General features: G+C 33.4%; 1 protein-coding gene and 2 long non-coding RNA genes across 3 annotated transcripts; all 3 read left to right on the plus strand.

Moving 5' to 3' along the window:
• The first annotated feature begins 35,905 nt into the window (after nucleotides 1–35,905).
• On the plus strand, nucleotides 35,906–41,548 carry LOC127703895 (uncharacterized). The gene is made up of 5 exons (XM_052207960.1): nucleotides 35,906–35,941; nucleotides 37,177–37,277; nucleotides 38,933–39,104; nucleotides 39,477–39,523; nucleotides 40,877–41,548. Exons 2-5 carry the CDS (start codon nucleotides 37,237–37,239, stop codon nucleotides 40,944–40,946), a joined length of 330 nt encoding a protein of 109 aa, XP_052063920.1. The 5' UTR covers nucleotides 35,906–35,941; nucleotides 37,177–37,236; the 3' UTR covers nucleotides 40,947–41,548.
• Nucleotides 41,549–48,042: 6,494 nt separating this feature from the next.
• On the plus strand, nucleotides 48,043–52,740 carry LOC127703900 (uncharacterized). Its single transcript, XR_007983115.1, has 3 exons — nucleotides 48,043–48,120; nucleotides 52,082–52,271; nucleotides 52,674–52,740. It is a non-coding gene; the product is annotated as an uncharacterized LOC127703900 (long non-coding RNA).
• On the plus strand, nucleotides 52,741–56,524 carry LOC127703897 (uncharacterized). Its single transcript, XR_007983112.1, has 4 exons — nucleotides 52,741–52,824; nucleotides 53,772–53,860; nucleotides 54,586–54,698; nucleotides 55,832–56,524. It is a non-coding gene; the product is annotated as an uncharacterized LOC127703897 (long non-coding RNA).
• Nucleotides 56,525–62,915: the final 6,391 nt, after the last annotated feature.

A 62,915-nucleotide genomic window follows, 5' to 3' on the forward strand; every position in this document is an offset into this window, starting at 1 on the left:
CCGGGTATTTTCTGACCGTAAGGAGTCTGGCTACAGCCCTCATCCGCAAGGATCTCGTCAACCACCGACACGGGTAGCAACCCACGGCCAACGGGTTGGAGAGCCTATTTTATTCAAAACATCGGGCAACTCGTACGATGTTCGGATCACTTTAGTCTGGTCTCTACCCTTCGACCTGTCCAGCATGGGTAACCCTACCAGGAGACGAAGCTCCAACTGGCATAGCTCTTGGGGTCACTGAGACACGCAAGCCCCCCGACCACGGCAAGAATAGCGATCCACCGGGGGGGAAAAACATATTCTCTAATATTAGATTTAAAATCGGTATATGGTGTATCACAGTTAGATAAAGGGTCACCCAGGGCATTCTTTGCCTCAAGGTCTACAGCTGTGTTTCCAAGGATTCCAACATGACTCGGCACCCATAGAAATAATATTTCTTTGAGAAGAATTTTTAAATTCCTCATTACATATAAAATTTTGAGAATTGTTGGGTTTTTAATTTTAGTATTTTGTATAGCTTGTAAGCATGAAAGTGAATCAGAACATATAATAAATTTGGATTTATCTGAAGAAGCAATAAATTTCAAAGCCAAAATTATTGTTTCTGCTTCAGCAGTAAAGATCGATGCATCAGATGGAAACGGAGAGTTGCAGCTCTGTCCCTGAAGACAGCAGCAGATGCAACTCTGTCACCATCTTTTGATCCATCAGTATAGACAGTTGATTGATTGATTGTTGTTTGCTTTACGCCGCATTAGCACAGAAAGGCTATATCGCGGCGAGAGCTAATTCGAATATTATAACAATTTAAGGTATATTTTTAAAATCAGACAAAAGGTCTTTCAATAAACTAAAATTCTAGACTAAAGCAAATTGATTGATTGATTGATTGTTGGTTGCTTTACGCCGCATTAGCACAACAAGGCTATATCGCGGCGAGAGCTAATTCGAATATTTTTTACAATTTAAAGCATATTCTTAAAATCAGACAAAAGGTCCTTCAATAAACTAAAATTCTAGATTAAAGCAAATTGATTATTTACAAATAAAAATGAACATTAAGATAACGTGATAAAAATTTTAAATCGTTTTAAATATAATAACATTTTTATATTTTAGAATATATTCCAACTTCTTTTAAAAATGAAACAATATTTGTAAATGAAACATTATTAAATAAATCATACATATTATTGACATTGAAATGCTTCTTACGAATATCAGCAAAGTCAATACAATTGATTAAAACATGTTTAATAGTATACTTGCAGTTACAAGGTATACATTGTGGTTCTACTTCATTTTTTAAAAGATATTCGTGTGTTATTCTAGTATGACCAATACGACATCTAGAAATAACACACTGATCTTTTCTGCACATAAAATTATTGAAAGGTTTACATAAATTAGGTTTAATTTCATGTAATATATTACCATCTTTTTTACTCCATTCATTTTTCAATATATTAAAAACATATTCTCTAATATTACATTTAAAATCGGTATATGGTATATCACAGTTAGATAAAGGGTCACCCAGGGCATTCTTTGCCTCAAGGTCTACAGCTGTGTTTCCAAGGATTCCAACATGACTCGGCACCCATAGAAATAATATTTCTTTAAGAAGAATTTTTAAATTCCTCATTACATATAAAATTTTGAGAATTGTTGGGTTTTTAATTTTAGTATTTTGTATAGCTTGTAAGCATGAAAGTGAATCAGAACATATAATAAATTTGGATTTATCTGAAGAAGCAATAAATTTCAAAGCCAAAATTATTGCTTCTGCTTCAGCAGTAAAGATCGATGCATCAGATGGCAAACGGAGAAGTGCAGCTCTGTCCCTGAAGACAGCAGCAGATGCAACTCTGTCACCATCTTTTGATCCATCAGTATAGACAGTTGAAAAATCTGAATAATTGGCTTTGATTTCAGCATAGTGTTGCTGAATTAAAAGAGGATTTGTTTTATTTTTATTGTGTTCACGGAGATCAAATATCATTTTTGGTTTGGGAAGTTCCCATGGGGGACATTTGCAAGTTTCAACTTGAGCAACAGACTTTAAATCAAAAGAAGCTAAATGTGATTTTAAACGTATACCTAACGGAGGAATTTTATTTTCATGTTTTGCAAAAATATCTTCATAAATTGGATTAAAAACACAGCTGTAGGCAGGATTATCTGAGTAGGCTTTTAGTTTGACAGCATATTGAAGTCCAAGCTTCAAACGTCTGTTAGAGAGTGAGTGCTCATCAGCCTCTACAAACAGACTCTCAACTGGTGAGGTTTTAAATGCGCCAAGACAGAGACGCAAACCCTGATGATGCACAGCATCGAGAATCTGTATGTAGGACTTCCTTGCAGAGCCATACACTATAGAGCCATAATCTAGTTTAGATCTAACTAGAGATCTATATAAATTAAGTAAAATGTTGCGATCAGCACCCCAGTCGGTGCTGCCGACAACTTTTAAAATATCTAATGCTTTTAAACATTTCGATTTTAACATTTTGATATGGGGTAGAAAGGTTAACTATTTATCGAAAATTAACCCAAGAAATTTGGTTTCATCAACCATTTTAATTGGGTTGCCGTACAAAGTGAGTTCTGGATCAAGATGCAATTGCCTTTTGTTACAAAAATGCATCCCGACCGTTTTTGAAGTGGAAAATTTAAACCCATTTTCCGAGGCCCATTTTTCAATTCTTCCAAGACATAACTGTAATTGTCTTTCTATGTTATTCATATTTTTGCCTCTATAACATATTAAAAAGTCATCAACATACAATGAACCTTCAATATTACTTTTTAAAACTTCAACAAGGCTGTTGATTTTAAGACTAAATAATGTAACAGATAAAATACTGCCCTGAGGGACACCCATCTCTTGATCATACAGATCAGACATGGTTGAATTTACTCTAACATTAAATTGTCTGTTAGATAGAAAATTCGAAATAAAATTTGGCATATTGCCTTTCAACCCCATATCAAAGAGATCTTTTAAAATACCATACTTCCATGCAGTATCATAGGCTTTTTCTAGATCGAAAAAGACCGACACTACATGTTCAGTTTTCGCAAAACCATTACGGACAAATGATTCGAATCGAACAAGATGGTCAAGAGTACTTCGACCTTGGCGGAAACCACACTGGATATTGGCTAAAAGCCCATTGGATTCCAGGAACCAAACAAGGCGATCATTGACCATCCGTTCTAGTGTTTTACAGACACAACTGGTAAGAGCAATTGGCCGATAATTAATAGGATCCGTGTGATCTTTACTTGGTTTTGGAATAGGCACGACGGTTGCAAGCTTCCAGATTGATGGTAAATCACCAGATTCCCAGATGTTATTCATAAGCTGCAAAAGAGCTTCCAGCGAGGAATCTGGCAAGTGTTTTAACAGTTGGTAGTGAATATTATCAGGCCCACAAGCTGTATCATGGGCTTTTGACAGAGATGTTTTAAGTTCTTCAAGAGAAAAGAGTTTATTATAATTTTTTGATTTAAAGTTTAATTTAATTTTTTCTTTTTGTTTTTTAACTTTTTTAAAATCTTCCCTGTAGTTGTTAGAAGAAGAAGATTTCGCAAAAGTTTCACCAAGCTTATTGGCAATATCCTTTTTAGATGTTAATAAATCATTGCCATTTTTTAAATGTTTAACTGTGGCTTTAGAATTTTTACCCTTTATCTTTTGTATCATGTTCCATACTTTTGTCATCGGAGTGCGAGATGTTATCATCGAGACAAATTTCTTCCAAGACGTTCGTCGTGCTTGCCTGCAAGTCCGCCGTGCCTTAGCGCGAAAAACACGGAAATTACTCAAGTTTTCCGTCGTTGGTTGTTGAGTGAACCGTCTTTCAGATTTTTTACGGTCACCTATTGCTTGATCACAAGCATCATCAAACCATGGTTTGCTGGGATGTTTCGGATTTGCCGAGGTCTTAGGAATAGTTCTGTCAGCAATTGACGTTACAACTGTATTAAAAGTTAAAATTGGATCTTGTACATTCTCAAACATCTTTGACTGAAGTTCCGCTTGACAGAGATTCTCAAACAAGGACCAGTCCGCCTTTTCATGTTTCCAACGTCGTACTCTCTGTTGGGCAGAAGTAAAAAGATGTTCAAGTACTATTGGAAAGTGATCACTTCCACATAGATCATCATGAACACGCCATGAATAATCCAGAAGAAGAGAGGGATCGCAAATAGTGATATCAATAGCAGAATAAGACCCGTTTCCAGGATGAAGATAAGTATTAGATCCATCATTAAAAATGCATAATCCTTCTTGAGAGACAAAGTCCTCAATGATCTTACCTTTGATATTATGAGACTTGCTTCCCCACAAGGGGTTGTGTGCATTGAAGTCGCCCATAAGTATAAATGGTGAGGATAATTGATCAGTGAGGTTTTTGAGTTTAGCTTTATCTATAATTGAATTGGGTTGAATATATATAGAACATAATGTAATTGTTTTATCTAATGATAAACGAATTGCAACTGCCTGCAGTCCGTGGTGAGTTGGACTGTGCTATGAATGACGTTGTCCTTCACAAAAATGGATTGATTGATTTTTGGTTGCTTAACGTCCAGTGGCAAATATTTCATGCATATTCAGGACGAGAACAAGTTCACAATAAATACAATAGGTAGGTTCTGTAATAGATTAAGGGATTAGGGTCGGAGAAATTTAGACTGCCACGGGAAATGAGGGTATATTGGATAGGGACAGAAATTTAGCCTTGCAACAGGTCACCTACGGACCCCTCAAAGAGTTGTTGCAAGGGTTCTTACCGTGCAAAGAGCGTGGCACTCTCTTTACACGAGGCATCGGATTTAACGTCCCCATTCTGAGCGGACGTGGCTGCAAATTTGTACATCCCGCACAGCCAAACGGACGCCCCACTTTAGCACGGGTTTTACTGCCGGTCGGAGGAAGACCAATGGTGACCATACTTCTATTCCCCAGTCACCCTTGGGGGGCACAAAAATGGATGATCCGCCTGTCGCACGTTCATCTACCTTAGAAAATGTGCTATACATGTTGTATCCTTTTAAAGATACATTGTCACTTTCTTTTAAATGAGTTTCTTGAAGACAAAATGCAGTAGGTAAAAATGACTGAACTAGAAGCGTTAACTCGAGAAGATTTATTTTAAGACCTCGGCAATTCCATTGGATGATATTAGTTATGATTTGTTAATAGACGGGCGAATGCTATCGAGTTTGCCAGCATTCTTATTTCGCTCACCCTGAGATTGTAATCTTTCGGGTGGCGGAACACTTTCGATTTCCATTTCTGATTCGTCGTTAAGTGTTGAAAATCTGTTGTGTGAGGAGAGTCGTCAATCTCCAGGACCATGCGCAGCTGGTTTTACTCCGCCTCGACCCCTACCACGCGACCTCGAATCAGAAGACTTCTGAGAGGATGTATTTGCTGGCTTCTTTGAGGCATCCTTCTGTTCTGGAGAACGAAGAGGAGACGGGGCTTTAGAAGACTTTGTACTGGATGCAGAAGATAAACTAGTTTTATTAGATGCAGATGAAGGAGGACTATTGGAGATGGAAGAATCATCTATGTCACTGGGAAGATCCCAGATAGATTCACCGCCCCAACTGTCTGATTTAACTGTATCTTTTTTATTTGATTTCTTTTTTTCATTTTTTTTAGATGATGACATTGAGCTCTGTAAGGAAGATTGAGTTGACTGAGTACTGGTTTTAGAAGGTGTTGGTTTTCTTGGAATTAATATTTTATCGTTAGGTTCTGTTTCAACAGGCAGCATTGTAAATGTCTCAGCATCAATTGACCAGGTCATGCGAGTTTGTGTATGCTCGTGACTGAATGAGCGGACAACTTTGCTGGCGTACGATGGTCTGTTCGAAACAAGGAGATCATTCGAAACAGAAGCTATCTGTTTAGCTTTTGGGTAACTGATGTTTCTTTCTGTTTTAATTTTGATAATATTTTTTTCTTTAAGGTAAACAGGGCAGTCCCTAGATGATGAAAAATGGGATTCACCACAGTTTACGCATTTAGAAGATTCAGAGCTACAGGTTGTTCCCTCGTGTCCTTCGTCAGAACACTTGAAGCATCTCGGCGTACCACGACATTGTTTGCTTCCATGACCAAACTTTTGACAAGTGAAGCATCGAATTGGGTTAGGGATAAACCTGTCAACTCTGATTCCGAAGCAACCTAAAGTAATAGATGAAGGAGGAGTTGGAGTTCTAAATGTCAAAAGATATGTATTTAATTTGATTATATTTCCATTCTTTTTTATTTGAAATCTAACAACATCAGTTACACTTTGGCTTGAAAGTTCCTCACAGATTTCTTCCACGGTAAGGTCACCAAGGTATTGACTTCTGTCTCGAATGATCCCCTTACAGCTGTTCAAACTGTTGTGAGGAGAGGCAGAAACAGGAAAGTTTGTAATTGTTGTCAGTGTAAGCAAATTTGTTGATTGACTTTTGTTGGAACATTCAACCAACAAATTGCCTGATCTCATTATTGAAACTTTTTTAACAGTACCAGCAACGCTTTGAATTTGTTTGTGAATCACAAACGGAGATATTTTGGAAATTGGTTTTTCATCTGTTCCTTTTATTACAATAAATCTGGGCCAACTGTCATCTTCCTGACAGGGCACTGAATCATCACATTTTCTTTTTTTATGTATTAAAGCTGATTTAGAGGGTTGGTTTTGTTGTGCCATAGGAAATGAGAAAGATTCACCATTCTTGTCATCCACCCACCTCGGAGTGCCTACAAAGGGCGATGCTGTGTTTCCGTGGCGAGCCGGGGTCAAGTGCTAATGCTGAAAACGAGCTCCAAGTATAACATGTATAACGTAGCTGGTCCTCAAAATTAGCACCCAAGATCTACTGCGGAAAACACCAGATGTTCCAAGAATAGTATACTCAAGCAGAGCGTATCCATCAAGCGAAATAGAAAGCGTACCACTTGATTGACCCATGAGCCATCGCCTTCTTCAGTTATCCGAAATATAAATAGCTTAATTTAAAACACATGTGTATATAATGAAAATTGTTACAAGAAAGCTTATTGTTGAGGATTAACTGAAGGGCTCGACATGACCAGCCGATTGATCGAACCGGGTCCATCCGACCTCCCGTTTAGATGATATTGGAGCCAAAGCAGCTTATTGAACTAAAGTCTCGTCCGTCCGGGTATTTTCTGACCGTAAGGAGTCTGGCTACATCCTCAGTTATGATGTTTCATTGACATGTGCAAGTTATTAGACAGTAACTGGGAAAGCAGAATATGCTTCAATTTGTATTTCAGTGTGAGGAAATACGAGGACAAACAGATGAACAGGCGTCTCCGACCAGTTGGAATGTCATACCGCATGTGGCCCCAAGCCAAGAACCACCACGATGCTCCCTTGGGATACTAGGGTTGGAGCCAGAGCCTGTACTGATCCCAGTTGCCTTCCCTGAACTGCAAAGTAATAATCAAACTGAGTATTTCACGACAGTGGTACATCGTGCCAGATTATTCTCCGTTATGGTTCCTAAACCGGATAATCAAACTGCTGATGAAGTTATCATTGATAAAGATGAAATGGTAAAGGTGGAGCAAGCTCGTGAGGAGCTCTTGGCATGTTTAAGATGCAGAGAACATCAGCATTGAAATAATAAGGAATGAAAGCAGACGCATTTTAAGGGGAATTCACTTAAAAGTGTCAACACAATACACATGTATTTCACAAAAGTCAGAACACATTTATTATTGTTTCCAAATATGCTTATCCTAAAGCCCGTATGGCAGTATATGAAATTATTTTCAGTTTTAACAATGATACTCATCTGTAAGGACAGCTTAGAACTAGGTTTAAATTGATTGATTGTTGGTTGCTTAACGTCCAGTGGCAAATATTTCATGCATATTCAGGATGAGAACAAGTTCACAATAAATACAATAGATAGGATCTGTAATAGATTAAGGTCTTAAGGTCGGAGAAATTTAGACTGCCACGGTAAATGAGGGTATATTGGATAGGGACAGAAATTTAGCCTTGTAACAGGTCACCTACGGACCCCTCAAAGAGTTGTTGCAAGGGTTCTTAACGTGCAAAGAGCGTGGCACTCTCTTTACACGAGGCATCGGATTTAACGTCCCCATTCTGACCGGACGTGTCTGCAAATTTGTACATCCCGCACAGCCAAACGGACGCCCCACTTTAGCACGGGTTTTACTGCCGGTCGGAGGAAGACCAATGGTGACCATACTTCTATTCCCCAGTCACCCTTGGGGGGCACAAAAATGGATGATCCGCCTGTCGCACGTTCATCTACCTTAGAAAATGTGCTATACATGTTGTATCCTTTTAAAGATACATTGTCACTTTCTTTTAAATGAGTTTCTTGAAGACAAAATGCAGTAGGTAAAAATGACTGAACTAGAAGCGTTAACTCGAGAAGATTTATTTTAAGACCTCGGCAATTCCATTGGATGATATTAGTTATGATTTGTTAATAGACGGGCGAATGCTATCGAGTTTGCCAGCATTCTTATTTCGCTCACCCTGAGATTGTAATCTTTCGGGTGGCGGAACACTTTCGATTTCCATTTCTGATTCGTCGTTAAGTGTTGAAAATCTGTTGTGTGAGGAGAGTCGTCAATCTCCAGGACCATGCGCAGCTGGTTTTACTCCGCCTCGACCCCTACCACGCGACCTCGAATCAGAAGACTTCTGAGAGGATGTATTTGCTGGCTTCTTTGAGGCATCCTTCTGTTCTGGAGAACGAAGAGGAGACGGGGCTTTAGAAGACTTTGTACTGGATGCAGAAGATAAACTAGTTTTATTAGATGCAGATGAAGGAGGACTATTGGAGATGGAAGAACCATCTATGTCACTGGGAAGATCCCAGATAGATTCACCGCCCCAACTGTCTGATTTAACTGTATCTTTTTTATTTGATTTCTTTTTTTCATTTTTTTTAGATGATGACATTGAGCTCTGTAAGGAAGATTGAGTTGACTGAGTACTGGTTTTAGAAGGTGTTGGTTTTCTTGGAATTAATATTTTATCGTTCGGTTCTGTTTCAACAGGCAGCATTGTAAATGTCTCAGCATCAATTGACCAGGTCATGCGAGTTTGTGTATGCTCGTGACTGAATGAGCGGACAACTTTGCTGGCGTACGATGGTCTGTTCGAAACAAGATCATTCGAAACAGAAGCTATCTGTTTAGCTTTTGGGTAACTGATGTTTCTTTCTGTTTTAATTTTGATAATATTTTTTTCTTTAAGGTAAACAGGGCAGTCCCTAGATGATGAAAAATGGGATTCACCACAGTTTACGCATTTAGAAGATTCAGAGCTACAGGTTGTTCCCTCGTGTCCTTCGTCAGAACACTTGAAGCATCTCTGCGTACCACGACATTGTTTGCTTCCATGACCAAACTTTTGACAAGTGAAGCATCGAATTGGGTTAGGGATAAACCTGTCAACTCTGATTCCGAAGCAACCTAAAGTAATAGATGAAGGAGGAGTTGGAGTTCTAAATGTCAAAAGATATGTATTTAATTTGATTATATTTCCATTCTTTTTTATTTGAAATCTAACAACATCAGTTACACTTTGGCTTGAAAGTTCCTCACAGATTTCTTCCACGGTAAGGTCACCAAGGTATTGACTTCTGTCTCGAATGATCCCCTTACAGCTGTTCAAACTGTTGTGAGGAGAGGCAGAAACAGGAAAGTTTGTAATTGTTGTCAGTGTAAGCAAATTTGTTGATTGACTTTTGTTGGAACATTCAACCAACAAATTGCCTGATCTCATTATTGAAACTTTTTTAACAGTACCAGCAACGCTTTGAATTTGTTTGTGAATCACAAACGGAGATATTTTGGAAATTGGTTTTTCATCTGTTCCTTTTATTACAATAAATCTGGGCCAACTGTCATCTTCCTGACAGGGCACTGAATCATCACATTTTCTTTTTTTATGTATTAAAGCTGATTTAGAGGGTTGGTTTTGTTGTGCCATAGGAAATGAGAAAGATTCACCATTCTTGTCATCCACCCACCTCGGAGTGCCTACAAAGGGCGATGCTGTGTTTCCGTGGCGAGCCGGGGTCAAGTGCTAATGCTGAAAACGAGCTCCAAGTATAACATGTATAACGTAGCTGGTCCTCAAAATTAGCACCCAAGATCTACTGCGGAAAACACCAGATGTTCCAAGAATAGTATACTCAAGCAGAGCGTATCCATCAAGCGAAATAGAAAGCGTACCACTTGATTGACCCATGAGCCATCGCCTTCTTCAGTTATCCGAAATATAAATAGCTTAATTTAAAACACATGCGTATATAATGAAAATTGTTACAAGAAAGCTTATTGTTGAGGATTAACTGAAGGGCTCGACATGACCAGCCGATTGATCGAACCGGGTCCATCCGACCTCCCGTTTAGATGATATTGGAGCCAAAGCAGCTTATTGAACTAAAGTCTCGTCCGTCCGGGTATTTTCTGACCGTAAGGAGTCTGGCTACATCCTCAGTTATGATGTTTCATTGACATGTGCAAGTTATTAGACAGTAACTGGGAAAGCAGAATATGCTTCAATTTGTATTTCAGTGTGAGGAAATACGAGGACAAACAGATGAACAGGCGTCTCCGACCAGTTGGAATGTCATACCGCATGTGGCCCCAAGCCAAGAACCACCACGATGCTCCCTTGGGATACTAGGGTTGGAGCCAGAGCCTGTACTGATCCCAGTTGCCTTCCCTGAACTGCAAAGTAATAATCAAACTGAGTATTTCACGACAGTGGTACATCGTGCCAGATTATTCTCCGTTATGGTTCCTAAACCGGATAATCAAACTGCTGATGAAGTTATCATTGATAAAGATGAAATGGTAAAGGTGGAGCAAGCTCGTGAGGAGCTCTTGGCATGTTTAAGATGCAGAGAACATCAGCATTGAAATAATAAGGAATGAAAGCAGACGCATTTTAAGGGGAATTCACTTAAAAGTGTCAACACAATACACATGTATTTCACAAAAGTCAGAACACATTTATTATTGTTTCCAAATATGCTTATCCTAAAGCCCGTATGGCAGTATATGAAATTATTTTCAGTTTTAACAATGATACTCATCTGTAAGGACAGCTTAGAACTAGGTTTAAATTGATTGATTGTTGGTTGCTTAACGTCCAGTGGCAAATATTTCATGCATATTCAGGATGAGAACAAGTTCACAATAAATACAATAGGTAGGATCTGTAATAGATTAAGGGATTAAGGTCGGAGAAATTTAGACTGCCACGGGAAATGAGGGTATATTGGATAGGGACAGAAATTTAGCCTTGTAACAGGTCACCTACGGACCCCTCAAAGAGTTGTTGCAAGGGTTCTTAACGTGCAAAGAGCGTGGCACTCTCTTTACACGAGGCATCGGATTTAACGTCCCCATTCTGACCGGACGTGGCTGCAAATTTGTACATCCCGCACAGCCAAACGGACGCCCCACTTTAGCACGGGTTTTACTGCCGGTCGGAGGAAGACCAATGGTGACCATACTTCTATACCCCAGTCACCCTTGGGGTTTTGCCTGTTGGGTCTTTTTCTTTCAAACTGTCAAAGAAGTTCACTTAATTCTGTACTAAAGGGACTACCAACGCTGTACACTTTTTTTCTGCCCCACAGGGGACTGCTAAAGCAGTTTACTTTATTCTGCCCAAATCAGGACTGCCAAAGAAGTTAACTTTATTCTGTCAAAAGAAAATTGCCAAAGAAGCTCAGCAATATAAATATGAAACAAGTAAAACTGCGAGCTACTGCTCACTGATGATAGCCCCGCCAAAATATTTCGGTAAACAGGAAGTTGTTGAGTGAGGAATCTGAAAACGCATCACACGGTATAATTAACTTAAATAAATCCTGAAACAAAATTTCAGAAATCCTTGTATTGTAGTTCCTGAGAAAAATGTGAAGAAAATTTTCAATTTGGCTGTTCATGTTTAAAATTATGTAATTGTTCGGTAAACAGGAAGTTGTTGAGTAATGAATCTGAAAACGCATCACACGATATAAATGACTTATACAAACCCTGAAACCAAATTTCAGAAATCCTTGTAATGCAGTTCAAGTGAAAAATGTGACAAAAAAATAATTTCAACTTGGCTACCCATGTGTAAAATGATGCAAGTTTCGGTAAAAGGGAAAAAGTTGAGTGATGAATCTGAAAACGCTTCACACGGTAAAGCTGACCCATATAAAACCTAAAACCAAATTTCAGAAATCCTTGAAATGAAGTTCTAGAGAAAGATGGGACGAAAAATATTCATGGGACGGACAGACGGACGGACAGACAGAGGTAAAACAGTATACCCCTTGTTGTCAAAGCGTGGGTATAAGAAGTCAGATTTAGATGGTGTGTATCGCGATGTGTACTCGTCCTTCTAGATTGAATTTCTTATGTTATAATCCGACGAGGGAGAATGCAAATAGATATATTCATAACAGAATTACAAAAAAGATCCATTTCTATCCGACACGTCAGGAACGTAATAAAAAAATGGCTCAAAAATACACTCAATAACAACTTTGACATGCACCTTACAGTATTGTCTATTTTAAGTTACAATACTGGTACAAAATGTGTATGATATACCAGTACTGCGATCACCAACTACATGAGATCCAATATGAAACCATTAACACTCCTATTCCCGCTTGAAGGCTTTGAATTGTTATTTTAGTCATCGCAGGTGTACGAAAACGCTTTAACATTGGTCCACGATTGCTGTAAAGTTGTGGGGTGATATAAGAAAAAGTTATTAATACCAGCAATAAAAAATACCATTATTGTAGAAATGAGCTAGTTTAGAGGGAATGTGAGGCAACAGAATTAATACTGATGACTGTTGAATATATATGTATTTATTAAGTCTAAAGATTTGAACAACGGAACTAATATAAGATGGTAATACACGAAGGTGATGATTTAAAATCGTCTTGATAAATATTCCGGTCTATTTTGGTCTATTGATATAATCCCAAATCTTGAACATCATAAATAAAAAAAATTCAATATACGTGACTGTAAAATAAAAACTCAAAAGACGTGACTGTGTATGTATACATACCAAATGAGTGCAAAATAAAACTGCTAGTATTTCTTATTGATTTCGGTTGGATGATTTACATTTAGTTCCTTTATCCAAATCTGTCCCGAACCTTTCGCTAGGCATCACTCTATTGAACGTTCTGTTCTGATGAAACCAAATTTCTTGGGCTAGTTTTCGATAAAAAGTCAACCTTTCTACCCCATATAAAAATGTTAAAATCGAGATGCTTAAAAGCATTAGATATTATAAAGGTTGTCGGCAGCACTGACTGGGGTGCTGATCGCAACTTTTTACTGAGTTTTTACAGATCTATAGTTAGATCTAAACTAGATTATGGTTCAATAGTGTATAGCTCTGCAAGGAAGTCCTACATACAGATTCTCGATGCTGTGCATCACCAGGGTTTGCGTTTATGTCTTGGCGCCTTTAAAACCTCACCAGTTGAGAGTCTGCATGTAGAGGCTGACGAGCACTCACTCTCCAACAGACGCTTGAAGCTTGGATTTCAATACGCTGTCAAGCTTAAAGCATATCCAGAAAATTCTGCCTACAACTGTGTTTTTAATCCAATTTATGAAGATATATTTGCAAAACATGAAAAAAAAATTCCTCCATTAGGCATTCGTTAAAAACCACACATAACCACATTTGATTTAAAAACTGTTGCACAAGTTGAAACTTGCAAATGCCCTCCATGGGAACTTCCAAAACCTAACATGATATTTGACCTCCGTAAATACAAAAAAAAACGAAACAAACCCTCTTGTAATTCAACAACATTTTGCTGAAATTAAGGCAAATTATTCAGATTTTTCAACTGTTTATACAGATGGATCGAAGGATGGTAACCGAGTTGCATCTGCTGCTGTCTTTGGAGACAGAGCTGCGACTCTCCGTTTGTCATCTGCCGCATCCATATTTACTGCTGAAGCAAAGGCAATAATTTTAGCTTTTAAATTTATTGCTACTTCAGACAAATCTAAATTTATAATCTGTTCTGATTCACTTTCATGCTTACAAGCTATACAACATACTAAAATTAAAAACCCGATAATTCTCAAGATTTTATATGTGATGAGGAATTTAAAAATTCTTCATAAAGAAATAATTTTGCTATGGGTTCCGAGTCATGTTGGAATCCATGGAAACACGGTTGTAGACGAAGAAGCAAACATTGCCCTGGATTATCCCTTATCTAACTGTGATATACCATACACCGATTTTAGATCTAATATTAGAGAAGATGTTTTTAATATATTGGAAAATGAATGGAGTAAAAAAGGTGATAATAAATTACATGAAATTAAACCTCAATTAGGTAAACCTTTCAATACGTTTATGTGCAGAAAAGATCAGTGTGTTATTTCTAGATGCCGTATTGGTCATACTAGAATAACACATGAGTATCTTCTGAAAAATGAAGAAGAACCACAATATATACCTTGCAACTGCAAGTATACTATTAAACATGTTTTAATCAATTGTATTGACTTTGCTGATATTCGTAGGAAGCATTTCAATGTCCATAAATATGTATGATTTGATAGTGTTCCAATTAGAAATATTGTTTCATTCTTAAAAGAAGTTGGAATATATTATAAAATATAAAAATGTTGTATAAATTAAAAATGATTTTAATTTTTATCACCTTATCTTAGTGTTGAATTTTATTTGTAAATAAACATTTTTCTTTAGACTTGAATTTTAGTATATTGAAGGACCTGATTTTAAAAATATACTTCTAATTGTTAAATGTACGAATTAGCTCTCGCCGCGATATAGCCTTTTTGCGCTAAGGCGGCGTAACGCAAACACCAATCAATCAATCATAGTGTCGAATGCTGGTTTTGTACCGATATTCTAGTCCTCTCTGACTGTAGGTTGTTTTCTTCAGTACCAAATATTTACGCCAAATAGCTTGACAAAAACGGAAACACTACCTTTCGTGCTTGCAATTGGTAAGATATGTCATGTTGTTTTTATTCATCTTTCCTTTTCAAAGAATAAAAAAGTAATATTTAAACAACGTTTTTAGTTAACAGAAATTCTAAATGGTGTTTATCTTCCATGCAATTTCTTTGCACACAAGAAAGGTATTTACAGAGAAACTTTTTGAGGGGAAATTAAGGAAACGTTTTAATTAACTTTCTTCAGAAACTTGATCCATTTTATCTCGAATCTAACGTGATAATGGCCCCAAGAGTGACCGGGGAATAGAATTATGGTCACTTTGTCTTCTTCCGACCGGCAGTAAAACGCTTTCCAAAGTGGGGCGTCCGTATGGCTGTGCGGTATTTACCAAGTTTGCAGCCACGTCCGGTCAGAATGGGGACGTTAAATCCGATGCCTCGTGTAAAGGGAGTGCAACGCGCTTTGCTCGTTAAGAACCCTTGCAACAACTCTTTGAGGGGTCCGTAGGTGGCCTGTTGCAAGGCTAAATTTCCGTCTCTATCCAATATACCCTCATTTTCAAGTGGCAGTCCAAATTTCCCCGACCATCATCCCGGATGACCTCTTTTATAAAACCTACGTTTTGTATTTATTGTTAGCTTGTTCTCGTCCTGAACATGCATAAAATATTTGCCACTGGATGTTAAGCAACAAACAATCAATCTATAACGTGATAATGTCTAAAGGGAATGAGCCACCTTTATCTATAATCTGATAAAGCTTTCTGTTTTAACTTTGAAATGAAAATTAAAAAAAGTATAAACTTTGACCTTCCTTTATTGACACTTATATCTATTTTTTTCAAATTATTTATAGCTTTACATTTACTGTAAAAGGACAAGGTACGATAAGGCCCGTTTTTGGCCCCTCTATTTTCTCATTTTTTAAATTTTGTTTTGGAAAGCTACTTATCACGTTAAAATATTCCCTTAGGTTTGAAATTCGTTTGGATGAACTTCAAAACCATTAATTTCAGAAAATGGGTGAGGTGAGGGGGGTAAAAGGGCATCAAAAACGCCAAAAGAAGGAAATAGTACAATTTTTTGCCATTGTTTCTTAAGATTTAATAGCGTGCGCGTACGTGACCCGGAGAAAATTATGGCGATTTAGACAGCAAAAACAGTTCTCATGACATTGGAATAAAAAAATTCCTGGGTCACGTTGGCGCAGGCACTAAAAAACTAAAAATTAGTTGTACGGAACACCTGCAAAGTGAATAATAATTACAATATTTGAATAATTACAGAAAGTTTACCCCCCTCACCTCACCCATTTGCTAAAATTAGTAGTTTTGAAGTTCATCCAAACAAACTTCAAACCTCAGGGAATATTTTAACATAATAAGTAGCTTTCCAAAACAGAATTTGAAAAATGAGAAAATAGGGGGCCAAAAACAGGCCTTATCGTACCTTGTCCTTTGTAAAAGTAAACCATTATAGATCAAAGTACGGTCTTCAACACGGAGCCTTGGCTCTACATCTGCAATTTAACTATTCATGCCTGTTGTTTGGGGGGTAAGTTCGTTTTATTATGTCATTTTACCATGTAAAGAAGTATATGTGGTAAGCAATCGCTTTACATCGATACACATGAATGCACCAGCAACTACCATCTTTTCATTCTGGAGTCGAGAGCCTTTTAAAATGCGATTGACTTGTAAACCGCTGTTTCCAAATTCGTGTTTGCTGCATTTGTAGTTCATTTACAAAATAAAACAAAACCTTAATGAGCTGGGTTTTATTAAGACATGTAATACAACGACATGTAGTTAGACATGATAGACTATCAATATGTCGATAGAACAATGTTTGTTTAGTAGTCGTTTCTGTTGATAGTAGTCGTTTCTGTTGATTGTCCTTCATATCAACAAATCTCCGCATAAGATTTTTTCAGGCATCCCCTGTGCTTTTTGTCCTTCATATTGATAAATCTCTGCATTAGTTCTTTCTTCAAATAATATTGCAGCTCTCCGTACTAACGTATCGGTTTAAAATACAACTTGCGGTTATAGTTCTTTAATACTTCGATCTTTTTAATACTAATCTAAGGTTGAAGATGTGTGTTTTTTTATTTCTATCTTAATTTGCATGTGATTTACAGCTGCATACTTCATTTTTTAGAAATCTTGAATTATCTAGTTTAAGACGTTTGAAATGAATATACTTTAAATAAAACTTAAAGGTTAATCAACCTTTTGTCTGTTGTCATGTTGGAACAATAAAATATCAAAACACCAAATAAAATATTATCCAGCAATGTTTATATAATGCATAACAATGTATTTGTTCACTAAAATAATGACAAATAACAAATATATTAAACAGCTAAAATCATGTTTTATCTCAATTTTGTAAATGGCGACATTTTCTTTATTTTACCGCGTGTAGAAATTTATTATATGTATATTGGTTTTAATTTGATATTTTTTTTTATATTTTACAGTATTGTTTTGTTGATTTAGCTACTGTAAATTGGATCATTTATTGTCAATAAAATACTTCCATGATCGGATTATCATGATAAGAACCCCCAAGGGTGACTGGGGAATAGAAATATGGTCACCATTGGTCTTCCTCCGACCGGCGGTAAAACCCTCGCTAAAGTGGGGCGTCCGTTTGGCTGTGCGGGATGTACAAGTACGCAGCCACGTCCGGTCAGAATGGGGACGTTAAATCCGATGCCTCGTGTAGAGAGAATGCCACGCTCTCTGCACGTTAAGAACCCTTGCAACAACTCTTTGAGGGGTCCGTAGGTGACCTGTTGCAAGGCGAAATTGCTGTCCCTATCCAATTTATCCTCATTTTCCAGTGGCAGTCTAAATTTCCCCGACCTTCTTCCCGGATGGCCTACATTACAGAACCTACCTATTGTATTTATTGTGAATTTGTTCTCGTCCTGAATATGCATGAAATATTTGCCACTGGACGTTAAAAGGCCCGTTTTTGGCCCCTCTATTTTCTCATTTTTTAAATTTTGTTTTGGAAAGCTACTTATCACGTTAAAATATTCCCTTAGGTTTGAAATTCGTTTGGATGAACTTCAAAACCATTAATTTCAGAAAATGGGTGAGGTGAGGGGGGTAAAAGGGCATCAAAAACGCCAAAAGAAGGAAATAGTACAATTTTTTGCCATTGTTTCTTAAGATTTAATAGCGTGCGCGTACGTGACCCGGAGAAAATTATGGCGATTTAGACAGCAAAAACAGTTCTCATGACATTGGAATAAAAAAATTCCTGGGTCACGTTGGCGCAGGCACTAAAAAACTAAAAATTAGTTGTACGGAACACCTGCAAAGTGAATAATAATTACAATATTTGAATAATTACAGAAAGTTTACCCCCCTCACCTCACCCATTTGCTAAAATTAGTAGTTTTGAAGTTCATCCAAACAAACTTCAAACCTCAGGGAATATTTTAACATAATAAGTAGCTTTCCAAAACAGAATTTGAAAAATGAGAAAATAGGGGGCCAAAAACAGGCCTTATCGTACCTTGTCCTTTGTAAAAGTAAACCATTATAGATCAAAGTACGGTCTTCAACACGGAGCCTTGGCTCTACATCTGCAATTTAACTATTCATGCCTGTTGTTTGGGGGGTAAGTTCGTTTTATTATGTCATTTTACCATGTAAAGAAGTATATGTGGTAAGCAATCGCTTTACATCGATACACATGAATGCACCAGCAACTACCATCTTTTCATTCTGGAGTCGAGAGCCTTTTAAAATGCGATTGACTTGTAAACCGCTGTTTCCAAATTCGTGTTTGCTGCATTTGTAGTTCATTTACAAAATAAAACAAAACCTTAATGAGCTGGGTTTTATTAAGACATGTAATACAACGACATGTAGTTAGACATGATAGACTATCAATATGTCGATAGAACAATGTTTGTTTAGTAGTCGTTTCTGTTGATAGTAGTCGTTTCTGTTGATTGTCCTTCATATCAACAAATCTCCGCATAAGATTTTTTCAGGCATCCCCTGTGCTTTTTGTCCTTCATATTGATAAATCTCTGCATTAGTTCTTTCTTCAAATAATATTGCAGCTCTCCGTACTAACGTATCGGTTTAAAATACAACTTGCGGTTATAGTTCTTTAATACTTCGATCTTTTTAATACTAATCTAAGGTTGAAGATGTGTGTTTTTTTATTTCTATCTTAATTTGCATGTGATTTACAGCTGCATACTTCATTTTTTAGAAATCTTGAATTATCTAGTTTAAGACGTTTGAAATGAATATACTTTAAATAAAACTTAAAGGTTAATCAACCTTTTGTCTGTTGTCATGTTGGAACAATAAAATATCAAAACACCAAATAAAATATTATCCAGCAATGTTTATATAATGCATAACAATGTATTTGTTCACTAAAATAATGACAAATAACAAATATATTAAACAGCTAAAATCATGTTTTATCTCAATTTTGTAAATGGCGACATTTTCTTTATTTTACCGCGTGTAGAAATTTATTATATGTATATTGGTTTTAATTTGATATTTTTTTTTATATTTTACAGTATTGTTTTGTTGATTTAGCTACTGTAAATTGGATCATTTATTGTCAATAAAATACTTCCATGATCGGATTATCATGATAAGAACCCCCAAGGGTGACTGGGGAATAGAAATATGGTCACCATTGGTCTTCCTCCGACCGGCGGTAAAACCCTCGCTAAAGTGGGGCGTCCGTTTGGCTGTGCGGGATGTACAAGTACGCAGCCACGTCCGGTCAGAATGGGGACGTTAAATCCGATGCCTCGTGTAGAGAGAATGCCACGCTCTCTGCACGTTAAGAACCCTTGCAACAACTCTTTGAGGGGTCCGTAGGTGACCTGTTGCAAGGCGAAATTGCTGTCCCTATCCAATTTATCCTCATTTTCCAGTGGCAGTCTAAATTTCCCCGACCTTCTTCCCGGATGGCCTACATTACAGAACCTACCTATTGTATTTATTGTGAATTTGTTCTCGTCCTGAATATGCATGAAATATTTGCCACTGGACGTTAAGCAACCAACAATCAATCAATCAATCATGATAAGATTAAATCGTTAGATGTGGCATATAAGTGCACAACGATGTATCATGGTTTAGTTTTTATTACTGCTGTCAAGATACATGTATGCAGGGTGTAAGAAAAACTCCTCTTGGTATCATTAAAGAACAAAAGTTATCTTTTACAATCGGAAAAATGAAAAAAAGAAACGACTGTGAAAAATTTATGTTGTAAAAAAGAGTATTTGTTTTAATAACATACAATAGATAGGATTAAAAAAAACACTCTTGAGATCAACAAAATAGTAAGGAAGCGTATTAACGCCGAATATTTTTTTTAACGAAACCTTTGCTATACAGTCAGGGGCGTTACTTAAACAAGTTATATATTTCACTTATTTATATAGGTTTTTTTTGCTTTTAAAAATTATTAAATTACTTAATATAGTCATTTTAAATTTTAATAAAGCATGGACTAAATGTAGTTTTTTTATGAATTTGAACGTCATTTTATTACATAAAATTTAAGAGTTCATTAAATTTGAGATGGATATAGAGAGAAATGGTTACTTTAAAAATAGTGACAGAAATATTACTTGTATAAGTTATTTTATACATCTTTGAAAAAAAAATTAATAATAACAATTATATGAGGAACATGTGTAATTGTTATGAATTACAAATTTTAGATAACTTCAAGTTTTAATTAAATCTCAAGTTTCCATCTATTTATATCTCTCTACCTTTAACTTTTTCAAGGAAAATGATATTTCAATAGTCCCAAGGGACTAATTTTTGAACAAGAAGAGTGAATATGAAATGTTAGTGCGTCAGAAACAAACTCCGAAACAGTGGTGACGTTGCTTCGTTAAACTATCACCACTGCAACCAGCACTTCGCATCTCTCGGGTCTCTTTCATAGAGGACTCTCTTCCGGGATTCAACAACGTAAACAATCGTCTGCCGCATATACAATAACATTGCTTAGATTGTGATAATGGTAAAGAAAACAATAACATAAAGCACAAATCAGTTACATACATTTAAAAAAAAAAATAGTGAATGAACATACATTAGAATAACAAATTTACACATGAGAAATGAGATATTTCCTGCCGTTGTGTTGTCTTGGACTTCATTCATCAAACCAAGAAAAAAAAAATAACAAAAGATCAATCATCACACCATGAATCATGAATCATGTTGCGTAAATACTGCCATATATATTTTTCATTATTTCTTTTTATGAACAAAATTGAGGAAATTTAATTAAAACGGGGTCTATATACAGACTATAATTAAGTTTGCCAGACAGCTTCAGACCTACTAAAATTTTACCTTTTTCTTCTTGACTATATCAATATTTCACCTTAAAATTCATGAATCAAATTTGATAAGCCTTACATGTAATTTCACCACCTCTCCTGCATACTTACTATTTTGTGCATAATTATAGAGAAAAAAAATTGGTAGGAGTATAAAAAAAAAATTGCAAGTTATACAGTTGGGTGCAGACCAAGCATTACATGTAGACGGGCAGAAAAGGTTAAAGCGGCGTTTACTCGCGTGCGCTTCATGTAAACGCCGCGTTAACTCTGCGTTAACTCCGAAATTTCAGTAGACATGAAAAGTAAACCGGCGTTTACGTTCGCGTTTATCACCGCGTTAACGCGAAAACGGTGCGTCTTCTTATTTTGTAAAAAAAGTAAACGAGCGTTTACTTTCGCGTTTACTTCCGCATTAAAAAGGCGCGTCTTCTATTTTTGTAAAAAGTAAACGCACGTTTACTGTTTGTAGTAAACGCGCGTTAACGCAGATTTTCATCGTATCCTGGATACACTGACCCAATATATCACACGATAAGGTACATCAGAATGACCAACTTCTCATTGTTCATTGACATATTGACGATTACTGTTAATGATATGACACCTCTTAAATATAAATTGACCAATAATCAACTTTTAGATGAAAAGCCGCGATAATGTGCTACGGCATGGAACCAAATTATTGTACGAATCTGTTGAATCTGTCGTAAAGAATGTTGACCAATTACTCATGATACTGTATACAACATATTTTTACATGTACACATAGTTTTGCAGTATTTATATTTGGCATAATTGTTTCAAATAAATTTGCGAGTCGATATTTGTACATGAAACTTTTGAGAAATAAATGTAGAAAATCCGCTATTTAAAGTTATTGGTACTGATATTTTGCAATGAATGAAAGTAAATATTTCGAATTAAAAGTGTTTTTGAATTGTTACGGTTTTAAACACATATACGTAAAATATTAAGATAAAAGTCATTTTAACAAAATAAAAATAAAAAATGTACAAATGTACACGAAGTTTATTTTATAATTTACACAATTAGTTAACGCGAAAAGTAAACGCGCGTTTACTTTCAAGCGCACGTAAAAATACACTTGTGAAATCTGTAGTAAACGCAAGTTTACTTTTAAGTGCACGTAAATATAAACTTGTGAAATCTGAAGTAAACGCCCGTTTACTACTGACTAAACGGACACAGAGTAAACGCGCGTTTACTCGGGTAGACATTAGAAATTTCCATTTTGATCGCGTTAACGTAATTATAGTAAACGCAAAAATTGAAGTTAACTAACGAAATATGTTCACGCGGCGTTAACGTGCGTTTACTTTATGTAATGCTTGGTCTGCACCCAACTGTACATGTCTCTATTGTCTGTCCATACTATGGGCTTAAGTTGTAGACAAAGAAAATCAAAGGACAATAACTGAGTCCCTGGACCATCTGAATGCTAAGGCCAGATAAAAATGTATGTGTGGTTCCAGTGACCCTACCTACTCTACTTTTTAGTCTGAATAATAGCCCATTCTAAAGATTTTTTGTCACTGTTAAAGTCAAAAAGTCAGAATGTTGCTCCCATAGACTCAATGTAAAAAGGCTCCCATAGACTCAATGTAAGAAGAAAAATCCCTACTTACCTATAAACGAGGATTGGTGACCTTCCAGTACAATTTCTGAAAATTTAGTCAAAAAATCTTCATGGCAATAAGACAATATTGACATTCAATATATTTTCTCTTTCTTCTGACATTTTTTCCAGGTTCTATTAAGGAACCCTTGAACAACAAGTAATGTTCACCCAAGATTTAAACTTAATACAAAAGCTGTACTTAGCTGCATTACTTAATTTGTGTTTCAGAAACAAAAACAGAAGATTTCAGTGAAGGTACATGGCATAAGAAAGCAAATTTATATATAAGCTTAGGTAAATGTATAGTAATTAATCAGTCACGTGTATTACACAGTTTATAAACACTGTATTAAATTGGAAAAACTTGAAAGATTGAATTTTATATTTTGCCTTTATATTAAACTAGTAGTTTTACTTGGTTTTTTTTATGCTTGTTAATTTTTTTGTACGATAATTCCTGAAGTTTTAGTTCAGGGACTAACCTCTTAGTATTTTGTAATATTTCTAATGTAAACAATATTTATCACTTTTAATAAGTAAAATGTATCTTATTGAATTTGTGTCCCTTCATTGAGACAGTTCCCCTTTCTATATCATATGATGAGATAAATTGACAAATTCTATTGAATATAATCATCCAATCTAATCTGATATAACAGTTTGTGTGTTATTTCAGTTGTTTTTTGTTAGTCCCATATCGACAAAGTCGAAGGGGACTTTAGGTTTACACTCCGTCTGTCTGTCTGTCTGTCCATCTGTAAGTCCGGCAAATCAGTTTTCTGCACTTTTTTTCTTCATGCTTGATATTTGGTATATTGATTTATCATGACAAGTTACAGATCAAGATCGAATTTTGTTGTGTCTGATGAATCGGTGCAGAGTTATGGTCCTTTTACTTAGGAAATTCACTCAAATAATCAGTTTTCCTCATTTTTTTCGTCATACTTAAATATAGTGATTTGAAAATTGGTATATAGTTTTATCATGACAAGTTACAGATCATGTTCAAATTTTGTTCCAGTCTGATCAGTTTGTTCAGAGTTATGGTCCGTGGACTTAGAAAATTCACTAAAATAATTAGTTTTCAAACACTCTTTTCGTCATGCTTGAAGAAATGACTTGATATTTGTTATAAAGGGTACACCATGACTAGTTATAGATCAAGTTGGAACTTTGTTCCAATACAATGAATTTTTAACCGGTAGGGGACTATGTATTGCCATGCAATACTCACAGAATGCTTGTTATTCTAAACTTTCTTACATTTTAATGAGAAAAAATTATAATTTTAATTAAATATTTGCAGTTGTTATGAGACCTATTCATTGCTCAACATTTATATAAGAATTATCAGATAATTCTAATTACCAAAAAATATACAAATTTCTCATCTCTGCTCTTTTAGGAATGGAAAATACAGATACCACACCAACAAAGGAAAACCAATTTGATTGCTGTTTTTGCCCAAGTTCTGGAATTTCTGTTAAATTCAATTTCAATGGGAAGAAATGTTCTGATTATGACTTCAGTTCAAAATTAAAATCAGTTTTTGGTTCAGATACTTTTGATTTGATTGATGAATTGTTTCAGAACGAAGCCTCAGTTTGTAGAAATTGTTTTTCCTCTTTTTCTCGTTTGTATGGATTTATTTCATCAAGTAAACATTGTTTTTCCACTTTTTTGTCTCAAAAAACACAAAAGGGAATGACCAATTTTTCTCCAGAAATATGCCACGATATTGGGTAAAAAATAAGGACATTATGTTATCGATATTACCAGTGAGAAAAATAACCACCAGAAAACAAATTACTTAGATTTATTTCCAACATATGTCGAAAAGAATATAATCCTATTCTACTGTATTGTAAGGTAAAGATGGACCCAAAAAATCCAGAATAGAAAACCAATAGCCTAGCTTACTTATGCTTAATCAGTTAACAATGTTAGTATGACAAACAGCAAATGACAACTGCTAACTTTAATTAACCTGAATTTGGCACTGGCACATGGAGAATTTGTCAAATGCTTACGTAATATGGGACTGGTGTAACAGCATAATAAGCAATTACAAAATTCATATGGAAGGGATTTGCCACATCATAACTTGGCAGGAAACAGAAAACAGCTAACAAATAGACAAAATACAAAAAGAACTGATATAATCTAACAGTTACATTTTCAATATAAAACATCTGTACTTTGATTTAGAATGAATATTTGATTGATGATAAAATAATATGAAATTGAAATTTAAGAAACACCTGGTTATTTTATTATACTCAGTATGACAGAGGAACAAGTTTTTTTTTATATAAAAGGTTGCTTAGAAAGGCTTCATTTTTTCAGATCCACATCACATACATTAACAGATGAAGTACCAGTCTCTGGTAATAATGAAGATGATACTTTGGTATTTAGTCAGTAAGTTTTTTAGTAGATTTTTGTCTTTAGGAAGAAACAAATTTGAAAAAGTTAAGCATTCCTACAAGGACAGGAATCCAAAAAGTACATAAGAAAAAATATTTGGTTAATTTACACAAAAAATATTACTGATTAGACCAGGATAATCAAACTGTCATATGGTTTTATTCTTAAAGTTGTTATTAGGAAATGCAAATAGCAACAGACAGTTATGTTTTTATGGCATTTCGATTACAATACAGCAGGGATTTCCAATATAAACAACCTTGCAATTGCTCACTCTAGATGGATTATACTGATTGCCTTGCTGTATATCTTTATTCTCAATAAACCATATACATATGTATAGAGATGAGACAGGGGCAGATATTTGGGCTAGCAATGAGACTGGTTTTTCTTCTTTTTTTTTTTTTTGATAAATTATGTTTAACAATTAAAGGAAAAATCTTTACTTTATATTTCTATTTCCAGTTTAGATGCAAGTATTGTACATAATGGAAATGTCTATGTAAACAACACTGTAGGGTTAAGCAAGTAAGTAATTCTTTATCCAAAGATTCACAAGCAATTTTTCTGAATGTTTTCGTTAACTTATACAAAAATCTTCTCCTTCCAAACTACTGAGTCAAAGTTAACCAAACTTGGCCTAAATCATCATTAGGTTATTTAATTTAAAAAAATGTTTCTGATGACCCGACCCGCCAACCAAGATGGCCGCCATGGCTTAAAATAGAACATAGGGGTCAAATGAAGATTTTGGCTTATATCTCTGAAACCAAAGCATTTAGAGCAAATCTGATTATGGGTAAAATTGTTCATCAGGTCAAGATCTATCTGCCTGTAATTTTCAGACGAATCAGACAACCCGTTGTTGTGTTGTTGCTCCTGAATTTGTAATTTTAAGAAAATTTAGCAATTTTTGGTTATTATCTTGAATATTATTATAGATATAGATAAACTTTAAACAGCAATAATGTACAGCAATGTAAGATCTACAAATACGCCAACATGACCAAAATGGTCAATTGACCCCTTAAGGAGTTATTGCCCTTTATAGTCAACTTTTAACAATTTTTCGTAATTTTTTTTAATATATTACAAAAATCTTTAATTACATAAATAGCATAAATACATATTTGAGCTAGCGTTTTCTCAATGGTATATCAACATATTACAGCATACTGCCTCATGAAACCTTCTCCAAATAACTGCTACATCAGACTAAAGTTAAAAAAAAAATCTACACAGAGAACCACTTACATTGTATACATAATCTGAGGAAAACTGATAAACTCTATATTCAAGACATTTGACGACAAAATTAGTTCATGCTACCCTGGTATACTGAAGATGACATTCCAAAGGATAACATTCCAACAATAGATGAAAAACATCTCTGCAAGCTTTAGCAAACATGATCAATTATTCGTCACACGAATTCACTTGAATGTCAATAAGCAATTCAGTTACAAATTGAATGTTCAATAATCTAGCTGGTTGGAATGTGAAATAAACAAAAAGTAACGATCCATATTATAACACAAGAAACAACATATACTAAACTACAATTAAAAAGCCTATCATTTTTACATGGTTATAGTTCTTCATATATTCAACCAGGTTAAAAAAAAATATTTTTCAACTCGGCCAATTCATTCAAAAGTTTCCTGGCTAAGCAGGTGTCTCCATCTACTATTATCATTCAGACTTTTGAAAGAAATTGACATATTGTTCTGAATTTTCTTGGAGTAAACCAAATAAAATCGATATACTGTCCCAATGTATGTTATAAACAAGGATATGAAGTTATCACATTATGCAATTGTCTGTGACTCTACCTCCACCACAAATGCTAATTCTTCTATTGTCAGAATGTCTTTTTTATCACCAATTTCACACTAGAAATTTTTTTTTATTGCGATCAAACTTCTTTGAATGTCAAGAAAATGCATAATCATTCTCTTGAAACAAGACAGGTAACGTGCAGGGAGCATTGTCCCTATTTAGACATGACGTGGCTGTGTATTTATGCATCCCTAACAGTTAAATGGACATCTGGCTAAGACTTATATTTTATTGACTATACAAATACGAGGGAATGACTTTTTAAAGAGGTATCCAAAAGTTGCATTGATTCTAACGTTCAGTGAGCGTGAAATGTAAGAGGCATTCCATTCAATGTCCACATTCTGACCAGGAGTGGCTACACATTCGTATATCCAAGACAGCCAAACAGATCTTTCAACTCGGGTAAAGGGTGACCCTTCAAAGAGTTGTTACACGTATACTTCAACGTGCAGGGAGGATTGTCCCTATTCAGAGCTGACGTGGCTGTGTATTTATTCATCACACAGTTTTAAATGTTCCCTTCAACGTAGAGAGAGCAATGCCCTTATTCAGACCCAATGCTCACAGAGCGTGCAACTCTGCTCACACGAGGCATTGGTGTAAATGTCCTTAGTGTGACCGAAACGTGCCCATTACGTCCCCATTTAGACAGGACGTGGCTAAGTATTTATACATGCCTTATAAATTTCCTGTTTACAAAATTAAAATTTTTTCGAAATACCAAGGATTTTCTTATCCCAGGCAAAGATTACCTTCGTCGTATTTGGCACAATCTTTTGGAATTTTGGGTCCTCAATGCTCTTCAACATTGTACTTGTTTTGGCTTTCTAACTATTTTGATCTGAGCGTCACTTATGAGTCTTATGTAGACGAAACTCGCGCGTCTGGCGTATTAAATTATAAGCCTGGTACCTTTGATAACATTTACAATTAAATGGACGTCTAGTCTGACTATGACACAGGTTCTACTGTCTCAAAAGAATGGTCTTCGAAGATTTGATTTTATGCTAGGGTCCAGTGGCAAATATTTCATGCATTTTCAGGATAAAAAATGTGAAGTTTTCATTTGAATGTATGGGTTGAAAATTACATTTTTCATTAGTTGGATTCCTTTTCTACCGGACAACAACAGGTACAGTACCTGTACATTTTATTTCTTGTCACTTGTAATGTCACACACTTCTCCTGGTTGAACTTTAACAACACTCCTTGCAAATCGTGAACCTTTCTAAAAAAAAAGAGTACATCCAGTTATATTTATTTTTATACTAAAGTTATAGCCGAAACCAGCAGATTATTCGATTAGTAGTAAAAAAAAAATAGCTCTGTTCATGGAATATTCACTTTTTTAAAATTGTAAATGGGTTTGTTTTTTTTTTTGAATTGGAATGAAGCACATATGGTTCAGATGAGATAAAAAAAATTAGACCACTAAATGAATATTTAGCATAATAAGATAACAATATTTTCTTGAAATTAAACATATATCACTGATAAAATAGGAATACTTAAATGATAAAAGTTCATAAAAGATTCTGGATAAACAGTGAGTATGAATTAATATATTTAAGAATATTAAAACAATTACAAGTCAGGCAAAGCATCATCGTCACTGTCAGAGTCCATGCTGCGCTCATTGTCATCATTGCCAAAATCTACATGACCTGAAAGAAGCCAATTGACAATAATGTCAAGGTCAATCTTCAATTTATTGCCATCAATGCATGCAAAAACATTTTCACCAAGCTTCCCAAATCCTTCAAACTTCCTTCCTGGCGTGAACTTGAAAGGGTTCAAATCTTCTTACACATCAAACACAACCTGCCTTTCTCCTGGAGATATTGTTTTTGTATGCCTTGATGACTTAGGTGTAATTTCCAAAGACATGGCAATTTTGTCATTGATAGCAGCAGACGCTGTTTCTATTGCCTTCTGCGTCTTATTAGTACCAAGCTGTTTAATTATAGCCTTTTGGTTTCTAACTGCGTGTTCTTGAAGTAGGTCACTTTCTACATTGTTTGACCTTCCCCCTTTAACATTCACAAAAGATCCATCAAAAACACACAATTTCATGAGTGGTGACAGTAGATACTTTACATGAATAATGTAATGAATACATTCAACCAGATATTTACTTAAAGTAGAATGATGATAAAATAAAGGCAAAGATATCAACAAATTAGGTATGATACTGGTTATGTCACCGTCCTTAGCTGTTTTGTTCAGTACCTCAATGTGTATAAACCACTGGGCCAAATTATTGAAAAAGTTATACATTTTATCCTTTTCATGGCATAACAAAGCATTATCATTAATAGAAGGTATATAATTAAATTTCGAAACAAAAAAATCTAAGATTTCCTTTAAAGCTTCAAATTTGTCATTATCCTCTATTTGAACTTCTAAATCACTCATGAATTGTCTGCCTTGTTCTGTAATAACAGCTTCACCAATAAATGACAGAAAAGCCATGTGGGATTTGAAATGCCCTTTTACTTTGCCAGACACATCTGTTCTTTGCAGTTTGGCTTTGAAATAGGCTAAACTGCCCTCTGTACGTACGCTTCCTTTATCGTACATGGCCTTGTAGAATTTCTGAAGTTTAAACAAGGAAAAAAAAAAAATTTATTTAAGTGTCATTTTGATTGGGCTGTTCTGTAAAAATGAACATGGACCCAGGATGGTCTCGAACAAACTCATTATATGGGTGAATAATGAGTAACGAATGAGTTAAACCATAGATAAATTTATAAATTGCCATTTTTAGAGCAATTGTTTGGGTCTGGCCCCTTAGTCAAGGTCTATTAACTTTGGAATATCTCTTAAGTTAATGTGTGATTGGATCAGTTATATTGAAACCGAAACTTAAAGGTCATTGATACTAGTATGCAGTTTTTATGACATTTGTATGTCTCATGTCCATGAGATGTTCTATCGCGATCACCAACATCACATGGATGACATTTTATTTGAAAATACATACTTTAAAAAGAGCAATCGCATTAAATAGTAAGTATCATTTATTTGGTATGTAGTTGTATATAAAGCGTTGTCTATTCTCATTTCTACAGAGTTTATTTGGTCAAATTTTTTGAAGTTTGAGTGATTTAAGTATTTACCTGTGAGTATGCCATTTTAATTTTAATTTTACTGTTGCATTACTAAAATGTTGTAATGAAAAACTCTGGTTTTGTTTTTTGGTAGCTTGTGCAAATAAAGTGCATGTTTGCAATTATATGCAACGGTACAACCTGTGACAATGAGAAAAACCCATACCGTATCGTCGGCTGTAAAAGGCCCCAACATGAAAAATATGAAAAAAATCAATGTAAAACCGCCTAATTTAAGACAAAACAATTTATGAAAAACAAATATGACGGACATAAACCAGAAATCTTAATCCAATTATCATTTAAATGCCGTCATTCGTACATCTAAATAAAACACAACTGTCCCTTACAGAATAGATTAATATTTAGTTAAATGGAATTGACCATAATATGAATTTAAGTTTTTTTTTATAAATATATTTCCAGAAGATGTATAAAACAAAAGTAACGACATCATATTGGACATGTAAAGGTAAAATTTTAACTCTTCGGCTCCATTTTGTTCTGAATCTCATATACTGTAATTCATTGGTCAATTATTGTTTTAATTGCAACCTTGGGCAAGTGCACTCAATGTTTTATTTATATAAAAATATGAAAGACCAAAATGCAAAGGGAGTGTTCAGTGCATGGGCTCAATATCTTGTAGGTCTACTGTCGGCCCCATTGCCATGTCTTCATCTGTTGCATCTGATGTGAATCAGTTTTATGATCATCAAAGCACTTGATTTATAATTGGTTGCCTAACATTCCGTGGCAAATAGCTCGTGCATGTTAAAAAATGTGTCAGGATTGGGGAAACGAACACCAAGACACTGTATGAGACTTACAGGAAATTCCTTTATGTTCGACAGAGGCCATGACAAAAAGGATCCTCAATTTATAAGGGAAAGAGATAACTTTGTTGGTTGCCACCTACAAACCCACAAGCTATTCACTACCTTTGTATTTCTTGCGTGTTCCAACAAATGTGAATTATGTTGATGTTGCAACATTTGTAACAGAGACAGAAGACAGTTCTTCCTTTATTGAGGCGCTAAATGTGATACAAGAATTGAACCCAGTTAGGTCTCCACAGTATTTCATGCGCGACTATGTAGAGGGGGAAATCGCCTCACTTGAGTCCAGGTATACATTCTACATTCAAATATTCCATAATTCTTTTACATTATTTTTATTCTTTTATAAGCTTATTAAAGAAGAGACGAACAGGTGTCGCATGACCTATTAATAGCGCGTGCGTTTTGCGGATTTAAGATTGGTTCCGATTCTTTTATTACGTCAAGGCAATCGGTACACAAGGTAAACGAGCAAAATGGCAGACAACTGCGATCGCCTTCAGGTTCGCGGTCGCGTTTTAAAGAACGATAAATTCAAAGCCTGGACTTGTGAACTCTTTGAACGAAAGTGATACATATTTTCAATAGGGAGACCATAATTACTGTACGAGGGGAGCATTGGAACCAACAATAATCGAAGAGACACCAATACAGTTAAGAACATTTTGCAATTTCTACTGAGATCGAGCACACTAAAAACATGTTATGGTAGTTCAGAGAAATATTTTACTTGCTGATGTTACAAACACAGTATTATAGTTGATATCATTAAATTATAAAGTCGATTTTTTCTGGTTTTGACATAATTTATTTCCCGAGGAACATAGATTCAGATAGTGATGTCTATATAACACATTATCTGCCTTTTTGGCGACAGTTGGAATCCATCACGGGAACCCGACAGATTAGGGAATAGGAGATTTACCTTTTCAGTGAGCAGAAACATAAAACTGAAATGTGTCATATTGTATGGCAGTCTGAACGAATCTTTCACTTCTTCACTGTTTATCCACGAATAAAACGGTGATCTAATCCAAAATTGCAAAACAAGGATTTTATTCCAAACAACTATGTTCCGAAAGAAAATTTTTCTAAGACCAGACACAAAATACACCTAATGTTGCATTCAAAGCAGAGTGGCTTCGGAGGAATTCGTAGCTGTAGGGTTCAAGTCCCTTTTGGAGAACGCCTCGGATAAAAATTTGTAAAATCTTTAGGATTATCAACCATCGGAAAAGGCCAGTTAAATGACCTCGTGTATTCAGAAATTATGTGAATGGTCTTTAAAGGGGATGATATTTTTTTTTTTTTTTTTTTTTTTTGTAAATAATACGGAATCCCGATATTGATTATGTGTGAGGTTTACGGAATTATTTACAAAGTTTGGGCTAAGGTTAAATCAAACTGTAAATGAAATAAACTTAACAGTCTTTTGATGATAATTATTTTAGTATGCGACGTGTTTTACTGGTAAATTGTACTATAACAAACGTATGGATATAGTTTATATACAAATTTATCTGTTGGGTATCTAAATTTTCCATGAATTATATTAAAAACATTCTGCTTTAGATTGGTCTGTTTATAAAACGAAGATGCATTTGTATTTGATTTAGGAACCATAAAATGGAAGCAATCTTCATTTAATGATGAATTATCAGGAACTTCTGCATATTGCCAAAATTATGATCAGCTTGCAAGGAGGTAAGCCATGGCCTGAAAGGGATCGCATTGCCATCAAAATAATCAAAACAAGACGAAGAAATTATCTCAAGAACGATATGCTAGTTACGTAACGTCAGGTCTCTGTGAATGGATCCGAACTAAAGGAAGCCGATTAAGAAATTATCTCAAGAACGATATGCTAGTTACGTAACGTCAGGTCTCTGTGAATGGATCCGAAGTAAAGGAAGCCGATAAAATACTTCACGACTGCCGGAAAATGGGTCACCATGAGGAAAAGAAAAAGATTACGATCAAGTTTTCGAAAAAGCTCGGTCAGAAGATACTGTGAACACATTGCTCAAATGCCTTTTCACAAACATCAACAGATACACTTTTGAGTAAACCATTTGGGTCAGCCCAACTACCAAGAAAATCAATCCTATCCTTTATATGATGGTAAGTGGCGCTAGCAGCAAAGAATAAATGGTTAAATCTATGCCCACCCATGAAGGTTATCAATTGATTTTTAGTACCATCTTTTAATTGAGTTCCAAAATGCTGCCCAACACCTGACTTCTCACACCCATGTAGAGTGAATGCCTTGCTTGTTGTTCTGTTCTTGTTAACCTGCCAGCACCACTCTCCTCCCATTTTATGTTTTGTGCAAAAAAGTCATTTGAATCAAAAAGGAGCTGATTGCTACCTTCATCAATCAGAATTAAACATGTTTTAACATTTGCGCGCATTTATTTGGCTATTTATTAGGTAACTACAGGTAATAGTACTTATTTATTTATTAATTTATTCAATTATTTACTAGTACAAATACCATTTCCGTTAATCTGACTCTGAGTTCCCTACACACCAACGAGGAAGTGGAACCCAAGTGGGATTTCAAGCAGAATAAGTCCGTTTTATTATATTCTGTCAAAATGGAAAGTAAATCCATCGTATACTATAAATGATTTTTACCCGGTTTGTAATTTTTTGGCCCCATTTAAAAAACATAACAAAATAGGGCCAATTTTAACCCTTCGTGAACCTTCTCCTTTGTGACGATGACCCTCGGCGACTGAGCTCGGCGATCTTTGATCTTTCAACGTTCACGTCTCCATTAAATCGGAATAGATCTACTCGTGTTCCGTGCGACAATTTCTATTGCATTTTTTTTTTAAACATACCCTGAAGACCCTCAATGGTTTCAATGTTTTTCTATTATCTGCTTCAGTGAAGACACCAATGGATAGATCGTATGTAAATTAGCCACGTGTAAGTGACTTGTTGGACTTCATCTTACTTTTATATCAAAATATACGTTATTTGAGTGTTTTGCAAATCACCTGTTATTGTCTCTCTAAGACTATCAAAAATTCTTCTTTTTTTTGTTTTAAAAATATGTCTTCTTTTAATCTTTATAATATGTCTCGTGAAATAGTTGCAGACGAAAATTATACTCCATGGTTTTAAAAACGTTTGAATCGACGCGTTCTAAAGAGCTTTTACAAGCGCTTCAATCACCTGATCACTGCACGAGCATTCTGCTTCTGATTCTGCATTTGAAATGTTTCAGTGTAATCCTTGCGAATTTTCAACAGAAAAACAGAGCAATTACTGCAAACATCTAGAAACAAAAAAGCATAAAGATGTAATAGGTTTATTGCAGTTTTGTGAAGAAGAACAAAGTACAGAGACAAATGATGAGAACTTCAACATTGACAGTGACAGTGCAACTAAACAGGAACTCGATGACTCAGAGATTTTTACAGACGACTACTTCCCTTTCGCCAACAGGCTAGAGCTACTGCTCTACGTGTTACGTGGATCAAAATATCACTGTATAGTAAGCGCTTTTATAATCATATATATTGCAATCTTCAATCTTGCAATCATGGTGTCCGGTCAAGCAAATTAGTATCAATCCCGGGGGGGGGGGGGGGGGGGGGGGGGGGGGGGGTTACTGACTATCCTTTCGGTTATAACTGTGCCGACAGCACTTGCCAAATCATACCCTGTTCTAACTAGAAAACATTGAAAAATATACCCTGTTCTAAACAGATATATTGAAAAACATACCCTGTTCTAGACACGCCCAAGAAAATGTAAAATAGATGCTGTTCTAGACCCGGGACCGGGTTCTAGACTGTATCTTAAACAGTTAAATAAGCGATCCTGTTCTAGACAAATACTTTGTTTAAAAAAAGACCCTGTTCTCACCAGCAGGGCATGAAAAAGTGACCCTGTTCTAACCAGCAGGACATGAAAAGGGACCCTGTTCTAACCAGCAGGGTATGAAAAAGCGACCCTGTTTTGCGGCACACTCGTACCACTAAAAATATAGGATTTAACCACCCCCCCCCCCCCCCCCCCCCGGGTATCAATTTCCAAAAATACACTTTATATGGATGCATAAAAATATGAAAAAATCTTGCACTGAAGTTTCTTTATGATATATAAATGCATTTCAAGAATTGGATAAATATTATTTTTCACCAGTAATTCGTTTCATATGACTTTAAGAAGATGTGGTATGATTGCCAATGAGACTATGAACTCATCCTGATAGTGATAATTAAATGACAACAACTACTTGTCTAAGCACAACCTTCAACTATGAGTAAAACTAATGCATCAAAGTAAGCTATATCATGATAGAAGGCCCAGAAATGACAAATAATAAACAATTGAAAAAAGAAAATTAATGGCCTGATTTAATTTATACTGTACAAAATATTAAAAATGAAAAACAAATATGATGTATAATTTAACAGCCAAAAAAGATGACCACTAAAATTGTGAACTACATGCATGCAGACTTCCACATACAGGAAGTTGCTGGTTAACCAAACCCTTCGCCAAACCTGGAACAATGGTGTACATTGCAAAACTTTCTATTTTTAGGATCAAGAACTTTTTAAGTTTATTTTACACATAATCAGAGTAGTAGTTGAAGACAATATAAAGAGTATTCCTCCATTCCATAAGATGTGGAATCTTGACATTGAAGGATTAGAACTTAAACCATCAGTGGTAAGATACATGTAATCTAGCTGTTTTGACAAATTTGCTATTTTTAGAATACTTTTAATTGAAAATGGATAGTAATGAAATTTTCCCTACAAATGTATGTATGTTATAATGTACAATGTATTACTTATTTAAAAAAAAATTGCCATGATTTTACCACTACAAATTTTAGATGAACATCGAAAAGTCAGAAAGAGAAAATTCCATAGCACAATCACAAATTGCTAATATGACCATGCAAAATTTTCAACAAAAAACCAGAAAATTATGATACTAAGAATTTCAGAGAACTTTTCAATATCTTACAAAACTGTAAGATGAATATAGTTATGCCATATTTGTCATTTTTTTTGGTTTATTGCTTTGTGCATGAATTGTGCAGTTAGTTTCCTTGTTTGAATTATAATAATGGATAGATTATAAAATGATAGGGTTTGGAAATTAATATAGGGACCAGGAGAGGCAATTTATATTATTATACCTTACATATATTACAAACAATTCTATTGGGTAACACCTTATCACGTGACATGGAATAATTCAGTTAATTTTCATTTAATTGCAAGGGGGGACGAATAACCCATAAAATTTACACCAGCGATGAATGACCCTATCATTCACCGGCGAATAACCTTTTGAGTGTCTAGATTTGCACTTGAGTTATCTCCCATGAAAATGACGTCACAGACGTAAATAAACAAAATGGCATCGTTCACGTTACACTGACAGCCTATCGAGAGACGAGGAAATAAGGCTTTGGACATGAATAGAGTGCCAGCAGCCAATGATATCTCTTATAAACGGTCCTTTTCAGGGCCATCAATATTTTACAAAAAGATTCAACCTTTGTTGTACATTCGAGAAATTCCAGAACACAAATGTATTTTCAAACCTCAGCTTGTGTTTGTTATGTAAAGAAGATAGTAAGTGTTCTAAATGCCCTTCCACTGTTAGTTCGGTATATCATAAAACAATTGTGGCCCTTAGAATCCATGAATATCCAAAATTGTCAACCCTTTAAAGTTATTTCACTTCGGGCTGCGCCCTCATTGAAATAACCTTCTTGTGTTGACAATTTTGGATATTCACCTTTTCAACGGGCCATAATTGTATATTGTTTAAAGACAAACTTTAATGTTATTTCTTTCAGTCTTCTAATAAGGGTTTGGAAATTAATATAGGGACCAGGAGAGGCAATTTATATTGATTAAAGACAAACTTTAATGTTTTTCTTTCAGTCTTCTAATAAAGATACCGACAAAGACATCTTTTACATAAAGCCATCTAGTATAATTGAAATGCAGCTTTCAAAGAAAAACACAGCAATACAGTTACAAAGGTAGTTCATAATGTTATTTTTCTATTATTCTTTATACCAGCCTACCACTTAATTGTTTCATCAGCTTTAAGTTATTTAAGTGTTATCTTAAGTCTAAAAGAGAGGTGAAAGATACCAAAGGGACATCCAAACTCATGAGTCAAAGATAATGGCTATAATAGAAAAATACTCAACAGTCACAAACAATTTAATGGTTCTTTGAAATTTTTTATTTATTTATAGAAAAGAAAGTTAAGAATTTTAAAAATATTGAAATATGTACAGATTTTCTTTACAATTATCAAAGCTTGAAATGAAATACTGGTAAACTACCATGTAATATACTATTTCAAGTCTTGATATTTAGGTGTATCATAAGCAGGGGTCAAAATTGGCGCTGGTCTGGTGGACCAGTAGAATTTGCGTTGGACCAGTAGATTTTGTCAGCTGGTGGTCCGGCGGACCAGTAGAAATTTGTCGATAAAACTCCGATTGCATCCCAAAATCGGTTTGTTTGCAAACAATTTTACCTGCAAAATCAATTACACTGTACTGGCGGTACTAAGTATTACAATTGATCAAGTTAATTAATATCGTGAGCGTCCTTCACAACAACACAAAATGTGGAAATTTTTGGAAGGACATCTCGACAAAAAAATAAAAAAGTGTCTTTCAAGAGGAAAATTGGAATAAAGTTTAAGAAATTGACAAAAGGAAACGTTAATATAAAAAATCCTTGGAAAAAGATCGTGAATTGTTAAATTATATAGTCGATCGCAATGTAGTGAATTAAATAACAAGTGAAAAATTTGTCCCGGCTATTCAAATGTGGCATTTCTGGGCAGCGCTCCAGACAACCCAGTCAGGCGCCCTATGGTCGTCGTGAGGATTGTTATGATATGGAAGACAATGTTGACATTTTTTCTGTTCTTGATACTGATTTTGATAAAGAAAATCATTGAGATTATCAAAGCCATTATCAAAATCAGGATGGAGACTCTCTCTTTTTCTAGTCTAACATATGTAAAAGAAAGCACGAAAATAAAAGTAAATATCTATCATTTATATTAGTGTGTGTCAAATTAATGTCATTTTTGCAGGACCAGTAGATTTGCACCCGGACCAGTAGATTTTTCAGTCCACTGGTCCGGCTGGCCAGTATACATAAAAGCTTAAATTCGACCCCTGATCATAAGCCAAAGATCAAGACTTAGTGACTACCATGTACTTCATCAATAATTAAAACATCCTATACCCAATGCTCAAGCCAAAATTTGGGTTATATCATCAGGTCACATGTTTACCGTATCATGTCAAAAAGTTTACCGTAACATGTCAAAATGTTAACTGTAACATGTACATTAGCTTAATAAAGATTAGGTACTGTAACATGTGTAACCATTGAACATCCCATCGGGATTTTTCACTGACAGGATAATTGAACCTGTTTAGATATCAACAAGATTCATATTTATCCACCTGATATATATCTGATCTACCTGATAACTGTACCGCCAATTAACGGAACAGCCTGTTTACTGAACAGCTCAGGTTAACTCTGAACCACCGGTTATCACAGTTACTGTATCTTTATTAAAAGGGTGCAAACATTAATCTTCCATTCCTCCTCTGATGATGGCCCCTTTATAATAACATTTTTTTTCTTTCAAAAATAGATTTCCCAGACAAAGCAACTTTTTTGAAGGTCAAAGTAGTGGAAGCAAGTGGAAGACTGAAATAAAGTCTTTGATGGCAAAAAATTCATCTTCAGAAAGAATATATATTGGTGACAACGTTCAGAATAGCACAAATGGAGAGTGTGGGACTGTTGTTCAGTTTTTTTCCCAGGTAATAATGTAGATTTAATGAAGAAATGTTATTTCCACTTCTAAGAGACCAAATGACACAGGAATAAGGTTATTTTAAGTCAATAAAGTACAGCTACTCTGACATGTTGTACGTTGTATAATTGAATTAAAATGTTATCATTGCGTGTTAAGTGTAACAATTCTGAATATATATGAACGAAAGTTGTGGATCTTGCCTTAAACAAATAACACATTTTAAATTTAAACACATTATGTAAGAAAACCTTTGTTCACACATGTATCTAATATTTTTATAACTGTATATGACTTCTTTAGCTCAGATTCAGTCATCTGTTTAGACATGGCAACTACATCCTATATTGTCATTGACACTTATTATTATGTTTTTTAGGAATTTGAAAATACACATCAAGTATATGCATCTGTAAAGTGTGAAAGGTTGGTATAAACACTACAAATGTAAAGAGAAATAAAATAATGAACTGGTATACATTCATTTTGTGTACATTATAAAAGTTGAAGACAGCAATTGAACATCATTAAATGCTGTTTTTTCTTCTTAAAATTACAGTGCATGGTTATTTCAATGTGTAGCAGGAATTTATCTTGCTATCAAACCAGTGAATCTACATTTTTTTTTAATTATTAACATTGAACAGATTGAAAATATAATATTGAATAAATACAACATGCACTCATGCAGTTTTTTATACGCCCGTCAATTTTTGACGGGACATATTATGGTATACAAATGTCTGGTGTCCGTCCGTCTGTCTGTCCGGCGTAAACATGTCGCACTGTAACTTGAGAATGACTTATCCAAATTTCATGAAACTTAACATAGTTGTTTCTTATGATGGTCAAACGATCTGTATACTTTTTGGTGAAAATAAGATTAAAACTTTTTGAGTTACAGGACTTAGTAACTAAAACAGGTGTGTGTTTTTTTTCACATGTCACGCCGTATCTCAAAAACAGTTTATGATTATTGCTTAAAACTTTACACACTTCTTAGTTATATTCATCTTAAGATCTGTATACTTTTTGGTGATATTCAAAATTTTATTTTTGAGTTATTGAGTATTTTGTAAAAAAAGGGGGAGGGGTTTTTCACATGTCGCGCCGTATCTCAAAAACGATTTATGATTATTGCTTAAAATTTTACACACTTCTTAGCATATTAATCTAAAGATCTGTGTAATTTATTGGTTTTGATTCAAAATTTAGTTTTAGAGATATTGAGTTTTTTGTAAAAAAAAGAAGGGGGTTTTCGCATGTCACGCCGTATGTCAGAAACTATTTATGCTTATTGCATAAAAATTCACACACAAGACGACGGGCGTATCATGCGCTCATGGCGCAACTGTTTATTTTAGTTGATATATGCACTTTCATCTACATGAAGGATATTTTTTTACTCAGGTAGTGATGGGATTTCTCTTTAATAGAAGAAATTAAAAGGTCCCAGTGAATAAAAATAACTGAGAAAATAGGACAAGTGAAGTTAAAAATGTTTAAATCCAATTATCAATAGGGGAGATCTCTGTAAACAGTTTCATTTAAGAATTGAATGCTTCTTTTTGTAAACATACATGTAATTTAATCATTTGGTTCACATTAAAACTTTTGAAATTAAGTTACTAATTCAAACTCACCATATCTAGATGTAAAAATTAAATCATATACAAAAATTTCAGCAGTACAAGTAATAGATATTTTCAGGAAATGTTTATTATGTTTGTATTTTTTGGTAACTGTGAGTTTTAATATAATTGTAATCTCTATTTGTAGTACAAGAAATATATCTGTGATAGCAAATGATCTGTTGAAGTTGGACCAGACAAATGTGAGTTTGTTATAAAAAAATAATTCTTATATGATTTGCATATTAGAGAATACGTTGATATGATTGGTTGAGAGGACTTCCGGTAGTTGTTCTTGACGTTGTTTATTTTTCGATAGACGACGTTGACCGAACTTCTTTTCGTAACCAATGTAAACAAGATGGCGGCGATAATGACACAATCCGGATTGACGTTAACAAAATTAATTTTCAGTTCGCGTTAATAGGTCTCAATATGTAAATTAAATAATAAACACAAAACATTCGTTTGAATGATAATAAGAGTTTTTGTAGTTTATTTTTTATCAGATTGCAAATTTCACGGAGTACATATTTTTGCGTTAACCAACAAATATATTCATGCGCCAGGCCTATTCAATGACACAAATATACAATTTACGTGTGATAGAGGTTACGAGTGTGGAAAAATAATTCCTTATCTCCAATTTTAAAGAATTATAAGGATTAAACGCCTTTTTAAAGGAATTTATTGGTGTATAAACTGTACCAAGTCACTCACAAACATATCATAAAAGTCCTTTGGACTTTTATTTGTTTGTGAGTGAATTGGTCGAGTTTATACACCATTAAATTCCTTTAAAAAGGCGTTTAATCCTATAATATTATGAGCTACTAGATTAATACCTGTGTGTTTATATTTTGATGATGATGCGATCAAATTAAATAACCCTGTATGAAATATTTCACACAGAATGAACACGGAATATAGTAGGAATATTGTAATGAATTCCTTCCAGAAAAGAGTTATATTCCAGTCAGACTCCAGTAGGAATCCACACGGAAAATTATAAGACGAAAAATTTAAATTAGCAGGAATTTCTTAGTAGGAATATTGTATATTCCTACCATGAATATTTAAATTATTAGGAATAATTTGGCGGGAAAATAAAATTCCTACTAGAAAACCTGGTAGGAATTTTTCAAAATTCCACATAGAAAAAACATATTTTCTAGTAGGAATCTAAAAATATACAAAATGTAAGTGTATATTCACAAATACACAACTAGGTCAATCATTTAAGTTTGAATCTCAACAACAAAGAACAAAGGAAATGTATGGAATAGATTTATTAAAAAAAAAATGACTTTTGAAATGTATGAGGAAACTGTGATGTATTCAAGTTAGAAATTGTGTTATATATGTAGATGGACAAAAATGTTGATTAGATGAAATTAAAGAGTTATGAACAAATAATGAGGAAAGTTATGCACTGTTGTTGAATTAACTAATATATATTGGCAAACAGATATCAAATTTCATATTAAGGTAGAGAGGGTGTCCTCCTCCATCTTGGATTTTGAAATACCAGAAAACAATCAGTCTAGATCTATAATAAAAGGTACAAATTTTGAGAGTAGTAGGCAATTCATGTGTAAGAATTTTCATTTCAATATAGAAAATGACATATTTTATCATATTTATGGTTGTATTTTACAAAAAAAATGAATACTTTTGTTTGATTCTATATTTCCCAACGTTGCCACATAAGGGGAGGCAACTCAAATGTAAGGGCAGATAATTCACATAAGGTTATTTTTACAATAGAATGTGTTAGGAATTTACCTATTTTATTATGTAGCAAGAAATGACATGTTTAAGTAAGTGTAAACATTAATTAGCAAAATAGAAAAAAAAAATACTTTCAAGAAAAAGACTCATTGGTGTGTATATTTTTACAAGAGAGGGTCAGTGTAGAGCAACACCTGTAAGGTGGTAGTTGCTAATGGCTAGTACTTCATCTCTATTTGATCAGATTTAGGTTGAACAGAGACAAACATTGAAAAGAACTCAATAACATGTCTCGCGGAGTCATCGATCTCTCGTTTGTGCATTGGGGTCTATTTAGGGGTATTTTAAGGGGCCTGAATAAGGGAAGGGTTAACTAGAACACTAGATCCCCACCTAAACCATATATATACTTGTATAGGACAATAAAACAAATCAATTGAAAAATATTAATTAATTTGCCTTAATCAATTCATTAAATAAATATACATGTTTAAATGATTTTACACTATTCATTTTTTGGGGCTCTTTATAGCTTGCTGTTCGGTGTGAGCCAAGGCTCTGTGTTGAAGACCGTACCTTGACCTATAATGGTTTCCTTTTATAAAATGTGATTTTGATGGAGAGTTGTCTCATTGGCACTCATACCACATCTTCCTATATCTATGTACAATGAATGCTTAATGTTTGTTCTTTCAAATTGTTTGCATTGATTTTTGGTTAACTGTCTATAGCGCTATGATTTATATCGCTTATTATCAGTGGTCCAATTGACAGTTATTTATATGGCGCCTAGACTAAAATACACAAGAAATGAAGCTACATATTATCGAGCTATTATATTGTTTATTTTAGAATTTTTATAATTTGGATAAATATTTTACATTGTTATAAATCAAATATGAGAATTTTGAGTCAAATCAGAATACATGAAATCCCAAACTTGATCAATGTATTTAAATTTTAGTGAAGGAAAAGTAATGTATGATGCAGCTTACAATAAAAATGTTATTGTAACATCCCAAATAGCAGTTGGGTTAATGGACAACAGTATGGCCTCAGAATTTTGTCACCACATGGGTGCTGCAGCTAAAGAAAACTGTAGATTTTGCAGGGTAAGACAATTAATGATAAATATTATCACTGATAAATAGTATCTGAGTCAACAATAGTCTCAGGTTTCCTTTTTTCCATTGCTGTGTAATATTATAAAGGTTTATTGACATATGATAAATTGTTTTCTTTTTTTCTTCTGTTGAAATAAGATAGGTCTACAGGACACAGTTTTAAATCTATGACTTATACAATATGAAATTCATGTCAATAGCTATAAACAGTTCCCGAAAGTTCATGAACACTGCTTAAAGCTCTTTTGGGTTACTTGTCCAAAAACTAAAATCCTCTTTTAGCTCTCATGGCCATCACTTGGTAATTTCTGCCATCGTTCTTAAACTTTCACAAAATTCTTCTATGAAACTATTTAGCCAAATTGAACTTATCTTGGCAACAATCATTATTAGGGTGTCTTGTTTTAAGATATGTGTCTGATGACCCCCACCTGCCAACCAACATGTCCTACATGGCTGAAAATAGAACATAAGGGTAAAAAGCAAGTTTTGTTTATTATTTTGAAGCTGTTATAAATATTGAAAATCTGAAAGGGGCAAAAATGTTCAGAATGTTTAGCTCTACCAATTGTAAATATACATCAAAACTTTTCTTGATATTTCACAAAATAGCACTGAAACTGACTGATTTGCATTAACAACCTGTTTAAATATTTATTATCCCCCTTGAATTTGATCATTATCATTTCTTGCTGATAGAAATGACATTGCATTTAAGGAATAAAAGTACTGTAGTTGAAAAGTTGCCACCGTCAATTGTCCATTTGACGGTCGCAAATGTAGTTTTACTGGTGACGCTTAGCGGAGACAGTAAAACAGAGATTTGCAGCCTTCAAATCAAAATTAACGGTGGCAACTCTTTAACTACAGTACAGTTATTCCGATTCTAATACATTACAAAAAGAAATAATACGATAAAGCTTGAAAAAATGTATAAATTTGACATACAAAATAAATTCTGCGAAACTTAGTGAATGATTTTGGCTCGAAGACGTCATGGCTAAACGTGACGTCATACAAATGAAAACTTACAAACTGGAGGTTATTACGTTACCTCTGCGATTCAAATTCGGATAAAATTACATTAAAACGGTGAATTCGAGGTAGGTGTTGTTTTATTTTCGATGATATTAGTAATTGAACATTTATTGATTCAATCAATTCAAAATGGCGGGTCCCTCCTTAGTTACGCCTGGTCAACTGTGGATTTGATGGTAACTTTTAGCCAATGAAAAAAATTGTTACATAAAAATTGCATTAGAATTGTCTGCATTAAACTTTATGAGCCATCAATGTTCCCAGTCTGCTAATTTATTCAGGTCCTATATTTTATGGTCTTGAATTGGATCACATTTTTTTTTAACAAAAACCCAATGACTAAAAATTAATCATATATATTTTATCTTGTTCCTTTTTTTGTCAGTATCGAAATAACCACTTACTTATTGGAGAATTAAGAACAAAAAATAAAACTGAGGAAATTCTAAAAGAGATTGAAAATAGTACAGAAACATCAACAATGACTGGGATAAAAAAGAAAATATTGGCTGAAGAAATGATCAAAGCTGCTGATTGGGATCCACACAGGTATGCATGACTTTATTATATATTATTATATATGGTGTGAAAGCATTATTAGAATTACAATTTATAATCATTTTATAGTTATATATACAAGAAGCAAAAACAATTACATACACTGAAAATTGAAACTTAGCTTTGGACATGCACACTTCATATATATTGTGAGGCCCACACATACACAGGAATGTTGAGAATGCTGAGCTCTGCCAATTGTTTACATTACAAAAAATCTGAACTTTTTTTTTCAAATAATCACTGAACCATGAAAGTGAGGTTAAGGACAATGGACGTATGACAGGCAAAAGCTTATGAACATGAGGCATAAACAAAGTATGAAACATGCATGTCTTCCAACTTCTTAGATCATAAAGCTTTTAAAAAGTTAGTTGGCATCGCCGCCGCTGGATCACTATCCCTATGTCTAACTTTCTGAGACAGAAGTTGTGGATTATGGTAATGTTTACAATAAATCATAAGGTACAGGTGCAGGGTAGTTAATTTAAGAACCATATATATTTGTATTCTGTAAATTTGTTACACCTAAATCAAGATTCATTATTGATTTAATCAATAATTTATAATAAAACTGCAATAAAAATATTCTTACAATAGGTATCACATATGATATCAAGAAATCCACAGTTTTACTAAAGCTAAACAACCAGCTGCACTGTTTAATTATTGTTTTCTTTTTAATTATAATTTCAGGGACATTCCTCCAGATATGCTTCATTGCATATACTTAGGAGAAGTTGCAATCCTATTAAAATGTATGCTAGGCAACTGTACTGACCAGCAGAAGGTAATTGTGACTTGATATCTTTTGTTTTAATGCTAATCATTCTTTTAAATACTATAAAATTTATTTATGTAATAGTCTGATTTATTTCTTTTGGATGCCTACAATATAATTTTTTTTTCACAGGTCTATGTTCTAAGTAAAATTAATTAGTGTGATTCAAATTCTTAATCCTAATCTCAACACCAAGCTATGGTATCTATTGGTGCATTATAACCACAATTTTTTGAAGCATCAAATGTTTATTATTTCTATTCGGTCAAACACATAATGGCACATAATGTTGTTAAATTCTTTCATATGGAAAACATGTTATCATACTGACACATCTGCAACTTACATTTATGAAAGCAAGTTATAAATTATAAATGTAAAAATTAACTCAATTTTAATGATTATTGATCATAAGTTAATGTGTATATATAGGCTTTACTCATTGTTGAAGGCCGTACAGTGACCTAATAGTTGTTTATTTTTGTGTCATTTGGTCTCTTGCGTAGAGTTGTCTCATTGGCAATCATACCACATCTTCTTTTTTATATTTATTAATTATTATTTACTGAACATACATTGAAATCAAATTGACATATACTATTGTCCATTAAAGAAACAAATTATGAAATATGAAATACATATTTGAACTTAACCATTGAGACTTTTGGACTGAGCTATGCAAATGTTAGAATAAGTTCAATACCGTTTTAGAATCTAATGCATTCTGGGTAATATTTACAATAGCGTACACCAAAATGTTGTGATTGGTTTAAAACGTGATAAACAATAGAAATGCAACCAATGACGTGACTTTATTTTCATTTTGGTGTACGAACAATGAGATTACCCATAGTCCTTTAGATTCTGATTAGGCGAATTTACAATATGTATTCCCTTTACTTTTAATGGATCCTGAGTAATTGTCTCTATTATTGGAAAATTGTAGAATACAGTTGTGAATTCCAGCTGATAAAAAGCCAGCTTATCTTTATGAAATGTTTATACATTGTATTTAAATTTATGAAGTGTTTTGTATCACAGCACACTTTAAGATCAATCTTTGGTAAAACATTTTTGGTAAAGATTGCATAATCAAAACCGTTTTGTTGCTAGCTAAGGATAGTTGAAGATAATTCTGGTTCTTTTAATACTTCTGGTTCTTTCTTACAGGAAAATTTACAGCTAACGTTAAATGCAAATGACTGGAAGGGCTTTCATCACAAATGTGGAGAAAACTTTGTGAAACATCACAAATCAAGCCAAGGGAAAGACTTCAGGTCATTTGAAAGTGCCAACTCATTAAATTGCTGAATCCATTAAAGAATTATATGTTTTATATAGAAATCTGGAATCAGTTGTGGATTGGTGATTTCAATTGAGTGTTACTTATTACTTAGCAATGCATGGGAAATTGCAGTTGAATCCAGAAACAGACCATGTAAACTATTGTGACTGTCATAATCATCACTTTGCATCTATCCATGAAACCTATGGCAAATAACATCTTACACATTTGGAACTGTATCATAGTAACAATTAATGTACATTGAGGTTCCAATTAGGGTTAAAAAAACCATCTGATATACCCTTGCTTTTTCCAGTTTTCCAGAATATATACTGTTATTGCTATTTTACGAATTTTCCTTTGATCTTGTTGACTGATAATTTCCTTTCTCAGCGGAGTCGTCAGTGATATGAAAATAGAGTTGAGTGATGAAAATTATCGCTAGAAATTAAGGGAACATGTGCTGTTGTCCAGGAAATTAACAACATCTTCATAGGCTAAATAGCGATAAAGAGATTATCATTGGTCATCTCAACTCAATTGCTTATCTTACTTTCCCCGTCCAGCTGAAGCAAGAAAATCAATCTCTTGAGATGATCAACGATAATCTATAAATATCTTTTGTTTTTAATCCAATGATCAAACTATATAGACATATTGTAATCTGTAACTATTTTAACTAATCGATCAACAAGTAAAATAGTGTTACCATATGCAGTATCTGTTTGAAATAATAAAAATACAGCATAAATGTATATTTAATATAGAGCATAGAGCATTTTTATTTCTAAATCTAGGTACAACTTGCACCCTTTACAGTTCATCACGCAGGATTTAGTAAAGAAATAGTAAAACTTTGGTGTCTATTGTCTGAGGTAGGTAAAACTAACAGGTTCAACTATCTTACAAGTATCATAACTATTTTGATAAATTGTTTTATATTACATAAGCAAAAGGAAGCATTCTTAGGAAAATATTCTCATTTATGCTGCAACTAGTTGTGTTTATTTCTTAAATAAAGTAACACAGCTATAGTTTGTGGCCCGAGAACACAGTTATTTCGTAGTGCATTTCTTTAAGACAATAAATTCAAATTAAAAAAATCGCACCTGCTCTATCTTAAAAATATTTTTACAGTGTAGTGTACTACTATTGATACAAATAATATCAAAATTATAGAAACTTCTACCAGCTCTAACTCAAAGTATTGACAATTCTGTGTTAAGGGGGGCTAAAATTCAGTTTGACAGCTTCAGACATTCTAATTTTTGACCTTTTTAAACTGGATCAAATCACTACTTAACATAAAGATTCAGCACCCAAATTTTTTTAACATGTAATTTCATCCCCTTACTTAATATTTCATGCATAAAATATCTAGAAATAAATTGGGAAAGTGTATCAAAAAAAAATGCAAGTTATACACTGTTCACACTAGGGACTATATTTGTAGACAACGAAAACCAAAGGACGATAACTGTGTCCTTGGACCTAATAGGATAGAAAGACTTGACCAATTTTAATAAAACTTTGCATGACCTAAGCTTAGGCAATTATAAGATAGTTGGCCAAGTTTCATGGCCATAGGATATATATTATAGAAACTAGGGCCATTTTAATATTGAAATTTGAATGTTTATTTTTGACGTTTAAATCAAATATTTTCAACTGTCAAGATTTTGGCCTAAAAAATTTAAATATTGCAAAAATTAGCTTTTTAAATACTCTTGAATTTAATATAATAAGTATTAAAAGCAACGGAACACTCATTTGATTTATCAGATTTATTACAGTTATTCAAAAGTCAAATTTATATGAGCCTGTGCCTGAAAATAGAGATTTTCGAATTAAGGGAAGCCTTACATAAACATGCATTTTTTTTCAACCAATTTGAAGTTTTTGAAGTTTTTTAACCATACATTATTCTTCCATATATATTAAATGTACTTTAAATGTAAAGAAAAGTTACAAAAAGCATACCACATGAGTATAAAATGGTCTTAGGCCATGTAAGACTGAGAATTATTTAGAGTCGATTTAGGCCGTAGCCCATATTTACATATAAAAATGCACACAGAGGCTATAAGAAATTGAAATTTGTTACTTTTTGCTCATTTCTATGCTAAGATGTCATGATACAAGAAGTCTAATTGCAAAAGGACTCTTGAATTCAACCAATAACAAGGCCAATACAGAAATACTTACCCAATGATATTATAGAATGACAGTATGGTTCAATAGCGGGAATCAGCCCCTCAACTACTTTTTACATAAATATTAACTTCTGGCTTCAACGCTTTGTTCGTCTTGTCTGGAGATCTTGCTGTAGTTCCAGTTCAGCAAGCATTTTAGAGACGTATCCCGTCCATCCTCTTTTGACTTGTAATCTCTAGTGATAGATTTTGCCGCTTGACATTGTATCCTTTCAAGCTTGTTTTTTTTTTGTTACCGTGTAGGGGTCCCATACTATGGCTCCATATTAAATTATAAGATCCATTCCTAAAGATCTAGATCATTGTTCTAATCTGACACAAATTTCAATAACTGGAATGCTACACAAGTTGAATATATGGTGACCCACGAGAGCAACATTATCACTATTGAAATTGTGTTTAATACCATGATTGTTCAATGTCATTAACTTAAATGGAGACAGACCTGAAAGACATGAAAGGTGGTGTGGGAGTGCAAAATCAAAAACTAACTGACTATGATATATGGTTAAAGAATGAATATCAATTACATGGGTCAACATGGTCAAGGGCAGAGTTGTTATAAAATAACAATATGGCAGAGAAGCGGTTTCAAGTTTCATATAAAGCGACCTGACTGACATGAAATAAAAAATCGAAGGAGTATCCCTATTTGTCTAATCTTCAAGGTGAAATAAAACTAGTAAAACAATATTATACTATTGTCTAAATATAAAGAAATATAATTTGCTTCAAGTAACAGAAATAACTAGGTCACTAGTAACTTATTTAATGAGTATGTGGGGTATAAGAGCTTGCTAACAACAGGCTCTTCATAATCATTTGGTCTGAAAAGGATACTAGTAGTCTATATTCTTGATTTAGAAAAATGTAATTGCAAGAAAAAAATCACATTACTTAGAATACTTTAGATCATTCAGGTAGTCTTTATTTATATGTTCAAAAGAACAGCCAGTAGTCATTGGATATTGTAGATCATTCAAATAGTCTTGACCTTTTTATTAGTACAAAAGAACAGCCAGTAGTCATTGGATATTGTAGATCATTCCGGTAGTCTTGACCTATTTATTTATACAAAAAAACAGCCAGTAGTAATTGCATACTGTAGATCATTCAGGTAGTCTTTTAATTTGTACTGAAAAAAACAGACACATATACGAATATTAATTATATACTTACGAGACATGTTGCAATGTTAAACTTATTACGGTATGTGAAAATCAAGACTTGCATAAAAAATATCACAATATTAGAGACAGTGGCGTCATTTTTCCTCAGAGCTTTCAGCTCTTTGATTAACATGTAATTTCATCCCCTTACTTAATATTTCATGCATAAAATATCAAGAAATAAATTGGGAAAGTGTATCAAAAAAAAATGCAAGTTATACACTGTTCACACTAGGGACTATATTTGTAGACAACGAAAACCAAAGGACGATAACTGTGTCCTTGGACCTTGTGCAATGTCAATTTCATCATGGAACACTTTCTCCACAATCAGTGGTTCATTAAGAGATGAAAATAAGTTGGACATTTGTGTTACAATTTAAAAAGCTATCATTGTATTAGTTTAAGTTGCACCCTTCCCCAGTTTCTCAGCCTCATACAAAAAAGTTTATATTTTTCTGACATTGACCTTATATTGTTTATTTACTTCTTGCCAGAAAATTAGGCACTTATTGGCCTAGTTTTCTTTGTAGATAGATATAGGAAGATGTGGTATGAGTGCCAATGAGACAATAATTTAACTCTCCATCCAAGTAATAATTTATAAAAGTAAACCCTTATAGGTATACATTACATATGAAAACTAGAATATCATCTCTTGGTGTTTGTTGCTAAACAATAGTTTAGTTATGCAGTATACAGTAAAGTTTGATGTTTGCTTAACACATAATTTACTATTTCAATGAGTACTTACTGTGACACAAATTATTATTTGAATAACCTATGTATGAGCTTTCCATAATTTTTTTTTCGTGCTTAAAGATACTGATTTTATATTTGATTTAAAGTTTTGCATTTAGTTCTGGTTCTAAAAGTTACAGAATTATGGTCTCTGGTGTTATAGTAATGTGTTTTGATCTCACCTGGCCCAATGGGCCAATTGACCTTTCTTCTCATCACTTGGCATCTGTCGTCCGTTGTCTTAACTTTTACAAAAGTCTTTTCCTCGGAAACTATTGGGCCAGATTGAACCAAACTTGTCCACAATCATCCTTGGGGTATCTAATTTAAAAAAATGTGTCCGATGACCCGGCCAACCAACCAAGATGGTCGCCATGGCTAAAAATAGAACATAGGGGTAAAATATAGATTTTGGCTTATATCTCTGAAACCAAAGCATTTAGAGCAAATTAGACTCATCAGTAATGCTCAGACCAAAATAAGTAAAAAGCCAAACAAGTACAAAGCTGAAGAGCATTGAGGACCCAAAATTCTAAAAAGTTGTGGCAAATACGGCTAAGGTAATCTATGCCTGGGATAAGAAAATACTTCGTATTTCAAATAATTCATACTTTTTCATACAATTAATTTATACATATGACCATATAATTAATATTCATGTCAGCACTGGGTTTGTGGTTCATTAGTAATTATTATTATATTTATATTTTCAGATTGTTCAGTTGAGTAACAAAATGAAATTGCTGGAATCGGAACTCACTAGGCTGGGTGATCTGCAGTACCAATTTAATGAAAACATTTACAAGCAGTTTCCAGAAACATTGAAAAAACAGAAAATACACCATAATCTCCATACTGAGCAACAAATCAGACTTCATGGGGTCCCTATAGGTTATACTACTGGTAAAAGTTAATAAATGTTATTTTTATACACCTAGCTGTTGATTATTTGTTAATTTGCTATTCAAGATGTTTGGATTTTTTAGTACTAATTTATCAGTTGATTTTTTTTAAAACAAACTACAATTTGGTTGAATTTTAACAGGATTGATATTCCAGCATATAAAAGCATGTAGTCAAGTAATTGTTAAAACGATTTTCAAATTGAAAAAATTCAAAATTGAGAAAAGTAAAAAAAAAATATCTGGAATTGTTGAAAGACATGTTCAAGATGAAGAGACAAAAAGACAACTCAGACCACACAGAATTGTAAAAATTAAGAACTGAATGTTATATAATGCAACTTATTAATTTGACATATTTTTCAATTTACCTACAATTGTATAATTATTTTTTTTATTTTAGAGACAGGGGAAAGCTGGTGTGGTATAGTCAAACATTTTCAGAGCATTACAAACCACCACAATGCCAATAAAGACACAGCTTTGAAGTTAGCTCATGTTGAGGAAGTTTGCCATATCATTGACAGTGGGACATGGTTTTCAAATGGGAAAAGGTATAGGACAGCATTTATCATGTGATAATTCTTATATGATTTGCATATTTGGGAATACATTGATATTAGTCGAGAAAACTTCGAGTAGCTGTTCTTAATGTTGTTTTTTTTTTTGATAGACGACATTGACCTAACTTCTTTTCATAACCAATGTAAACAAAATGGTGGCAATGATAACACAATCTGGACCGAGGTTAACAAAATCTATTTTCACTTAGCGTTAATCGTTAAATAAAAAAATAAGCACAAAACATTTTTTTGAATGATGATAAGAGTTTTTGTAGTTTATTCTTTATCAGATAGCAAATTCACGAAGTACATATATTTTAGTTAACCAACATATATATTCTTGCGCTAGGCTTATTCAATTTCACAAATATAGAATTTACGTGTGATATGGGTTATGAGTATGGTTAAATGAATTCCTTATCTCCAATTCTAAAGAATTTTATCGCACAGCGGGTAAATTATCACGTTTTGATTGGTTTAAAGCCGTCATGTGGTGACCCCCTTATGGATCCGTAGGGGGTTAGTAAATTTCATAGGGGTTCATGACGTCACATCTACTGTTTATGGTGACGTCATCTATTACTGTTGTTGTGTTTCATTGTTTATTTTTCAGTAAAATGCCGCAGAAAAAGTCCAGCGAACGATAAATTCGTTATACGGTTAACTATATTGACCCCCTACGGACCATAGAGGGTGAATAAAATCCATAGGTGATTCGGCCTCCGGCCTCACCCCCTATGGATTTTACTAACCCTCTATGGATCGGTAGGGGTCAGTAGCGAACCATATAACTTATAATAAGGAGTAAACACCTTTTAAAGGAATTTATTGGTGTAGAAACTGGACCAAGTCACTCACAAACTTCAGACTTTTATTTGTTTGTGAGTGAATTGATTGAGTTTATACAGGGGAACTAAAAGTAATATATTTTTTTACAGAGTTCAACCTGCACAACAGACAATTGAAGAGATAAATCATCCACGGATTCAAACTTTTGTAATGGGAAATAGGACACAGAAAGAAGATGGTAGGATTTTAGTTTTGGATACAATAATTTTTTTTTAAAGTTGCTACAAGCTTTGAATGAAGTTGCAGAGGTTATCATGTTTTGACCCGTTGTCTGTCCTTATGTCAGTCTATCAGTCCTGTTCTTGTCATCGCAACTCCTCTAAACCACACACCAGAATTTCATGAAACTGGTAGATAATAAAGACATACTTTGAAGGTGTGCATATTGACAAGAAATTGATTCAATTTTTTTTTCTAGGAGTAATGCCCCTTTGAACTTATTTGCCTCAATATACTACTGCAACAGTTTGTCATCGCAGCTCCTCTGAAACTGCACAACAGAACACCCTGTTGATATCTGTTGGGCTGTTAATGTATGATAAGACACCTAATTGCAGGATAAATTTATAAACCAAAACACTGAAAGCTAAAGTTTTAGGCATTATGACTTCCCACAAGAAACTGGGAGTTGAAATCAGATGCTATAGAATTGTAAGCCTATTCTCCTTAACTAATGGCACCTGTAATGTTAAACAATTAAAAGTCAAATCATTAGAAGTCAAAGTATAGTATTTTAATGAGTCAATAAATAAGTTAAAAAGGAAGAATGAAAGGAAATATATGTTCAGCTGTTCTTGAAACACTTAACACCATTTTCTATACAATAAAACTGAATTCTTAAATAATTTAGCAGATATCACTTAAATGTATTATAGTCTTCTTACATTTTACAATTTTTATTAGAACAAATTATAGGAGTGAAAAGAAATGTAGGAGACGAAATCAGAAACATGAAAAGGAAGGATGGAAGTAAATTAAACATTGGAGAAATTGTTTATTTTAAATTAGATGACCATGTAAGTATGCCATTTTTTTTATTCCAGACAAGTTTGTTCACTGTGATTTTCTCACATGCTTTTATCATGATAGATAGACAATAATAGTGCATTGACTTGACATTTCAACCATATAAGGATGAGGGTTAGAAACAGGGAAATGCGAGGCTCTGCAATCTAGAGAAAAACATTTTCAATTGTTGTTTAATGTGTTAATATTATTTATTTGATTCAAATATTGTGAAAAATCGCCCTTTAAAAGGCCTCATATCAGGCGGAGAAATATGCAACACAGTGAACTGTACATTACCTGTTGAAACCCTCAATCGATGGTGAACAAATTTGTTTGAGTATGGACTAAATTATCAACTATACATAAATCATTTATAGATTTCAAACAAATATTATTAACAAATGAAATATGTTTTTCCAAAATATGAAATAATTAAGTTTGAGTCGTTCCACGCATCATTGTAACATTGGAAACAAGAACAGGTTGAAGAGGTAAATATTTATGAGGAAAAGTGATATCAGGTCAGTGACGGTATGTGACAAAGAAATATACAGTCAACGCATTTTGACTGCTCAAATAGAATGAGTGCAGTATGAAATAATACAATATGAGGATGAATACCATTAAACCCCGGAGCTTGTTCATTGTCCAATAGTTCCAAGCTAATGATTGCCATATTAGAGATATGAACATGTTCAATTTAAGATGAAAACACTAAGTTAATATCAAAAATTATTACATAAACATGTCTGTTTAAAAACTAATCTGTGTATCTCCGGGTGATTTAAAACAAAAACAAAAATCAGATGTTACACACCTATTATGTATTTCCCCAGATAAATCACTCAATAATGAAAATTTTTCCTTTTGATAAGTTCATTGTTCATTTTTAGAATTTAAACAATAAACTGATACCAAGGAGTAGAGATACATTAATAAATGCTTATAAATGATTTTTTTTATGGATTTTTATTGGTTGGAATCTAAAAGTTTAAATTTTAAGATCCAAATTTAAAGTTTTTACACCTACCTTAATCAATTGTTGTAAAAGATGCAAAATATCATAAATTATGCAAACAATTCAAATTTAAAGTTGTTATTTTTTTGAAAGATAAAGTATCTTTAAAATGTTCTTTTTCAGATTAATTATGGTAAAATTGACTGCAAAACCAGTTCAGATGTTACTGTTTTGTTGATGATACCTCACCAGGAAGATCCCTTATTCCATTGCAAGAGCCTTACACTCACCACAAGAAGAAAAAGCTTGCCTTACAATATCATTGAGGGCTCTTTGTTTGTATCTCATGATTGTAGAAATGGTGGATGCTGTTCCATGGTTACAAACCAATCTATTAGACAATTTCGTCATAATTATAAACATGGTGTCTATCTTATTAACAGATTTAAAATTCATTTTAATTATAAACAATTTAATTCCTGATTTAAGGGCATACTATATAGTTAAGCCATATGTTCAGGTTAAACACAATAAAGGGAACAGTCCAAGTTTGCACCTGGGGTAAGAAATAGAGATCAGCACAATTGAAAAAGAATTGTTATCCTCAATTAATAATATTCGATTTTTATAAAACTTATTTGGTAAGTGAAAAAACTACTGGAAATGTTTTACATTTTAATTTTACATTCTAATTTGTATTTGGTTAGGCAAGTGCTCAGGTCACAGACACTACTGGTAATAGTCACCTCTGGAAATGTATGTCTTTAATAAAATATAACAAGTCTTTAAAGCACTATTATAATTCCAAAATCAACTAATTATTATACCAAACAAAGAAATCACAGGAAAAATGTTATATCTTTTATATTCAGAAAAAAATAATACTACCATTCTTAATAAATGAAAAACCGGATTATTGGCTACCTTTTTCCATAAATTTTCTGAAAACATCAATACTTTAGGTGAATAAAATTTAGTCAAATATATTTTTCCGTCAGTCATACTACTGGAATTGTAAATAAGTCAAAAATAAAGGAAAATTTACCATAGAATATACTTGGGGTCATCAAAATAACTTTTACATGCATTCTTCAAACAAACAAAAAACTCTTATGTCAAATACAGATCTATAACAATTCTACATGATTGTGTTCATAATATGAATTTGAAATAATACCAAAAAATAGGCAATAGGGGCATTAAGAGTTACCCTTTACTGTCTGACCATCCCATTTTCGTCTCTGCACTTTAAATTAAGTATGACTTATAGAAATTTAATTAAACTCCTACACAACTCTAAATAAAAACTCACTTGCAGACAAGATCAAATTGAGCAGTATGTCAATAACCTTTCTAGAATTATGCCCCTTTATAACATGGAAAATTGCAACATTTTTTTTCTTGCAATCTAAAGTTTTCCTGATCCAAGTTTTATGAAACTCAAACAAAATGCTAAGAACCACGACAGGTAGACAAAATTCAAATATAGGTTGTGAGTCATTTACCATTTTTGAGTTATGCCCCTTTTTAACTTTGAAAATTGGAAAGTTTGGGTAGATACCTTCATATTCTAAGACACACTCTTATTCTATTTTTTTAAATTTTGTATCAAGCAATAAATGATGCTACATTAAGGCAGACTTCAAAGAATCTATACATTCAGCCATAGTAGTTAAACAAAAAATATTTATTGTTGTAGTGGACTGAAAATATTTTCAAGGCTATAAATGATCAACACTTAATAGATTTAAAAATGTATAGATAAGAAAATTAAGTTTTATTTCAATTTTTTATGGGCATTAAGATAATCTGAAAATGAATACATTTACAATTTGAATAAATTTAATGGAAAAAATATGGTCATTTTTGAAGGGCAATTTCAAAATTTCTGAAAAGGACAATTTTTGGATCTCTTATCTCACCTGAATTTAAAAATTATTTTAGTCAGAATTTTCAAATTTTGAATTAAGCTAAAGGATCCAATGGCTTATATTGATAAACATGATAAAGAAAACTGTATTTATTGTATTAAGTAGTTTAGCTGTATAGCTAACATAATGAAGACATATTGTAAATTTCCCTTTTATTGTGTTTCACCCTTTGTATGTGAATGTGTTTTAAGAATTTAACATAGACTACACATCATGTTTTATATTTGTATAAAAATAAGAGATGTAATATGAATGCAATTAAGACTATTATATATCCACTAGTCTGTTGTTGTTAACTTTTACAAAAATTTTCTCCTCTGAAACTACTGGGCCAATTTAACCAAATTTGACCACAATCATTATACAAAATGTAAGGGTGTCTAGTTTAAAATTTGTTCGACGACCCTGCCTGCCAACCAACATGGCTGCCATGACTAAAAATAGAACGTAAAATACCTGTTTTTTGCTTATATCTCTCAATCTAAAGCATTTAGAGTAAATTTGACATGGGTACAAATTTTCATCAGGTTTAAAAGCAGTCAACCAGTAGTTGGGTAACGCTGCACTTGAAATATTAATTTTAAGAAAATTTTGGAGGTTTTAGTTATCTTGAATATTTTCATATATAGAAATAAACTGTAAACCCAATAATATTCAGCAGAGTAAGATCTACAAATAAGTCAACTTACCAAAATTATCAATTGACTCCTTAAGGAGTTATTGCCCTAAATAGTCAATTTTTACCAATTATTTGTAAATTTTTGTCATATTTTACAAAAATCTTTTTCCTGAAAATAGAACATATAGGTTAAATGCAGTTTTTGGCTTATAACTCTGAAACTTCTAAGACAAATTTAATCATCCTTGGCCACAATCATGAAGAGGGTATCTAGTTTAAAATTGTGTCTGATGACCCTGTCTGCTAACCAACATGCTTGACATGGTTAAAAACAGAACATACATGTAATGGTAAAATGAGTTCTTGGCTTATAACTCTGAAACTTAAGCAAAAGTATAATGGTTGCATTATTTTATGCATCAATTGTAAACAAAAAATTCAGGTGAACGACACAGGCTCCTTGCTTCTTGATATTGTTAAGAAATATATTAAATTCAAGAGGAAAACGGAGATGATTTCTTTCAATTTTACTGATAGTACTCATGGAAATAAGGTCTTAAATGTAATTAAGAAGCATACAGAGATTTTTTTTAAATCTGTATTTATACTGATTACAATCTAAATGAAAGCTATAACTGTATTAGAATTTGGTAAAAATACCAAAGTGTACCACTAACTGAGCATTGCTATCTCATAGATTGAGCCATTTGCTTCCTTGTTTAGTATATTTCTTAGTAAAGTTTATTTATCAGTGTACATGAGTATCTGGTAAATTTAATTTCTAAAACTAAAAATAACAATATCAAACCTTTTGCATTTTGGCATTTTACAAGATTTGCATAAGAAATTTCGTGAAAATTTTAATGTACAATAAATCAATATATGTAAAGATATCTGGTTTTGAACACAACCATATTGTAAAATATCAGCAGTGAGTGCAGTCAATGATCTGAAAGGCAAAACAAAAACTTATTTTGTATTGATTGGTATAATGGTATAATGGTGTGATGGTGTTGTTGAATATCTGTAGACACTGTGTAATTATTCAGTTATTATGAACCAAAACATGAGAATTTTTTTACTATAACAATGTTTAAGACCATAAAAAAAAGCCTGTTCTAGACCCTCAAAAAAGGGGCTCAAAACAGGTTAATCACTTTATTGCAATACAACATTTTATTAAAAAGTATGATGGAAAGCCTTTTTTCTTTGTATTCTTTGTATAATTTCCATTGTGATTTATATGACAGTTTTAATATAACATTTATGGTTTATGAGTCAATAGTTGTCTATACAGGGGTCAACCCTAAGTATTTGAAGTTGGAATTTTTTCTTTGTATACCATGTGAAAATTCTGGCCATTTATATTTGTGCTAGACTTTATTGGGTATCTCCATTCAAAAGGCCAAAATTTCCACTTTATTCCTATGAATTTTTTTCCCTAAATAGCCAGTGCTTATTCATAAATGATTTAAGTATTTAAATTTTCCTTGGTGATATTTTAAGCATGAATTATGATGCATTAATCACAGCCCTTTACATGTATCTAATCTTTATTGCCTTACCAGAGGTATACTTGATAAGTTCTCTCTCATTGTGACATGACTGATTAATCCTGCACTTTTAAAAGATATGATAATGTTGCTGATACAAGCTTTATCTCTTTATCTTATCATTTTACAGGCAATTGAAGTACATCCAATCATATTGCTAAATCATGTAAAATTACATATGTAGGATAAAAAAAGTTGTTTGATTTATTGAGAAATTATAGATATTAACTCTATGATGTTGAGAAGAGTGGTGATGTCAGAAGGCATCGATATGCCCCTGCTGTAGCAGAGGGGGCATTACATTTTACCTTTGTCTGTCTGTACCTCAGTATGTCTGTATATAAGTCTGTACGTCCCAAAGTTGGTTCAAAACTGTCCGTTATCTTACTTTAGTTTGCCTCAACCAAATGTTATGAAACTTATACACAATGCTAGTTAACACAACACACAGATCAAGTTTGAATTTTGGTGGTGTCACTTTAATCGTTCTAGAGTTATGTCCCTTTTCAACGGGAAAAAATGCTGATTTTGTTTTCGTTTCTGTAATCCAACATAAGTTTACTACAACCAAATGTTATAAAACTTATAGACAATGCTTATTCAACAAAGTACTGATCAAGTTTGAATTTTGGGAGTGTACCAATTTTTTTTTGTAGAGTTATGCCTCTATACAAATGTTTTTGTTTCTGTTCTCCAACTTAAGTCATCTCAACCAAATTTTATGAAACTTACACACAATACTTATGTCCCTTTATATAATATGCAAGCAGTGGTATCATCTGTGTCCAATGAACACATTCTCTATTTTTTTCTATGGCCATCACCAACACAACTGCATTTAACTTTGCAAACAATTTGAACTTTGTAACCCATACAAAAATAATTTAAAGCATTCTAACACCCATATTTTTTTTTCTGTAATAGCCCTAACCTGATTTGAGTAATGCTCAAAGGTGATTTTGATAATTCGTAATTTATATGTAGAAAGATATTGTATATACACATGCATATAAACTACCAAAAAACTGTGTCTGTTTGTTTAATTTATGTTTATTCATTATAACTCTATTGCACATCATTACAGAAAAAAACAGTTTTTATCTCTCCTCGACAAGAGATTAAATTTGAGACTTAGGTATGCTATAAACAGGAAATGTCAGTTGAAGTGGAACCACTAATGGTATGTCCATGATATGTGGCATGCAGCTCCCATCTCATGTACTTCCATGGAGATAATTTGGCCGGCCCCATCAGTTATGGTCCATTGACTCTGAAACTTTTTTCTATTTAACTAACTTTCATAATTTATACATTAGACACACATTTGTGTCTTAAGCCACAAAAAACTATGAAATATTATCAAGGCCATGTAATACCAGAGAAAGGTTTGGTCAGTTAAAGAAAGAATTCCAGCATGTAAACCTGTAAGAATTCAGATCTATGCATGCTAAAATATCTGTTCTTTCTGTTGTAAATAATTTAGATGAGAATTAAGTTGAAACCTACAGAAAACCTGATAGACAATTAACTTTCAGAAAATATTCTCTGAAACCGCTTGACATGCAGGGCTAAAACAGCAACCATGGCAAAAATATACCTCGAAATTTTATTATTTATTACCGGTAAGGCTGTTCAAATCATTTACAAATGTTCCATCAAGTATGTTATCGATTCTGATCAACTCTGTGACATCATAACACGGAATTTGTACTAATGTAAAAATAAGAAGATGCGGTATGATTGCCAATGAGACAACACTTGAGACCAAATGACGTAGAAGATAATAATCAAAAGTGACTGTATAGACTTTTCGATGTGCAAACCCATACTGCATAGATAGCTTTTAAGGCCGCGCAATAACAAATGTAAAACAATTTAAACGAGAAAAACTAACGGCCTGATGTACGTATAAACAAAAACAAAATATGATATTTATACAATAACACAAACACTGAATTACAGGATTCTAAATCTTGACATACAGAGTGATGAGGGGTTTGTATTGTGTAACTGATAACAATCACATCAACGAAACTTCTTTTAATGACAACATGTCGAAATGTCACAAAAATAAAGGAAGCATGTATACTTTCGGATTAAAAATTCCAATTTGTCTGTTTGTCTTTTTCTTTTTTAGCTAAGGCGTTCTCAGTTTATTTTTAGATCTACTTGGTGTCTGGGACTATTATACTAATAGTATAATAGTCCCAGTTGGTGACAAGTATGTCGAATCAAAATAGAGTTTTACCTGAATACTTTTGATTGTCTCTCTGGTATCTTAATTTCGCCCCTCTTCTGTGGTCTTTGCTTTATCGTACTATATGATTGCTATCATTTAGCGATCACTATGATGTCTTTAATCATTTTTAGTTTATGTTTCTTTGTATATAGTTTCTAAATGAAAAGCAAGTTGTCCATTATCACTTAACGTAAGTAATTATACAAATAAAATAGTTTCAAGTCTAAAAAAGATTGTGTTACCTTTTATTGATCTACCGTTTTGATGTCATAGATAGCAATGTCTTCTTTTCTGACAAACTCTCACAATGAACATATTTGCATAATCATCCTTATGCTTTCGATTTATATCTTATTAACTATATTAAAGTACTGAAACTCAGTATCAGTTCTTGAAAATGACTGACTTTTGCAGTTCTGAAAAAATGACGGGAAAATGCAGCACTGAAAAATGACTGAAATATTCAGTACTGAAAAATGACTGAAATTTACAGTACTGAAAAATGACTGAAATTTACAGTACTGAAAAATGACTGAAATATTCAGTACTGAAATATGACTGAAATTTACAGTACTGAAAAATGACTGAAATATTCAGTACTGAAAAATGACTGAAATTTACAGTACTGAAAAATGACTGAAATTTTCAGTACTGAAAACAACTTTTTCTCAACATTACTAAAAATGATATATAAATTAATGTACTGAAAATACATGGGTAAGAAATGTACTGATTAGTGATGTTTCCTAAAAGTACTGTTTATATAGCGGGATTTAATGTACTGATTAGTGATGTTTCATAAAAGTACTGTTTATATAATGGCATTTAATGTACTGATTAGTGATGTTTCCTAAAAGTACTGTTTATATAGCGGCATTTAATGTACATGTAAACGTTAGGCAAATTGTTGGTAGTGTATATGCCA

The sequence above is a fragment of the Mytilus californianus genome, unplaced genomic scaffold, assembly GCF_021869535.1.
Source record: "Mytilus californianus isolate M0D057914Y unplaced genomic scaffold, xbMytCali1.0.p SCAF_54, whole genome shotgun sequence".
In the NCBI taxonomy this organism is placed as follows: domain Eukaryota; kingdom Metazoa; phylum Mollusca; class Bivalvia; order Mytilida; family Mytilidae; genus Mytilus; species Mytilus californianus.

What these genes read in the sequence shown, in the direction of transcription:
- LOC127703895 (XM_052207960.1), top strand. Translation starts at nt 37,237, where the DNA reads ATGCAGCTTTCAAAGAAAAACACAGCAATACAGTTACAAAG. An exon ending in ACAGCAATACAGTTACAAAG is followed by an intron (nt 37,278 to 38,932) that starts GTAGTTCATAAT and finishes TTTCAAAAATAG; the next exon opens with ATTTCCCAGACAAAGCAACT. An exon ending in GCATCTGTAAAGTGTGAAAG is followed by an intron (nt 39,524 to 40,876) that starts GTTGGTATAAAC and finishes CTCTATTTGTAG; the next exon opens with TACAAGAAATATATCTGTGA.